General features: G+C 35.5%; 3 protein-coding genes and 1 pseudogene across 6 annotated transcripts; 1 reads left to right on the top strand and 3 right to left on the bottom strand.

The window, feature by feature from the left end:
- The first annotated feature begins 15,641 nt into the window (after positions 1–15,641).
- Positions 15,642–20,278, top strand: LOC115959626 (annotated as a pseudogene). The gene is made up of 7 exons (XR_004084941.1): positions 15,642–16,971; positions 17,099–17,218; positions 17,971–18,164; positions 18,543–18,753; positions 18,939–19,176; positions 19,390–19,540; positions 19,625–20,278. The product of XR_004084941.1 is annotated as a G-type lectin S-receptor-like serine/threonine-protein kinase At1g11410 (transcript).
- A 10,411-nt stretch (positions 20,279–30,689) lies between these two features.
- Positions 30,690–35,219, bottom strand: LOC115962030 (pentatricopeptide repeat-containing protein At1g12300, mitochondrial-like). Its single transcript, XM_031080897.1, has 3 exons — positions 34,914–35,219; positions 34,455–34,739; positions 30,690–31,841 (listed from the first exon to the last, which is right to left on the bottom strand). The coding sequence occupies exons 1-3, from the start codon at positions 35,217–35,219 to the stop codon at positions 30,690–30,692; spliced, it is 1,743 nt and encodes a 580-aa protein (XP_030936757.1).
- Positions 35,220–39,049: 3,830 nt separating this feature from the next.
- Positions 39,050–40,293, bottom strand: LOC115960430 (trihelix transcription factor ASIL1). Its single transcript, XM_031079330.1, has one exon. The coding sequence runs from the start codon at positions 40,203–40,205 to the stop codon at positions 39,384–39,386; it is 822 nt and encodes a 273-aa protein (XP_030935190.1). The 5' UTR covers positions 40,206–40,293; the 3' UTR covers positions 39,050–39,383.
- A 5,333-nt stretch (positions 40,294–45,626) lies between these two features.
- Positions 45,627–62,636, bottom strand: LOC115959977 (chromatin modification-related protein EAF1 B-like). Of its 3 annotated transcripts, none has more exons than XM_031078664.1 (23): positions 62,229–62,636; positions 60,231–60,472; positions 60,046–60,100; positions 59,873–59,970; positions 58,280–59,723; positions 58,043–58,162; positions 57,569–57,844; positions 56,263–56,451; positions 56,022–56,102; positions 55,748–55,805; positions 55,152–55,669; positions 54,964–55,014; positions 53,965–54,022; positions 53,665–53,861; positions 53,498–53,551; positions 53,315–53,395; positions 53,003–53,140; positions 52,766–52,882; positions 51,227–51,327; positions 50,864–51,076; positions 50,393–50,771; positions 46,799–48,599; positions 45,627–46,196 (listed from the first exon to the last, which is right to left on the bottom strand). In XM_031078664.1, exons 2-22 carry the CDS (start codon positions 60,371–60,373, stop codon positions 46,881–46,883), a joined length of 6,090 nt encoding a protein of 2,029 aa, XP_030934524.1. In that variant the 5' UTR covers positions 60,374–60,472; positions 62,229–62,636; the 3' UTR covers positions 45,627–46,196; positions 46,799–46,880. The 3 variants fall into 3 exon arrangements, with proteins under 3 accessions (XP_030934524.1, XP_030934525.1, XP_030934523.1); XM_031078665.1 differs by having other exon boundaries at positions 45,627–46,236; positions 60,231–60,420; XM_031078663.1 differs by having other exon boundaries at positions 60,231–60,420.
- Between the last annotated feature and the right edge of the window lie 9,453 nt (positions 62,637–72,089).

Raw genomic sequence — 72,089 nt, 5'->3', positions numbered from 1 at the left:
CTAACATGTGAAACACATATGTCCTAACACCTTTCAAATGGAGAAATGAAGTAGCAAAGAATATTCCTTTCAAAATTTGAAATGAAGTATGCGTTATCAAACTTTGAATTTGGTACTTGCAATGAATTTTATAAACCAATTCAAAATGAGCATAAGATCATATTCTTGCCAACAACCAACATTCAAGAATTAACAGAAACTAAGTCAATATACCTAATCATAAATTTGAATTTGTTGAATACAACACCATCGTCCATCGACTTAACAGCCATGTCCAACTATCAGGTATTTAATTAATAGAATATAAATTTTGCATTCTATTATTGTCAATAAATCTTACATAAAATACAATCTAACATTATCATAAATGAAAATAACTAACATTTGAATTTTTACGATGCATAGATATTTTTGCAAAAAGTGGTTGCTGTTGGTCCAATTGAACATCCTAGCTTTAAAGAATAAAATGTTGCAGTGAGGAACATAGCTGTCATGACTATACAATACGTTTTAATTCTTAAAAGTTTCAACACATTGAACTTATATAATATAAACGTACATTAATAACAATATTTGAACAGAGGAAATGAAATAAAGCTTACCCATTGGGGACCAGTTGCAAATGTCTAATTGTAGTTGCTACATGTCTAATTGAGATAACCTCTTCAAAAGAAATCCAGAACCTTTTATTATAGTTGCTACATGTCTAATTGTGAAAACTATTAAAGGCTAGTACATTAATAACTATCAAGTATTTAATTAATTGTATATAAATTTTGAAATCTATTATTGTCAATAAATCTTACATTATATTGTTGTTATATAAAATACAATCTATCATTACCATAAATGAAAATAACTAACATTCAAATTTTTATGATGCATAGCTATTATTGCAAAAGTGATTGTTGTTGGTCCAATTGAACATCCTAGCATTAAAGAATCAAATGTTGCAATGAGGAACATAGCTGCCATGACTATACAATATGTTTTAATTATTAAAAGTTGCAATACATTGAACTTATATAATATAAACTCACATTAATGACAATATTCGAACAGAGGAAATGAAATAAATCTTACCCTTTGGGGACCAGTTGCAGATGAAATTGATGATAACCTTTTCAAAAGGAATCCATGACCTTTTATTATAGTTGCTACATGTCTAACTGTGAAAACTATTAAAGGTCAGTACATTGTTTCTTTTATTTGTATGTTTATAAGGACATTAAAAAAAATTATATGTGCATTTTAAAAAATTCCTCCATATAAATGTAGGGGAATATAACTTATCATCTACAAGCAGAACAAAAGTTTATATAAATTTGGAGATTCCAGAGACTTCTGTGTTTATGGATCAGTAAGTAATTTATATCTTTTTACCAATATATGTTATATAATATTTTACAGTATTATATTGACTTCTTTATGTTATAATCATAGGGAAGTGAAAAATGATCATCTTATAGAAGAATTGCCAAGACAATTTAAGCCACATAGAACAATTGTAGAAGAGATGAACAACTAATGTCACCGAAGCCTGAAGAAAGCACACTCGATGCTCTCTTTGATGGACCTAAACTAAACTATTAGCTTCTGGGTAGTAAATGCGAATTCACAAGGGGTTCCTTGAATCCACAAGGAAAAAAGGTCTGGAATTCACTAGAAAATAGTAAGACAAAAGTTTAAATTTTATTGATTGAATAATTGTTAAAAAACTTGTACAAACTTAGGAACCTATTTAAGGGCTCCATAACTTGACAGATAAGAAAATATATTTTAAAATAATTCTTAATTAATACCCAACCATAACGGGAACCAAATTTGACCTAAAAAGCATTAAATGCACCTAAAAACAAGGAAATAAATCACCTAAACCTAAAATAACGTGTCATCGAGTTCATCTTTGAAATATGAAATCTTCTACTCCAAATAAACAAATACTTTGAATGCCTAAGCCCCTTGATCTTATTTCCATGCTTGCAACTCATCAACGGAATGAAAAAATTAACTTGGATTTCTTTTTCCTTGGTCTTTATGTAATTGTAGAGATTTACCAAGTAAGAACTAACAATTGAATCAAATCTATAAACCCCAATAAAATCAATAAACTTTGTTTCGATATCTCCCACCAAAATAATAGGAGCTTGAATGTTGCAATCATCTAACTTGACTTCATCGAGATCATTGACAACTTCCTCTATAATTTCTTCTCTAATGGTCTCTACTATCTCAAACTCAAGATCTTTCTCTATAATAGGGTATTCATTAATTTCCTCCATAATCTTGATTTCAGGCTTTTCTTCTATAACAAGGCCTTCATTAATTTTATCAAAAATCTCTATATTTTCTTCTTTGACTTCTACATATTCTTCAAGAACAATATTTTCTTCAACATGCAATTCTTCCTTTAATGGTGGAATATTTGGCTCTCCAAATAATTCAAGTATGAACTTCTTGGCCAATAATAATCTTGTATTCTATACGACAAGATTTCTTCACAATTCAAAGGATAAAATTTGATAGCAAGCATCTTTTTCATCCTTGGCCATGAACGAATCTTATCTTTACCTTGTCAAATTCTATCAGATTGTACTTGTTCCCACCAGAGTAAGGCATACTCAATAAGTTTATACAAAGCAAGTCCAACTTTTCTCTCCCTCTTTTTTTTTTTTTTTTTTTTTTTTTTTTGAGAATACTAAGTATTTTAACACACATAGACAGGGAGAGGGGAGAAGGTTTTAAAAAAAACTAACAGTAGTGTATATCTAAAAGGGTCTAACTCTTGGATACACAACACAAACTTTAACTTTTCTCTTATAATAATTATTCTTAAAGTCAAACAAAATTAAACTAGAGACACAATATTCTATCTTTTATTTATTCCCACAAAAAAACTAATAAATAAAACAACATTGCTTTCTTTTGTCTAACTATTAATATTTTGTGCTATTTCTTTTAATATTATTATTTTTTTAAATCATGCATTTTTGCTTACTACTTCAACTCAAAAATAATGTTTTTTTTCCCCCTGAAACTCATCCAGTAATTATTCCCGTGCATCGCACAGGTTAGCGACTAGTATAATATAAAAGTGAAATATTTGACTTTTTATTGACCACTCCTCATTGTGCCATGTGGCTACGTAAATTACTGCCATGTTTAGGTTTTTAAAAACCCAAAATATTGTGCCTTTTCATTTGGTGGTTTAAGCGAAACATTTAAATTTTCTTAGATAAGATACATCTTTTGGTAAACAGATATATTTTGTCCCAAAAGGCTTGAAGTAGTTTATAAATATTCGCACTTCTCATTCATTTAGTATGCAAGTTACATTATCTCTTTGTTAGTTTTAGTGATTCCCACCCTAACGAAATTACCATTTACATTGTAGGATCCAATAGTGGTATCAGAGCAAGGTTCTTGATGCAATTTTTTAATAAGATTGTATCAATCATGGTTTCATTGTGGAAAATCCATGTGACTGTTGAGGATTAAGTTATCTTATGGCAAAGAGAGAAACATAGTACGATGACGGCCTGTTATCAGAATTTCATAGTGATATAATTTTGTCATGTGGTGATGACGTTCAAAAGCCAAGTTAATGGCTGCATCGACCAAGAAAGAAGAAGATGGCAACTGGAGCAAACATGTTTCCCAACGATGAGGAAGAAGAAAGACAAAACAATGTGTCATTTTGTTCTAAACTGTTGAGATGTGAATGGCATGTTGTTTAGCCTAAAGCTAAATCATACCTATGATTTGATATAGATATTGTCGACCATAAGTGAAGCCATATTGTTTTTTCTTCATGCTATGTTGTCGTGGATGGAACAAGGAGGTAATTGGTTGGCATGAGCATGACTTGAAATGACCCAAGTTGATGTCGCAAAAGCCAGAAGAAAGCATACACGATGCTCTCTTTGATGGATAAAAACTAAATTGTTAGTTTATGGGTAGTAAACCTTAAATCCACGAGGGGTTCCTTAAATCCACAAGGTGATAAAATTGAAATCCACTAGAGCAAAAAACTAACGAAATGTCTGTATTTTTATTTATAATAATACAATTTGCTTCTGACAACTACAAAACATATAAATACTGAGAAAAATGTCTACAACCCTAATTCGCACTAATTACGCGAATAGGTGAAAAAATACCAAAATTTACCAAAAGTGGAAAAATTGAGTTAAATGCAGATTTATAAACTACTAATCTTAAGGGTTGTCCCAAAATAAGTGGGACTTTATTTTGACTTTAGAGTAAAAAGTTATTAAGGAAACAAAAATTAGTATAAATAGGAAAATCGCAATTTTCAAGACCTAAATTAAAGAATTTGCCATTTTCAGGAGTACCTCATAGCAAAGCTACGATTATTGCTTAGAAGGCCATTTCGCTTCAATTTGCCAAATTTCATGTGATTCCAACTCTGTCGCCCAAATGATTTTTACTAGTGCCTTTCGCCTTGCGCGATTTTAGGTGTAAGTAATATAATTACATGCATTATTTCAGACATGTAAAGCATGGATATTGCCACCAAAGTTTTCTTTTAAACCAAACATTATCATTTGTATCATGAGTGCCAATCTTGCAATTCCTTCACCATTTTAGGATTGATACTTCTTAATAGTAATAGAAAATAGAAGTAACAAAAACTTCAAAAAAAGTGTCTACCAATCCAAATGCTTCACAAACATCTCAAGACAACTACATCAAAAACTTATTACTAAATCTTAATTCGTCATTTTATATGTTTTTGCTTTATTGAGAAGTTTTTTTTGGGGTTCATGTGATTTTTTCTTTTTGTTTTCTTAATTAAATGTGTGATTTTTGGTTGATTATAATTGTCATTCAATCTCACATATAATTTATGTATGATCCATCCATATTTTAATTAATTGTTTGTTTAGATTCAAGATAAAAGATAATAGAATAAAGTGTTATAATTTTAATATTGTTCCATGTCTTGAATTATCTATATTATTATTACCACAACTAAGCAAGATTAAGAAAATCATATTACTACTCATATTTGAAGCTTGGTCTGCTCCTCATGTCATGGTCTTTGTTTATATGTTTGCAGTTTATATTTTCAAAGGCTGTTGATGGCAAAATTAAGACTTGGTTGTACAATATGTATGTGTTCAAACAGTATTAGTTCTAAGTGTGTATATATATAACTTTTGGGAGTTTTGCTTTATTAATTTAATAATTGTGAATTACTTTATAAGTTTCAGTAACTATACACTTACAATGAGTTGTTGACAATATAAGCACATATGTTTGATATTAACAGTCTATAAAATCTTTCCTAGCAAACCCAATAAAGCTCTACGTAATACTACACTTCTAAACTATGGAAAGCATAGAAATTAAATATTTCTTCTCGTTGTATTTTATTTTCTTATGACCATTCATTTTTTTAAATGATATCTTGCAAAATGTCTATAAAATGCATATTATTAATTCAATTTCTTATTTCTAGATTTTATTAGATCTTATTATCAATAGCTTTCCCATGCATCGTACGGTTTGGCAACTAGTTATGAAATATAGTTAAAACTTACCAATCAACCCGAAAGTCCATTAAAACCAACGAAGCCTATTTACATGTTAAAATCCAAAATCACTCAAATCACAATATAAAAAAAAAAATAAAAAATAAAAACCAACCGAAAATTAAAAAATAAAAACCCAATAAACATCAAGCCCATAATGTCTCTCTCAACTAACAATAGAAAAATCTGAAAACATGCTAGGCCCATAAAAAAAACCTTTTTTTTCTTAGGGGTAAGGCCCATAAAAAAAATTAAAAAAAAAACCTTTTTTTTTTAGGGGTAAGGCCCATAAAAAACTTAACACATTTAAATCTCAAAATCCAAAACACTACTCTAAAACCAAACTCTAGGGGCATGTTTGGTTAGCTGAAAAAAGCACTGTTTTTTGTTTTCATTTTTAGTTTTTAGTGGGTCTCACCACTAAAAAACTGATTTAGTTTTAGCATTTGTATTCAGTTTTAATTTTTAATATTCTAAAAGTTGTATTGGAATATAAAAAATGAATACTACTTTTTAGCATTTTTGTTTTCTATAAAAATACAAATACAATGGCATATTCATAAAAATTGTGAAACAAAAAGTTTTTGTTTTCTTTTAGTGAATTGATGTGTGTGAGTGAGAAAAATTACTTTTTTTTTTTTTTTAATAGAAAACAATGACCAAATCTAGGTATGATGTCTTCTATACTCAAATTATGTATTCAAAACAACTTACCAAACACAACTAAATGTGAAAGTAAATGCTTGATACACCACTTTTTGAAACCAAAATAGGCCTAAGTAACACAATTGTATTAATAAACCCAAATCTAAGTAAAACAGAAACCAAAAAAATAATAATAATAATCTATATATATATATAAAACCGAAGCCTTTGCTGGCACCACAATTTTCCACGTCAGCACAATATTTAAAAAATAAAAAATAAAAAATAAATAAAAATTATAACTCCTCAAAACCCTAGCAACCTTACCCCTCTCTCAAGTTAAGAAATATAAAGCCACGGTTTCTGCAAACTCTCTCTCTCCAGACGTAGGAAGCCCTAAAGCATTCAAGATCTACAATGCACGGTATAGATTTTAGCTTATAAAGTTCAGCTTTTGTAAGGTTAGTTTTGTTTATATATTAATTAATACATAGTACTTTGTTCACCATTGAATACTCATATAATCAATTTCCAATTCAGTGTTCAAGAATTAAACCAAAATTCTAACTGCGCTATCATAAAATATTATTATTAGTATGAATTTTATGGAGTTGCGGTGTTCAAGAATTAAACCAAAATTCTTTTAAATTATTTATAATATTTTGTCCTCTGAAAATTTTATCTCTTTGATTTTAGTATATTGTGTTTCTTAAGCTATAGAGAGATTTTCTTTGGTTTCTGCAAACTCTCTCTCTCTCCAGATGTAGGAAGCCCTAAACGCACGGTATAGCATTCAAGATCTACAACTCATGGTATAGGTTTTAGCTTATAAAGTTCAGCTTTTGTAAGGTTAGTTTGTTTATATATTTAGTCCTTATATTTAGGTTTAGGTTTAGGTTTTAAGAGATTTATATATTACTACTATGTGGCTGAATTTCCCGTGACATCAGTTTTATGTTTTTTTTTTTTTTTTTTTAATTTGTTTTATGTAAGGTTAGTTTGTTTACATCAGTTCTTTATCTCAAAGATAAGGCTTTTATTTCTACCGTAAGAACTATTTAGGTATGTATCCCTTGCAAGCATACATGAACTTAAATTGTCTTTTAATATATGCATGTTTTATTATTTTCTAATAGTTTTCCCGTGCATCGCACGGGTTAGCGACTAGTAATATTAAAAAAGCCAGAATTATAAAGACTTTAACTTTAATATTATTATTAGTATTTTTTATGGAAATTTAGAAAGATTTTTGAAAGAATCAATACAGATACAACATCTGTTTCCATTTCGGCAACACAAGATTTAGCAAAACCACTATAATCCACTAACGACCGAATTATAATTCATAGTTTGGCCCGGATAGACTAAATTTCTAATTCAACGAAAAATTCTCAATGAATGGCGAATCATAATCTTCCTTCCCACAAATTATACTCACCTATCTCTCATAGTGACACCTTTGTTCCTTCCCCTCTCTCTCTCTCTGTGTTTTTTATTTATTTATTTTATGTGGACACTTGCAAATTTTTGTGATAATGAGTGTGTTGGGTGGATTTCAAAAAAGACAATTAATGAATTTTTAAATTAGTTTTTTATAATTGAAAATGCATTAGTTTGTAAATGTTATAAAATAAAATTTATAGAAAGAGTCCATGTCACACTTTTTTTTTTCCAATTTACTCTTCACCAATTGTGTTATGCCACCTATTTGAGTTTTTTTTTTTTTTCATTCTAATATTTTTTTTTAATTTTCATTCTAATATATATATATATATATATATATATATATTGAAGTAACAAAATAAATACAGGATATTTGATTGGCTTGGTTTGTTGAGTAAGTTTTTTATCCATATCCCTAATTAACATGTACAAAGTACAAACACATTAACAAAGAATGCTAAAAACAAGATTACGCAATCATAATTATTTTTATTTGTGCAATTGTGGTGGACATATATCACCGAAGTATGTGGTAGAAGGATTATATTATACCAAATCAGATGTCTTTAGCTATGGTGTCTTAATACCATAGTTTTCATACTCGGACCGTTCAATGAACCGTAAAAGTGAGAGGTTCAAAGTTTTTAAGATTGAACTGTGATGATGTCATAATTAATTAATAATTATTTAAATTATAAATAAATATATTAAATTAATATAAATAAAAAAATTAACAAAAATAATCCAATTAAAATAAAGATACATATTTCAAATATATTTTTCATATCATTGCTTTTGCAAACAAATAAGAAATATCAAATCCTAAGCAAATATAGATATAGTAGTTCTTTATTTCTTTATATGTTGATTAGTAAAACTTGTGATAATACTAATAATAATAATGATAATAATAGTATAAGTTTAAAAAAATAAAAACCTATTGTAATAAGTTCATATTTCCACTAGTATGTCAATTTATTTAATCCCACGTATCAATTCAATAATACTAATATAAATGACAAATTAATAATAGTTTTTAAATTTTAGTAAGAGTAATAAAAAAATAAAAATAAAAGAGAGAGAGAGAAAACCTAGATATTAATGTAAAGTGCAAGTCTTAGCCAACTCGAATTACTGAATGACCAAAAGACTGAAATAGTCGGAAAATTATTATGTACTTCTGGAGTACCATAAATGCGTACTCCCTCCTCTCACATGAATGGTGGGTCTCATTAATTAAATTCATGATGGGACCCACCATTTATGTGAGAGGAAGGAGTACGCATTTATGGTACTCCGAGAGTATCTAATAATTTTTCGAAATAGTCATGTGAAGGCTCGCAAATCTAGGAAATTACACATAGAACAAAGCACAAGGCATTGTAGGGGCGGACATTACAACACACAAAAAATTGAAAAAGAAGATGACAAGAAGCAGAGCAGAGCAGAGAATGTGAAACGTAGAAGAAGAAGAAAGGAGCGACCAACTGTAGGTTGCCTCAGGTGACCAACGACATGCTGCGACAAGATGAGTTCATTCAAGCAAAAATCGTTTATAATGTAAAATGTGGCTCTCTGTTTTTCTTTTTTATTTCTCTCACGAATTTTTTTATTCAAATTCTTCACCGAGCAATATCTGTTTTCCGGCCTAAATGCGGTATGTATCCTGAAACAACGCCATTAACTTTGTTTTTAGGGAACCGTACGAACCGTGAAAACCGGCCACAGTTCTTAGAACCGTACGGTCCAACTGCGATTCGAGCAATTTCATGCTTTTTTCGCATAGAGAGGTTCTCAAAAGCTAAAAGAACTGCAATAATAGGAGAATGGTTTTAAAAACCGGACCAGACCGATGGGTCTGACCGGTTTAACACGAAATGGCCATAATTCGATCTGGTTATGACAAATACCGAAAAAGAGCTAAAAATCGAGAATAATCGGGAACTGGCCCTTTCAACCATAAAAACTGAAAACCGGTATGGTTGAACTAGTTATTGGAATGTTTGACATGGATCAAAACACTGTCATTTTGAACAACAATTACAACAAAGAGGAAAAAAAAAAAAAATATATATATATATATATATATATATATGAAATATAGGTAAAAAAAAATTTAGAACCGTGATATGTGTTTTACAAAGAGAGTATGATCCTTCATTATTTCTTGAGGTGGATATCCTTTAGCTTCTTCAACTTCTTTAGCTCACTAATTTTTTATTTTGAGTTTTGTTGCAACGAGAGAGACTGAGAGATAAACTAAAGAGCGGTTGTGAAGCATACAAGAAGCAGTTTTGGCTTTGGAGACTTCGGAGTTCGAATCATACTTAAGAATAAAAGGAGAAAATTGAAGTCTAAGGGGCTGTTTTGGTTTTTGTGTTTCCATCACCCATAACTCTGTTTCCATCACTCATAACTTAAAAATGGTGGGACCCACAGAGAGAAAGCTTGTTTGGATTTGTTTTCAAGTTTTGTTTCCATTACTTAATTCTCTGATTTTTGAGTGATAAGTTATGGAAACTAAAAAAATATTTTAGGTGTTTTCAAGTTATAGAAAGAGAGTTATGATGATATTTTTGTAAATACACACACATTGAGGGTCCCACGATTAGAAGTCTAAGCACAACTTTTGACTATTAAGTTTTTTTTTTTTTTTTGGAAACAAAGCCACGAAACCCTCCGGCCGCAACTTTTGACTTTTAATTTTTTTTTTTTTTTTTTTTTTTTTTGAAACAAAGCCATGGTCAAACTTTTAAGTTTTTCAAGTCTTAAAAATGGGTTCCACATTTTTAAGTTTTTGAAGTTGAAAAACATAACTAAGTTAGGTGCCAAACAGGTGGGGTTTGGGAAATTTGGGTATTTTAAGTGATAAGTGATGAGTGGCGAAAATTGAGTGAGGAATGATGAGTGATAAAAAATAAATAAATAAATAAAACTACGACACTGAATTTAAACCAAAAAAAAAAAAGTGGGACTAATTATATAAGTACCAAATATATAAATATAATAATAAACCAACCTTACTACAACGTTGTTCTTATCTATTATTAATTTAATACTTTTTTTATTAGAGTTAATTTGATATTTAATAGATATAACTTCTTATATATAAGTAGTAGATTAATTTTCTAAAAAATAGTACAATAAAACTAAATTCCATTCTCAAAAAAAAAAAAAAAAAACTAAATTCATATATATATTAAAACTAAATATTATTAGTCATAAATTTATTATTTTTTATAATTGTAAAATTATAAAATAAATATTTATGACATCACTGGTCGGACTAGAAAACCGATAACCAGTCACTTTTCTGTTTTTTGACCATACTGGTTTTTAAAACCATAAATAGGAGGTTCACGGTTAACCCAATCGGACCATATGGTCCGGTCTAGATTTGAGAACCATGCTTAATACTAGAGATAATTAGTGGCAAGAAAAACAACCACTATCACTTTGAAAGTCCTTGCCTAAATTTGATTGGACATGTAAGTGAAATATATTATCATTTGGTTTTGATGTGATGCACTTCACCTTGGTAGTACTCTCAGATTATACTATTAATTTTTCAGGTTTGGGACTTATGGGAGGAAGGAAAACCCTTGGATATAGTTGATTCGTCATTGGGTCAAGCATATCCTCCTCATCAAGTTTTCAAGCATATCCTCCTCATCAAATTTCAAGATGTATTCATATTGTGCTCTTATGTGTGCAAGAACAAGCAACAGATTGACCAAGCATGGCAAAAATTTTATTCATGTTGGGAAATGAAACAAGTCTTCCCCCTCCTAACAAGCCGGAATTTATCAACAGAAAAAATATAAATTATGGTCTACATTCATCAAGTTCTGTAGGAGCAACTACTTCACTTAATGACTTAACATTTTCAATGTTTGAAGCTCGTTAAAGTCTGCACTTATTACTTGAACTACATTTTTCATAGTTGAGGAACTGCAGTGCACTTTTGATCAATCGTTATATTTTACTATAAAGTTCCAAAATTTTCTTTTAAAATTTAAATTTGGAGTATTGTAGTTGATGACGTGAGAAATGCTGAGAGAATTTGCAAAGTTAAGTTATGTTGCCAAATTGTGCTATCAATTAAAACCAAATGGCTTTCTCAAAAAAATAAAAATAAAAATAAAAATAAAACCAAATGATCATTAAAAATTTTAAGGAAAAATTGAAACTTTACAAAATCTAAGCACCAAGCTGGAATTCACTGGTATATTTTAGAGTCAGAAGTATATAGTTTTATCCTTTTTACAAAAGAAAATAAAAATATTTATAATGAATGCATTTGACTTTTGTTTTTACTATTCTGTTTATTTCAAACAATATTTTCTAGAAAATAAGTCATTTTTTCAAAAAACTATTTTCTATAAAACTATATCATTTTCTTATGTTTGGTAGAGTGGATTTTAGGGAGAATGGGAAAAAAAATGAGAGAAAATGAGAAGGAAAAACTTTTTTGAAAGTGTTTAGTTGGGAAGGGGATAGGGGAAAATGATAGTGGGGCCTGGGTGTTTTCTCCCTAGGCCCAACAAAAAGTTTTCTCCTCAAAATGGGGAGAAAATTGGGTGGTTGGAATTCTGATGGGTGAATGACAAAAATGCCCATGTGCAAGTTGCACATGGGATTCAGAACTTTTTTTTTTTTTTTGGCTTTCCTAGACGTTGCCTCTTCCTCTTTTTATTTCTTTTTTCTTTTTTCTTTTGATTTCTTAGGGTCGTGGGTGTGACAGTGTTTGTTTTATTTAGTTGTGATTTTTTTTTTTCTAGGCATGTTTTTTATTTTTTTAATAAATTTAGGTGATTATATTGTTTTTTGGTTGTTTGTCACTTTTTTGTTTTAATTGGGCATTAGTTTTTTAACAAGAATATATGAGTAAATTTATACAAACTCACTTTTTCTATCCCTAAACTTTTTCACTCCCAACTAGACGTGGCAAAACAATCAGGTCGGGTCGGGTTGACTCGTATTTTTCAAAAAAGTTTTTTTTTTTAATTACAAAAACAAATCAATGACAACCTGTTTAGAGAGAATGAATAAAATCAATTAAGCAAATGAATTGCACTTAATGCCACTTGTTAATATCCTTCCAATTCTGACAGTTTTGAGCATGACAAAAAATATTTATAGTCATAAATTCATGATGAAAAAAGTCTTTAATGTTAATAGTTCACTATCAAAATGCATATAATTACAAGTTTACATCTTCAAAAAGAGATAGATCTTAAAACAAACAAAACAAGTAAGTCAGCAAAGTAACAACTTGTTAATATTCTTTCTTTTGGATGTTTTTATGGTTTTTTGAAGCATGAAATTATTTTATTTTATTATTAAGATTTGGATCTTTTGGGGGTGATAGATTGTGAGCAAAGGAGGAGCACAAATTAAAAAAATGGAACAAAGTTTTTTGTAGCTTCGTGTGCAGGTGATGGTAGATTTTTTTATGGATGAACGGAGAAATTCTTTGTAATTTGTAATGGCCACTATTCATTGGCTTCTAAGAAACCCAAATCACTTATTCAACCATCATAGATTTTACCAATTGAGCTAACCACTAAATTTAGTCAATTTGAATGTGTACGTTATAACTTATAAACACATGCTAATTTAATTTATTTAGTTAGCTAGTTAAATATTATTATATTATTGATGAATAAATTAGTCATTAGTTGAATATATTCAAAATTTATAATGAATATATCTTTTGAATATGTATACCTATAGTTTTTTTTTTTTTTTTTGGTTATAATCTCTATATATTAAGACAATTCAAAAAGTTAGTTATGGCTTCAAAAAATGTCAAAAATATCCATAATCTAATTACATAATCCTTATTCCTAAAAAATAAAAAATGGGGTCAAAATTGCAATTCAACAAAATGAAAAAACAAAAAAATACCAGAGAAACTTTTTTTTCCTAAAAATTAGCACACTCTCTATAAATATATCTCACATACATTTGATGCATTTTTTCCTAAAAAGTAGCAAACACTAAACCAGCAGTTTACTCCATTTCAAATTCTAAATTTTAGTTTCTTAAAAATTTCTTCATGTGTAAATTCACTAACAATAGATAAATTCAAATTGAAAATTTACTTTAAAGTTAAAAAAAAAAAAAAAAAAGACTCATTGCACGTGCAAAGTGCGTATGATGATGTTAGTTTTTATTAAGAGTTTGTGATTCTTATTATATACGATACAAAAAAATAAAAAATCGATTCACAACATGATTCATGTTTTGAAAATTATGCTTGCAATTATTATACCGAAGTAAATCTAAAGTTAGCTTTCTTTTTTTTATTTTAGAAAAAAAAAATCTAAAGTTAGCTAATTGTCTATACTGTAAAAGCTTGGCATGGTGCATGAATACCATGCACCCATCTAAGCCAAGTCAACAAAACATTTAAAGCATCTGCTCAAAAGGAAGGAGCTAATCCCTATAATTTATTACCATTTTTTGACCCTGGACAAAACTTATCACTGTCTACAACTAGTATTGATTCTATTGAATGAGATTTTTTTTTTTTTAATGGTTGTCTTGACAGCCTTGAGCCTTGTGTTGTCTTGTCTCTCATGTCACTCATGTATGCGATTTGTGAGCTCTTACTGGTTGCAATGAAATAGTCTTCAACCAAAAAAAAAAAAAAAAAAAAGTTCAAATAGTCATTCTCTCATCTCATGTCTTGACTTGTTTAGAACTTTATATCTATAATATATTGACTATTAATTTTGATACTGTGTTTTTAGCACTTAGTATCATAACGTAGTTTAAATATTTTTTTAGCGATTTTTTTAACAGGTCGGATCACGAGTTATCCAAGTCGGGTCAGGTTGACCAAAAAATCGGGTCGGATCACGGGTCAATTCGTTTTTTGCTTCAAGTCAAAAAATCAGGTTCAGGTCAGGTATTTTTCTAGTCAAGTTAAAAAATTCTAACCCATATTGCCATGTCTACTCCCAACCAAACAAAAAGGAGGGAAATTAAAATTTTTTCTATCGTCTGAGTTTTCCTAACTTCCCATTTTTAGCTTGTTGTGAGATAGAGTCTATTTCCAAAAAAAATTGTTGGAAAACAATTTCTTAAGATATGTCATACTTTTTCTATTAACCAAAAATAATTTTCCTTTTTTTTTTTTGCGAAAAATTATTATATAGTCCTTCCTCTCATAGATGGGTGGATCCCACCCACTATGAGGCCCACCTCTCTGTGAGAGAGAGAGGGAGCATACTCCCGGAGTATGCAATAACAACCTTTTATTTATGTGACCAATATTGAAAAATACAAAAAATTATCTTTATATAAGGTTTTCAATCAAAATAAACAGATCTCAAACAACAAAATCATTATCATCTTCTTCATTTTTATTGACAAAAAAGTAAATATTCACATTCCTTTTGTTTTGTTGGTTTTTTTTTTTTTTTTTTTGGTTGAGATGCTCACTTCTATGGTAGAATTTTTTTTTTTTTTTAAAGAAAATTTTTCTTATTTTTCTTTGCTAGATTGTGTCTTTGGAAATAGTTCAAAAAAAATTATTGCCTTTTGAAAAGTACAGAAAGTGATACACATTATAATTCCAAAATTTGCTTAATGCAGTATAGACTTTTTTAATTTTATGAAAATAAAGTATAAAAATTGCCATAAAGTCACCCCTTTTAAGGACCCTTACAATTAAGATTAAGATAATTAAACAACAAAGGGAAAATGACACCTTAACCCTCCAATCACGGTACTTGCAGCACCGTGATTGAAAACCCAATATAGATAACGTTGTTTAATGACCTCCCAATATCCACCCATCGGCCATCACTCGACTTCCACCCAATAAATCAACTTTGGAAAACCAGCATTTGAGACAAATTTCTGACTCGGTCAAAGTTAGAATATGAATAAAACGTCATACACATTCTTGTATCATATATTTAAAAAGCCTTACCTATTCAACAGTCTCAACCTCTATTTCCAGTGGGCAAAAAGACATATCTATCATCTAGTATCTACAACCTTACTCGTCATGATCATATATTTCGCTAAGGGGTTTCTACTTCTGCAAACATTGCTTCTATTTGTTTTTTCCCAGTTTGGCACTTCGCAAGACACCATAACTATCAGCAAACCCATCAGAGATATTGGTGACGTTTTAGTCTCTAAAGGAGAAACCTTTGCACTTGTTTCTTTAGTCCCGGAGTTTCCACCAAACGCTATGTTGGAATTCGGTATTATAGAGCTGCAGAACATCCCGTGGTGTGGGTTGCCAACAGAGACAACCCTATCAATGATTCTTCTGGGGTTCTCTCAATTGATGCTCACGGAAACCTAGTACTCCATGTCAAAGATCAAAACCAACCCATCTGGTCCACAAATATTGCCTCAAAATCAAGCAACGTTAGTACTCTTGCTCAGCTCTTGGATTCAGGAAATCTACAATTGGTTGTTAACAAAACAAATGAGGTACTATGGCAAAGCTTTGATTACCCAACTGATACGATTTTTGGTCACATGAAACTTGGGCTAGACAGAACAACCGGTCTGAATCGAATCCTAAGATCTTGGAAGTCCAAAGATGATCCAGGAACTGGGAATTGCTTGTTTATGCTCAACACTAATAGCACCTCCCCAGAGGAGTATGTGTACAAATGTAATATTTTGCGGTGGCGTTCTGGTCATTGGAATGGATCTGGATGGAGCGGGATACCCATACCCGCACAAACTAATTGGCTCTATAATTTAAGTCTGGTGAACAACAAGATTGAGACTACTATAAGTTGGATTGATCTAGTTCCAGGAGTATTCTCAAGATATGTGGTAAATGAATCGGGGTCTCTTGAATTCTTTGTGATTGGGGTGGGAGATAATTATAAAAGATGGGTTCCTATCGGGTCAGAGCCGTCGGACCCTTGTGACTATTACGGCAAGTGTGGTGCATTTGGTAAATGTCAACTTCAAAATGATGCTAAATTTGAATGCACTTGTCTACCTGGGTTCCAACCCAAGTCACCAAGTGAATGGTCTCTGAGAAATACATCTGGTGGATGTGTAAGAAAGCGTGGACAGGATTCTATATGCAAGAGTGGTGATAGGTTTGTGAAGGTAGAAAATGTGAAGCTTCCGGATAGTTCATTTGCACAACTTGATAAGAAGCTGAGTTTGAAGGAGTGTAAGCAACAATGCTTGCAGAATTGTAATTGCACGGCGTATGGAGGCATAGATACACAGGAGCAAGTCGGGTGTTTGAGATGGCATGGTGATTTGATAGACACGAGTGTGTTGACTGGGGGCCAAAATTTGTACGTGCGAGTGGACGCGCCTGAGTTAGGTACTCAACAATTTACTAAGGCATAAATATTTGATGTATTCTAATTAAGATTTATCATCTTAGTTGTAAAAAAGAAATTTCAAAAACTTCTTTTGTTGCGTTAACAGAGAAATTTTCTTGTTTACAGCTCATTCCAATGGGTTCTTTGCCAACAAGAAGAGGCAGGCAATTACGATCGTGGCCCTACTTTTTACTCCTTTACTAATTTTCCTCTGTGCATATTGGTTGATCAGGAGAAAAAGGAAAGGTACGCAGTGTTTCCTACGTGTGTGAATTATGGTAGAGGTGCTACAATTATTTTATTACATAAATCTTACTAATAATGGGTTAATTTAATTTTTAAACTAAATTAAAAATATTATTTAAGAATTTCTTTTTTTATGTTGATGATTTAATTAACAAAAATTATATTTAGAAATTTATTTTAATATGTTGTTGATTACTTAACAACAATTATATTTATTATCATGTTAATTTATCCCCCTACAAGCACACTCGAGATTGGGTGGGCTAGAATGAGACGAAGTAGGGTAGGTAAAACTGTAAAAGTCATCACTCGAGGGCAAGGTAAGTGCGCTACCGCTCCTTTCAAATGGAGGAATGAAGTAGCAAAGAATACCAATAGTTGTTATAATATCAAACTAAGAAAAAGAATTTCTTATCAATATAGGAAAAACTTACACAAGACAAGGTGTGACAAGTTTGATTTCTTTGGAATGGAAACTATAAACTCATCTCTTTTTAACCTTGAAATCACCAATTTTCTTCAAAGTTGAATAATCATTAAAAGCTTTAGAAAAATTAATATTGCACTGAAGATTCACAAAATAATAGCCACCAAAGTTTCTAGGAGGGGAGTTTTGTACAAACGTTTGGGAAAAGTGTTATTTCAATACATTTCTCGGTAGGTTGGTGCAATTTATCCAGTTATATATAAATGCTTAACATGATTACAAATTTACAACCATCATATTTGTAACTGCTATTGTATGAGAACAGCAAGGGAAAGACAGCTCAAATTGTTCAATGATGTTACTGCAAGTTCAACAACCTTTCAAGATTCTCAGAAGCTTGATGAAGGTAGAAGAAAACTAGATCTACCAATTTTCGACATAAGCATCATACTTGCAACAACAGACAATTTCTCTCCTACTAAAAGACTTGGTCAAGGTGGCTTTGGCCCCGTCTACAAGGTACTTTCACCTTATACATGATAAGCATATCTAAGATAACTACACAACTTTTAATAAATGTGAAGTAATGCTTATTTATGTAGGACTACAATTTTGTACATCTAGGGCAAGGTTGAGGTCGAAAAGCTAGAATCATAATTGCTCAAAATTTTGGGGGAAGCTCTCACAATTTGTTATTTTAATTTCTAATAACCCCACGTGTAAGATAATATTTGGTGGAGGCCATGGACGTGGTTTAAAAGTGGCACATGCATACTAATAGTATAGTAAGAAAAATCATAATAACTTATTAATATTTGTAACTCTCAATTAATATTTTAATAATTTTTTTTTGAGGAAGAATATTTTAATAATTTGAAGTCTCAATTATAATTTTAGGGTCAACTAGCCGATGGACAGGAAATAGCAATAAAAACACTCTCAAGGAGTTCAAGGCAAGGCATAGAAGAATTTAAGAATGAAGTCATGCTAATAACCAAGCTCCAACATAGGAATCTTGTGAGGCTTTTTGGTTGCTGTATTCATAAAGAAGAGAGGATGTTAATCTATGAATACATGCCAAACAAAAGCCTAGACTTATTCATCTTTGGTATACCATTTCTTCCTTCACTTATGGCTTTCAACTATCTAATTCTTTCTTGCAGGCATTATTATAACTGTAGTATAATAAAAATCAAGCTGGAGGCAAATTATGATTTTAACTTCAATCGTTTTTCAATATGCATTATGGATTGACACTTTCTTTTTCTTTTCTTTTTTTCTTTTTTTATCCAGACGAAATCAGAAGGCAATTGTTGGATTGGAGTAAGCAATTCGAAATTATTTCTAGTATTGCTCGAGGAGTCTTATATCTTCATCGAGATTCAAGACTAAAAATCATCCATAGAGATCTAAAAACAAGCAATGTCCTACTCGATGCTGCAATGAATCCAAAAATTTCAAATTTTGGTTTGGCTAGAATGTTTGGAGATGAGCAAATTGAAGCAAATACAAATAGAGTTGTTGGCACCTAGTATCTCTCTCTCTCTCTCTCTCTCTCTCTCACACACACACAAAATTGCATTCATATCCTTAACACACCCCTTCAAACTCAATAGTAAGGAATGCCAATTGAGTTTGCACCAAAGAAAGGATAAGTAGGCTACATATGCACAAACACATCGACAACAAATGCTAAAAACAAAAATCACACAATCATTATTTATTTTCTTTCATTAAATTGCAGTGGATATATGGCACCAGAGTATGCAATGGAAGGATTATATTCTACCAAATCAGATGTCTTTAGCTATGGTGTCATAACACTAGAGATAATTAGTGGCAAGAGAAACAATCACTATCATGTTGCACGTCCATGCCTAAATTTAATAGGACATGTAAGTAAACTATATTATCATTTTGTTTTGAATTAACGAACTTCACCGTAGAAGTATCAAGTATGATACTGTTAAATTTTTCAGGTTTGGGACTTATGGATGGAAGGCAAAGCCTTGGACATAGTTGACACATCATTAGGTCAAGCATATCCTACTCATGAAGTTTCAAGATGTATTCAAATTGGGCTTTTATGTGTGCAAGAACAAGCAACTGATCGACCAACCATGGTAGAAATTGTATCCATGCTAGGAAATGAAACAACTTTTCCCACACCGAACAAGCCAACATTTATCAATAAAAGAAATATAGATTATGGTCAAGACTTATCAAATTTTGCAGAAGCACCTAGTTCAATCAATGATGTAACTATTTCTGTGCTTGAAGCTCGCTAAAGTATGCCCGTATTACCTATACTACAATTTCATATTTGAAGAAATACAGTGCATATGGTACTCTATAGAACATTCTAGTGGTGTTCTACCGATAAACTTGTTGGCAGACATTCAAGTTTTGTAAAGTTTGAAAGAACACTTACTATGTTATAATCTCTTCATTATGGCTCAAGGTGAAAAACTCTAAAACGATCTCACGTGGAGAACACCCTAGAGATAGCGTTTTCTAATTATTTAGGCTCAAGAAGGTTTGTTCTTAGCCAAACTTGATATGGTAACTTTTCTCCTCAGAATTTGATGAACAAGGCTTAGTTTTATATTAAAAATCATTAGTGTAAGTCGCCAAGCCTTCAAAGTCAGTTATAGTTTGTTACAATTTCACTTGAGCAAGCTGTCTAATGAGGGTTTAGCAAACTCCTAGACTCAACATAATTATGCCAACTTCAAATGGTTACATTTTATTCGTTTCAAACCCAAATTTAGTGAAATTTGTGTCAAATTCAAAGTCCAAAATTATACTTTTTTTTAGGGATCAAGCATATACTTTCCAAGTAAAAAAATTTCACTAAAAAATTAGTTAATTAACATGAGACAAAATTTCTCTTTAATTAACATGAGACTAAATTTCTAAGTCAACCAAAAGTTTCTAGAATGATGAATCATAATCTTTTCTTCCATTAATTGTACTCCATGAACCTCAGTATGCCACGTGTGTTTAATTGTTCCTTCCTTTTTCTTTTGTGATCATTTTGGATTGAGGGAAGTAGAGTAGAGTTAGCCAAAAATTGCACCAATTAGCAACAACAGTCTAATTTAATGTTATTCTCTTGTATGATTTGCATACCTAGATTACACATAACTTACATCTTGTAAGAATTGTAGAACTTGCTCACAATTACACATGCACATCATAGTTTCTAAATTTACACACAACGTTTCCTATACACACAAAATGGACAACCCAAACAGTAATTTTATCCATCCCAGTCAATTGTGGTATGATTCGGTCCACACACCTGTCTTACACCTATGGCACCACCAATAGCCAGGCTCAAGCCCTTAGGTCCATTAGCCCTTTTAGCCCAATATGAAATATAGCCTAAATTTGCCAGTCAACCTGAAAGTCCATTAAAACCAGCAAAACCCATTTACGTATTAAAATCCAAAATACCTCAAGTCATAATATAAAAAATTTTATTTTAAAAAAAAAAAAACCTAACCTAAAATAAATAATAAAAACCCAATAAACATCAAGCCCCTAATGTCTCTCTCAACTAACATTAGAAAAATCTAAGAACATGCTAGGCCCATAACGAATTTTTTTTTTTTTTTTTTTTTTTTGGGGGGGAAAGGCTTATAAAAAACTTAACACATTTAAATCTCAAAATCCAAAACACCACACTAAAACCAAACTCTAACACAATTCTATTAATATACTCAAATCTTAAATGTTTTGGCACCAAAAAGTTGCCAACCTTTTAATAATGGATGTTGGGATAAGGATGATTATTTTAGAAGGAGACTTGAAACAGACCCTTATGGCTGAGCTTTTCTTTTTCTTTTTCTTTTTTTTCTCGAATGGGATGTGATGTTTTCATTATTAAGATTTAAGAAGGAAGAAATGTAGTTGCCCATAAATTGGCTACTCCTTCTCAATTTGTATCAAGACCTGGTTGTGTGGAGTGAGGAGGTGCTTTCTTTCATCCAAAATCAAGCGTCTCTTGATGTAGCAGCTTGATTTTTTTTAATGACAGTTGATGGAATTTCTTTCAAAAATGATTGTCAACTTACCATCAATCCCAATATAATTAAAACCAAAAAGAAAAAGAAAAAGAAAAGGCCTGAATTCTAAAGACTTTAAATTTAACAAATAAATACAACATCTGTTGCCAACTTAGCAGTACTAGACTTGGGAAAATCAGCCAATTTATTACAAGCAACTCTATTCATATCTTTGACTACATACAGTGGTGGAGCCAGGATTTCAATTTAAGGGAGGCAAGATTAAAAAATTATAAACAAAAAAAACTGTCATACAAAATCTATTAATATTTAAATAATTGTAAAATAAATAAATAATTGTAAAACATTCCTGATGATCAATCATCAAAGTAAGAAATTAATCTATAAACATCAAGTTTAGACATTTATTTTGATCCCTCAAAATAAATTGATAAAATAAATTTCAACTTTTCTTTCTCTATTCTTCTAATTATTTAAAATTTGGATTTATGATAAAAATCAAATTTTGATATTAGGAAAATGCAAGAAATGAAGGAGAAATAAATAATGGATGCTTTGCAACTTTAGTGCCATACAAGATGTTATTATCATCATCATCATCATCATTATTATTGTAAGGACACGATTTGGAACGACCCCAAGATAATATTGGGCTCATACGTAAAGAGGCCCAAACAATATCATTTGTAGAGCGTGGATTTGAAAGGTTAGGCCTTGGTCACCAGACGGTGGTTTGTCGTAGTGTTCATATAGAATTAAATCGTGTTCGCTCGAGGAGTCTTTCTCCTGGAGGCGGACTGGGAGGCTCTGGTTTTTGGCCTTTTTTCCCAGCCTCCTTCTTGGTGCATTAACCTTCACATTATATAGCCCTTCTTGGTTGATCTTAGCCCTCCACTTGTTGATCAGGCAGGTGTCTACTTCAGTACCCGTCCCATCAGCTGTCCCTCCTTGTTTTTTGTTAGTTGCGATAATCGAAGTCACCCTGTCCAAACGTCTTTTCTCATTAACATGGTTGGGACGTTGGTGGGTGCATTTAATGCGGAGGGGACGTATTCACCCTGAACCAATTTCGCGCCGTACCCCCACGTGGGTCCCATTCTACTCGCATCTTCTTTAGGGGGCAGCCTTCAATGAGACATTGCTCTTCCCTTTGAAGTCTTGGAGTGCCGAGGACAGGGTCGTCCTCGGCTGTTCCCCCCGACACTTCGGCCTTTCCCCATTCGTCCTCGGCAAATACCCTCCTCGGCACTGGCCCTGGGCCCTGGTAGATCGTGGGCTGGATCATAAGTTCCCTGGCCCCACAATAGCCCCTTAAAATCCTGCTATCCGGCTCCTCGGACGGATAGGAGGGTTTTGATGACACCAGACATCTGTCAATCCTTATCACCTATCGGTTCCCGAGACTTTTCGTCTGCCCGAGACACGTTCCTAGAGACTTTGGAAGGTGAAGCGTGGCCTCATTAAATGCGGGCGACTCTGTGTTTCCCACGTTCTACGGCATGATGGAGATCTAACGGTGGGGATTCCTTGGCCTTTATAGGCGGGAAAATTCGTGCAGTTACTCTCAATAGGAAACCTAAATGTTTTTTGGAACGGATTTGTCTCTTCAGTTTTGCACTTAAGAGTTCTAGTGCGTATACCCTGGGTTCATCTGAACTTTCGTCCAAACTCAAGTCTATTTTCAGCACAAAAAGCCTGTCCGAAGCGTCTTTCCTCTTTTCTGTAAGTTCCCTGCCTCCATTAACTCGTGCTTTTTCTTTTCTGGGTTTATTTTTCTTTGGTTCCCATTCTTCTCCCGTCGCTGGTTGAGTTTGTTTAGAAAGTCGTAGAGATGGCTAAATTGAGACTGAGGAAATTAGTCGATACTGAAGAGGCGATGAAAAAGTTCATCGCCGATTACAGGATTCCTCCCAACGTAAGTCTAAGGCATTGTAAGATGGGGGAGTGGCACTATAAGAGGGAAACGGGCGAGGTAGTAATTCCCGTCCTCGCCTTTGTAGAGGGGGGCATGAGAATCCCTATGGGGCCGGTAACGAAGGGTTATCTCAGGCACTTCCGATTAGCCCCCACCCAGTGCACCGGCAACATGTTTAGGATTTTGGGTTGTGTGGATGCTTTAAACGAAAAGATGGGGCTAAGACTGACCCACCATGACGTGAATTGGTGCTATAATCTCCAAAATTTGAAAGGGAAATCCTACTACATAAAGACGAGAGACGAAAGGGTTCGACTAATTCAATGCCTCCCTGATTCCAATAAGGAATTAAACAAGGATTTCTTTATTGTCTCCGATGAATGGCATGATGGCATTCCGTGCCCCATAGTAGAAGGAGAACTAGGTGGGGTATAGGGAATGGAAGGGCGCCGACCCTTTGCGCCATTCTAATCTGATGTGGTTCGATAACTAACCATGCATATGTGTTTTTTTTTTTTGCAGATCCACATGCTTTTCAACGGCATTTTCACTTAGTTAACCGGGTGGACTTGGAGGCTGTTCTACAAGCGGCAGTTTTCGTAAATGACGAAGATGGTCAAGTCCAAGCCGCTCACAAAATATTAGGGTACGCTCCCCTTTAGAATCATTTGCCGACCCTAGGCACGTGATCAGCGATAGCCGTCCTTGGCTTCCAAAAATTACCGTGGTCGAATCAGGATTTTTAATCTCCGAAGGATCATCTGTCCCAAAGGGTGTCCCACTGGTGGACCTCTCCTCATCTCATCAAGGAGCGGAGGACGAAGGTGAATTAGATCAGTCCGAGGAGGGATTTGGGGTATTTGACCTAGCCGACCAATCTGAGGATCCTTCTGGTGACATAGGTGACCCAGCCTTGTCTGAGGCAGAATTGTCATCAATAGGCACATTTTCCCAAGCCGAGATGGGACTTAAGAGAAAGCCCCCGACCAGCTTATTCGAACTCCTCGAGGGTCAACCGGGGAAGGGTGCGCAGGGAACGCCGCAACCCAACGCTCCGTCCCCACCACCTCAGCCCCAGACTATCCAGACTAGGTCATCCTCCACGAAGTCACAGCCACAATCCCCCCACCCCAAACTTCCTGCTCCTCCCCAACCAGCTCTGCCTCCTCAGCCGGAGAACACTGATTTTTAAGAGAAAGAGGAGTCCCAAGGGCAAGGAAACCATGGATGGGGGAAAATCTCAACCTTTTAAGGAGAGGGAGGAAGCCCCGCATGCGAAACAATTGAAGATTGGGCACCAAAGTAAGGGTAAAGAGACCGAAGCCCCATCTTCCCAAGGCAAGGGAAAAGGGATCGAGGCCCAATCCTTGCCAAGCGCCTAGCTTCCCGCTCCAATGCTCCACGGGAGGCCACTGCTAGAAACCGCGTCCATGTAGGACCTTGGAGATGGCGAGGGTGGTTACGTAGCGGACGCATTAGGGAGAACCATGCTACTTCTCACCGACGTGGATGGGTTGAAGAAAATGAGGATGCAGGAGGTCTTCCTTAGCACGAATAGACACTTGGGCATGGTAAGGCTCTTGAACCCTAAAACCTTATTAACTCTTACTCCTGGTCTGTCATTCACGATGCATTTATCTCCCTTAACAAGCTCTCCAGACCACCTATAGGATGGAGGAGGAAGTGAACAAGCAGAGTAAGGCGGCCGAGAATGAACGCTCCAAGCGCTTAGAGGCCATGCAGACTCTCAAAGCTTCCGAGGACAACCTCACCAAGGCCAAGGCTGCCTTAACAGAAGCTATCCAAGATAGGGATAGCGCCTCGGTGGGTTTAGCTAGCGCCCAAAAACAAGCCGAGGACCAAACAAAACGTCTGCTAGAAGCCGAGGATCAGTTGCGAATAGCCAAGGATCAGATCAGTGATTTGAATAAAAGACTGATCTTGGCAGAGAATGCCAAAGGTGTGGCGAAGTATGCCCGGGACGAAGCCATGAGGGCCAAGCAGGAGGCTGAGTTTGCCAGAAACGAGGCTGAAGCTGCCAAGGAAACGGCCGAGGATGAGGGTTACAATGCGGGGGTAGCTGACACCCAAGCCTCCCTCAAAGCTCAAATTCCCGGAGTATGCAGGCTTTACTGCTCCCAGGTTTGGGAAGAGGCCTTGAAGCAAGCTGGGGTGTATATTTCGTCTGATTTGTGGAAAGCGGAGAACATATTCTACCCTACAACCATCCGTGAGGCCACCTCTACCAGCTCCGAGGCTGTGAGCGACCAACATGAGGGAGGGGCCACTCAGTCGGAAGCTGTACAGGTCGGCGCCTCTCCTGGCGAGCCGCTTAAAAGGGGAGAGCTTTAGGATGTGATAGGAGCATCTGAGCGTATGGACCCCAAAGTACCCAAAGAGGTTGCTGAGCCTGTGGTCGGCGCTCAGATGCCTAATGCCGAAGAGCCAGCCATACTTGCCCAGCCCCTACAGGCAATTGCCCTTGCTGTGGTCCCCACAGACGGCGCCAATTGTAAGGACACGATTTGGAACGACCCCAAGATAATATTGGGCTCGTACGTAAAGAGGCCCAAACAATATCATTTGTAGAGCGTGGGTTTGAAAGGCTAGGCCTTGGTCACCAGACGGTGGTTTGTCGTAGTGTTCATATAGAATTAAATCGTGTTCGCTCGAGGAGTCTTTCTCCTGGAGGCGGACTGGGAGGCTCTGGTTTTTGGCCTTTTTTTCCCAGCCTCCTTCTTGGTGCATTAACCTTCACATTATATAGCCCTTCTTGGTTGATCTTAGCCCTCCACTTGTTGATCAGGTAGGTGTCTACTTCAGTACCCGTCCCATCAGCTGTCCCTCCTTACTTTCTGTTAGTTGCGATGATCGAAGTCACCCTGTCCAGGCGTCTTTTCTCATTAACATGGTTGGGACGTTGGCGGGTGCATTTAATGCGGAGGGGACGTATTCACCCTGAACCAGTTTCGCACTGTACCCCCACATGGGTCCCATTCTACTCGCATCTTCTTCAGGGGGCTTTCTGGGGGCAGCCTTCAACAAGACGTTGCTCTTCCCTTTGAAGTCTTGGAGTGCCGAGGACAGGGTCGTCCTCGGCTGTTCCCCCCGACACTTCGGCCTTTCCCCATTCGTCCTCGGCAAATACCCTCCTCGGCACGGGCCCTGGGCCCTGGTAGATCGTGGGCCGGATCATAAGTTCCCTGGCCCCACAATTATTATTATTAAAATGAAGCCTCTACTAGCACCACAATTTTTCACATCACCTTTCTTTTCTTTAAATTCTTTTTAATTTTTTATTATATTAGAATTTATCAATTTAGAACCTTAGTACAGGTATACAACTCCCCCTTCAACCTTCACGTCAAAGTCAAAGTGCTAAACCCCACAACCTCTCTGTTTTCTAATATATGTCGTTCATAGCTTTTTTTTCTTTCTGGGGTTCTGATTTAGAAGACCGTTTTTGCTGTTGATTCACCACCAATCTCCTCTTTCACAGATGTGTACCTTCTTTTCTCTTTCTTTCTCTCTTTAGAACATTAGCCATTCAAGTTTTTCTCTCTCATTTTTTGGGTTTTCAGTTTTGGTAGATATATTAGATTCCAATTGCTTCTTAACTTTTCCACTCCTACTTAGAGTTTTGATTTTAGGTTTTTGAATTTCTTGATAATATCTGTAAGCATCCGCCTTTGTCAAAAATACAAGATTGGTAAACCCAAAATCTAAGTATTGGTGATTTGGAGCTCCTCAGGCATGTTGCTAAGTAGTTTTCAAGTACTTTCAATTCAGAGCAAACCCATAATTTGATTGTTAGCCTGCAGCAAAATGTCATAAGGACTGAACCATTGAAAAATGGGGTTCTGTTCTTCTCAAATTAGTTGAGCAAGTCCATCTCTTCCTACTAAATGCACTAGGAAATTTATGTGTTTGTCGCAATTTGAGCTATTTTATGTTTTAGAGACTCTATATGTCTTTACTTCGAATATAGTGAAATAATGGATTTGATAAACAATTCAATAAGGTGATTTGCATTATGATGGAAATGCACAATTCTATGTTAAATATAGTTTTTCTTATGTTCTTTATATTTTTCCTATTTACATGTACTGTGGTTTGCTTCCAACAATTTTATTTTCTAATTGTAAATCTTCCAACAATTTTATTTTCTGATTGTAAATCATTAGAAAGCAAGGTAAATTTGTTTCATTTATTTTCTCTTTTGTGTATTTTATTCACATATTTCAGTTAGGTAGTCAAAATTAAATTGGCCGGTAAAAGGTATTGTTCTTTAGTGCCAAATATTTGTTTGAATTGGAAGCCCTAAGGAACAATTTTCGTGAACAAGGAACCCTCATTTGTTTGCTATATTTTATGTTCAGCTGGCCCTTGGTGTTACTATCAAATACATATCGCTTGATCTTAATGAAAGATTATTTCAAGGCAAAGTAACTGGGGTTTCTGTACTGCTATTTATCTCTGAGTTAAGGACTTCTTTTATTGTAATTTTGGATGGTTCTTGCTTCATGTTGAACGAAATTTCTTGAATTTGTTGCAAACATTGATGGGTACTGCTTAATGAAAAGTTATCTCACTACAAAAAAGTGGACTTGTTTCGACCCTTGTTTTTCGAGTGTTTATAAAAATTTATCCATATAAACACTAAATGTAACATACGGGTGACTATTACTAGGCTTACTCAGAATCTTCAAAATAACTCAAGATATAACCCTTGAAATAAGTGTTGAAAAAAATGGTGGGACACCAACGTGAGTTTTCGCTCTAAAATTTGTAGATTTCCCAGTATCCCTCGAAAAAAGACTGTAAAACATAAACACTCATTGATTTATTTCTAAGCAAGACTAGAAAATTTTGTATGAAAATTTCACATTTTCGTTCTCAGAGTATTAAGGTCCTCCCTACCTTATTCTCTTTCATTTATTTTTCCTCTTTTTCCTTTGATTGCTCTTTCTCTCTCTCTCTCACTCGCTCTCGAAGTAGATTGCATTTTCTCTATGTGCGAAGATGAATCACCAAAATGTGAGGAATCTTTGATCGGAAGAAGGAATATTCCGACGAGGACAGCAGCGCCGACGAGAACTGTCATACTTTATCCATTACCACCTCCGGCAAATCTTCTGATGGTACTTTTTTTTTGGGTAAAAATTAAGTTCGTATCTTGATCATACATAACGCAGTCATAGTGATTGAATATTGTGCATTGCTCTGTGCCTTAGTCTTTGTTTTTATTGATTGACTATGGAAATTAGGGTTCAATTTCGGTGTGTGATTTTAAACTTTGCTTTAGTAGCTGAGTATTTTTACAATTCAACATTTCAACCAGCTATAGATGGAGTACTAATGTTAGTTTTCCCTAAATCATTTCATATAGGTCAGTAAAAATTCTAATTCTTTTTGCAATTTTTTATTATAAATAAGTCTTTTTGTAATTCTATATTCAATTAATTTAGCAAGCTAATGCGGAAGGAAATAATAAAATTGGCTTGGCCAAGCTAGGATTGATTTTGGTTTTAGATTTGTGATTAATCGGGCTCTCTTGTAGTTGAGATTCATTTAATAGATATAACAACTACTTAACCATAGAGATGTAACCAACTACTTAATATAAGTTTCTCAAAAAAAAAAATACTTAATATAAGACTGGCACGCTAAAAACCTGAGCATTCACCAAATTCCCAATGGGCTTCAAAGCACAAGCATGATTCCATTGAGAGAGAGTCATTTGTACACAAAATACCTGAGCATTCACTATCACTAAAAAGAATTTGAATGTATCCACACATTGAAAGATAATCCACAATGGAGAAAGAATAGATCAACTGCATCATAATCAAGCCTAGAAACCAAGGTACCATTGCCATTTGCTACTATTCTTCCAGCCAAAGATATTGGGAGCAATTCCTAATGATTCCATATCTCTATCTAAATTAATGACCACAGAGTTATGCTTCATTCTTGCAATGCCACCCAAAAATTGATTAAAAATCCACAAGGAAAGGGAAATGGTGGATGTGAAGCATTGTATCAATAAAACTAACTGCAAACATTATTAGAAAAATCACAAATAAATACAGGAAATGAGATGCTTAAAATAAAGGACAAACCCAAATGGTCCCTCCAATGAAGGGTTTTTCCATCCTACATAAAACAATTTGATCTAGATGAAATGTTGCAACATATGTCAATAGAGTTGTATATAGAAAACGCACTATACTTCAATGGGCTACCATTTTCCGTCTGGTTGATGTGTAGTAGGATTGCAACGGCTGCCAAAGTTAGCAGGCATATTGGCATAAAGTATTAAAGCTGTATGAGTGTCCTCATCCAATGATCCTCTAGTAGAACTAACAATCATCATCCAAACCCCAAATATTTTATATTGAAACTTTGTTATAAACATTCCTCAAGGGGTATGTTTGTGCATGTAGAGAGAGAGACAGAGTACCAAAAGTGAAATTTAACCCTCTCCCATCCTAAGAAATATGCGTTCAACCCAATTACTGATTCTCCAAAAACATCATCATCATCATCATTGCTGCAATCAAAAACAATTACTTGAAACCTTAAGACAAAATTTTACTCAAATGTAATCAAGTTAAGCTTCCAATATACTTCAACTCCAACAAGAAGATTTCAAAGAACAGTAACATACAAACAGGGATCATAATGCTTAATTAACATGTGAAGCACCTTTCCTACCATTGGTATTCTTTTGCTAGAAATTTTGAAATGAAAAAAACATCAATGATATGAAAAGAAAAATCACTTCATAAAATAAAAAATAAAAAAAGTAAATAACCACTTCCAACAAATATACATACACCTTATAGATTGACTGGCAAAGTCTTAACAAGTAATTCTTGAAGTGCTTTATCTGCTAGATTTACACATAGCAAGTCAACCACCATGCAGTGGTTGCATTTGCTGAAAAACCCTTGTCAACCATTATCTTGATAAGTTCCATAGTCTTTTCTGTCTCATTCTATTGCAGCAACCCTTGGATGATTCTGTTATATGTTCAATCATTAGGAGAGAAATGGTTCCCATCCATTTTCTCTAGCAGCTCACTCCTTTCATCAATTAGCCCCTCTTTGCAAAAACTTTGATCATTATATTGTAAGTCTGAACATTGGGTTGTAATCCTTTTGCAAGTAGACTATAAAAGAGTTCTCTTGCAGCTGTAAGTTTCCCGACATTACACAAACCATCAATCAATATGTTGTAAATCACAATATCGTTGCCCAGTGTTTTGTCTTCCATGTCTTGAAACAATGCCATTGCGTCCCCAATTTTTTTGTTCTTACAAAGGCCATCCAACAAGATAACATAGGTTTGGGGATTTGGAAGTTGGCCACATGCCTGCATCTTATGAAATAGGTCTAGTGCAACCTGGGGTCTCTCCACTAGACAAAACCCACCTATAAGAGTGTTATAAGTCACAATGTTGGAAGCCACTCCCTTGTTCGACATTTCATCAAAGAGACTCCTTGCTTCATCAATTCTTTTATTTTTGCAAAATCCATTGATTAATATGTTATAGCTAAACACATCAAATGAACAACCCCTATCATCCATCATATTAATTGTTTTGACTACATCATCGATTTTGCTTTGCAAACAGTAACCATCAGTTAGAGAATTGTAAGCGATTGTGTCAGGCATGATTCCTCTTTCAATCATCACATCAAAAACTTCTTTTGCCTCTATCAGCATTCCCTCTTTGCAATGTGTGTCAACCAATATAGTGAAGGTATACACATTAGGCATGATCTTCCTTCGCGCCATCTCATTCAACAAAGTAGTAGCCTCTCTCCACCGGCCAAAATTGCATAGACCTTGAATTAAGGAATTGTAAGTGACAAGGTTCGGCTGAATGCCTTTACTCATCATTTCAGATAAAAGGTTCAAAGCCTCAGTTACCAATCTATTTTTACATAAACTATCAATGATTGTGTTATACGCTGGCAAATCAAGCTCAAAATTCCCTTCTTCCATCTTCCTAAGCAACCTAATAGTCATACTAGTCTGTCCAATCTTACACAGACCATTCAGTATTGTTCCACAAGTAAATGCATCAGGCTTATACCCATTCTTCTCCATTTCTTCTGCCAACCTCACAGCTCCAACAATGTTACCTTGAAGACAAAGCCCCCTGACAAGGGTGTTTAGAGTAATAGAGTCTGGGTGATAACCAAGTTTCAAAGTTATTGCCAAGACAAAAAAACCCAAAATCTACTCGGTTCAAATGGCAAAAGTAGTTAATCAAAATAGTAAGAGTATAAACATCAAGAAAGATACCAAATGATTCGATTCATTTAATTAGAGAACTGACTACTGGGTAATGCTTCAATCTTGCAGTGGCTCCCAACATGTGATTAAAATCATCAATGGAAGGCAAAGGGTGCATGTGAAGCATTGTATCAAATAGGCCTAAGGCATGATCAACATTCCTAAAGCTTCTAGATTTGCACTGATCTCTAACAGATTTCAAGAATTGATTTTGATTCAAATTATGATTCGGGTTTTTTTAAGCACTAGCAGTAGTAAGAGTAGAATAACAATAAGAATGAAAAGAAGAGTGGGAAGCACGAAGCAACGTACCCATTTTCCTAAAGATCGAGCAAACAATTTGGCAGCTGAAATCAGAACAAAACGATAGAGTTTGAGAATTGAGAAAGAGAGAGAGATAGAGATAGAGAATCAGTCGGTTTTGAGGGCAGTTTACTTGAACTTCAAATTAGTTGGCCAAAACACACTTATCTCACCACTAAGCTACTGATAAGTTATGTCTTCAAGTTACATAATTATATATATAAGTTTGGTTCAGTCGGTTTTAGTGTAAAAAAATCCAACATCTCCACCAAACCAAAAACAAAAAAATTTGAAATTTTAAAAACCAAAATTCAAAATTTCAATCAGTCCATTTGGTTTTTCGGACACCCCGAAGTGAGAGTAGGTAGTACTAGTCTTTCATACATTGTACCTAATAAGCTGCAATAATATCAGTCAAGAAACCTTAAAACCATGGTTTTTAATTTTAAACATGTTTAAGAATGGACTGTCCTTCCATGATGAACTAGCAAAAAGGAGACAAGAGCACCAATGCAATGTCAGAGAATATAATGAATGTCCAAATTTTGTTTATATAACATATGTGTCAATGTGTGTGATATTTTGCAACTAAGCACTCCTCGCAAGTGCCCAATGGACAATTCTTGTAACAATGCTCTTTAGTTAATAAATAAATCCTTTTTTTTTATCAAAATAATAATAATATAAAGAAATTATATATATATATATATATATATATATATGAAAAAGTTTGGCTACAACTTCCACTAATAAAATTAACATGACTAAATATTTTTGAAATCAAATCATTAAATTGCATGTTTTTTTATATGTTCTTTAACACATATGTTGAATTTCGTGTCAATCGGATTTTATTTACTATGCAATCTATAAACTTATTTTTTATGCAACATTTTGGACCACAAAACTTGAAAGTTAAATATATGATTAATAACATAACTATTGATCTTTGATCTTCACGAAAATTTGAAAGCATGAAGGATATTAGAAGAAAATGTAATTTAACAGTGATTTTATCAAAATTCACATCCAATAAAAAGATATTGAGTGGAGTTATAGCTTTAAGTTACAACTAATTTTGTTGCCAAAATTTTTCCATATATAAATATATAAAATAATTAGAATAATATAAAATAGAAATTATTGGGAAATTTTTAATAAAACCTTGAACCCACATCCACTTTGCAAACAAACCTTTTTTTCTTTTTCTTTTTTGAGAATAACTTTGCAAACAAACCTAGTCAACTTTAAACTAATTATTTGTTTTAAAGTTCTAATAATGTCTAATAAACTTTTCTTTAATACAACAAAGCTTCCCCAATAGAGAGCAAAATTTAAGCACAATTCCTTACATTTATTAGGTTCTATACCATTTGAAGGAAAGATGTTTCTGTGGTAGTCATAATTGCCAAAAAGTTTAGCAAAACTTTCAACTCCTCTCTCCCAACTTCTTTGGTAAACAATCACATTCTAGCTCTCAACAAAATCTGTGTTAGCTTGCAGGTCATTTGGATGCTCCTTGGCAAACATCCTGGCTGATAGATTGATATTACTTCTATGTCCATTGGTTTCAACCAGCCATGAGAAATTGCATCCTGAATTCAAGTTTGACTAGAAAATTAGGGCCTCAGACATTAACCTTCTCCAAGTATGCACCTTGGATATTAGCTGTTGCCACCAGCATCATTGACAGGAAATTTGTTGCTCAAGTTTGCTTGGCAATGGACAAGTGTACACTGCTAGCTTTTAATTGAAGTTATTCCATGCAAAAGATAGCATTTCAAAAGAGTATTCTTTGTTAGTACCATAATAATTCTTAGAATTATCTAAGAAGGGCCTCTCCGTTAATAGCTTCAACTTCAATGAAACATCATTTCCCTTGATTTCAATTGGAAAAACTGCAAATGGAGAACTTAGGTACTAACCTGAGTTCAATATATTTCAGAAATGGAATGAACTATGTGATGACTTGATCCTTCTACTAAGGAGGTAAGTAGGCAATCATATATTGGTCCAGTCACAACTTCCCCAAACCCATCATTAATCCATTAAGTTTAAAAAAAAAAATAATGTTTCCAAAATCTAACCATTCCATTAAACCATGCCATTACACAAAATTTAAAAACCAAACCCCAAACTAAACCATAAAAAACCAAACCCTAAACAAAGCCCTGAACCCGAAAATAAGTGAATCATTTTTTTTTTCAGTCTTTTCTCCTTTGGTTGTTCGTTGGTTCCATCTGTGGTAGGTACTTTGTCATCTTTGTCCCTCCTCTTGAACTCATAATTGTTAGCCTTCTTTTTCTCTTGGTTATCTTTAAGAAATTGTTTTCTCATAGAAGCCATGTTAGCCTCTTTACCCGTAATTTTGTTTACCAGCCAGTTAGAATATTCCATGGTCATCCTATGAAAGTGAACCTTAACAAAAGATTGATCCACTAGGTTAGCCATGTCCAAGCCCAACAGCATGTTCCTCACAGAAGTAGGATTTGTGTCCACAGCAGTAAAAGGTTTTCTTTCTCTTCTACCGGGCATTCCCTACTCATAATGGAATTGTCTCAAGAGTCTATCAGTCTTATAAAAAATTGCCCTTCTTAATCCAACTATGAAGATATGATCAGATCTCGGGGATCGCAACAAAGGAGGTGGGCACTTCCACCAATAGCAATTCCATCGAATGGAGACACTAGACTTCTTGTTTAGAAATTTCACCCAATTGCTTTCAGTTTGACACTCGATTTTGAGGATAGCCCTACTGAGAAAATTGCTAGGACCATAATTAGCAGTAGTAGGTGTAGCAATCATGTTCAGTCTTTCCATCAACCATATCTGCAAAGTCAAGGGACTTCCAAGAAAGTGTTGTGACTCTCCCCCAATAAATACAGAATCCAGTCCTAAAAAAGTTTCTGCCAAGATCAGAGAAGCAGGATTATCACCATCCTTAACTTGACTCACAATACCTATGACTCGAGCATTCACAAAGGTAGGCCTTCTGAAGCAAAGCAAAGATTCTCCCATGACTTTAGATGTTTAGTGCAGGGAAATCAAATTATAAGATTTATGCTGAATAAATCAGATAAGATATTTCTAAACCCTATTCCTTCTTTCCAATTGCCAGTTCCCTATTTCTCAAGTAGCTCACTTGGTTCGCATCTCTTGTAACTATCGAATTATCATCAACAACAAGAAGTGTAGATGTTACCAAAACACCCCCGAAGGCAGTGAAATATGCATAAGCTCTGCCTAGAGGAGGGAGAACCAAACTCAAAATACCCTAAAGGGCTGTCAAAAATTCAAACCTCCAACAGATTATAATTCTGGTTTGTCGAAAATTCAAACCTCCAACAGATCATAACTCTGGCTGGTTTTGAAATAATCGCCAAGGGGGATATCTTGCAACAACTTTTGTAGTCAAAGAGAGATTGATGAAGGTTTTGACTGTTCACTCTCCAATAAATTTCTTGCTTGCTACACTCTCAAAGAATCATCAGGCGTGTGACCGTACAACAAAATCTCGAGTGGAAGTTAAAAGACTAGTTTGGGATTTCAACTAATAAAATAAATTCTAGCTTTCACCCAATGTGTTGTAGGATTCCATCAACCAGGAATCTCTGATCACTCCCCTGCCATAATCTCAATTGGGATAAGAAGAATTGCCAGCCAAAGCCATTCAAACTCTTTTACTATTTTGGTGTGACCACAAAGATTTTAGACGCTGGAGGAAGCATGGGTTGACAGAGATTAGAGGTTCCCCTACGTATGCTCTATGCAGGAAACTTGAAGCCACTAAAAAGCAAAGCCTAATTGTATGGTAGGATCCCTCAGAGAGTAGAACCAACAAGACAGAAATTTAAAGCAGTCCAGGCCAAATTGCTGCAGAATACAAGTGACATCAGACTTACCAGTAAAGAGGAGCAGTGCCTCAACAAGTATCCGTCAATCTTAAGAGCAGGAGTCATAACTTAAGCAGAAGTCTTGGAATACATGGCTGAACTTTGAGGATCATAATAACTCACACTTTAACTGCTTAATGAAAGTGAGGCAATCAAAGAACTCAATTAAATGCCTTCTAGACAACAATGGAAAATGAATAAAGGGTCCCTCCGAAATAAAACAAATGGTGATTGATTTCTACCAAAAGTGATTGGGTGGTTCATCCTCTGCCCTAAATGAGACTAATATGACCGATCGGGTGGCAACATTGTTGTCTGATCTGCTTCCTAAAAATGTGAAGGGAATTTTGCAGGTGGATGCCACAGAGGAGATTTGGAAGTACGTATTCTCCTTGGGAAGTGACGAAACCCCAGGACTTTTGATGGATTTACTGCACTCTTCTTCACAAAGGCTTGGTCTATTGTTAAATCCAATGTGATAGAAGCAGTAGCATCCTTCTTCAAATCAGCTCTCCTTGGGGAGGTAAATTCTACTATAATTACCCGGGTTCCTAAGGTCGCAACCCTCTAATGAAGCAAACTTCAGGCCTATTGCTTGTTGTAATGCGATCTAATGTATCACTGAAAAGCTGCCTTGGGAACTTGATTAGTTCAAATCAGACTGCATTTGTGACGGGCAGGAACAAATCAGAGAGACTGCCTACTCATGGGATAGTAAAGCATTACCAAAGAAACAAAGGCAAAGCAAGATGTGCAAGTAAGGTAGACTTCAAGAAAGCTTATGATTCAAAAGAATGGACGACTAGTAAAGGAGCTATTCCACAGATCAAGGAAGGCTCCCTACTAGTAAGGTATTTAGGGATGCCCCTGATTCCTGGTAAGCCGAGTATGAAAGACTGCAAGCCCTTGACAGATAAGATCACAGCAAGAATAAATTCTCAGTCCAACACGAAACTATCATTTGCAGGTAGACTGCAGCTCCTCCAATCTGTCGTATATAGTATTCAAAAATGATTTGGTACAACATATTCGTACTCCCTAAGAAAGTAGTTAAAACAACTGAACAATATCTTAATTTTCTGTGGGAAGAGAGGGCACAGTAGGGTTGAAAAAAGTTGTGGATTAAGACAAAGCAGGTGCCATGAAGCATATCTGGAGCTTGTTTAGCTATACAGGCTCTCTTTGGGTAGCATGGGTCCAAGAATGTCCGTTGAAAGGAAAGTGCTTTTGCACACCAACACTGAAGTTAAGAGAAGAAACCAGAAATTTCCTAGCATCCTAAGGGGATTCTTTACCAAGGGGCTACAGGTTTGATGCAAGGGTGGATAGTAACAAGAACTGGCTATCAGATAACTGAGTAAAGATTCAAAGCAAAAGCAAATTAGGCCTGGTTGAACTAAAGGATGAAGACAAGAGTCATTTGGTCTGCTTCTAAATCAGGTAAAGTCACCCATGCAGCCACTTGGGAGGAATTGAGGACCAAGAAAGATGAAGTGATGTGGTGGAGACTGATCTGTTCCAAGCTTACACTTCTCGAACATGAACTTGGAGGATGGAAGGCAATCAAAGATAAGCTTCTAAAATGGGGCTACACTGGGCAAACTGCCTGTATGTCTTATAAAGACGCATCGAAAACAGGAATCATCTCTTTTGGAATGCTCGTTCACCAAGAGAATCCGGAAGGGATCATGGTGTTTTGCCTAATCTCTGAAACTCAGAATAATTGGGAGGAGTTGATGGATGGGGAACTGTTCATCTAAACGGTGAGAGTTTGAGAGCCTCTATCATCTATGGCTGCAGAGGGATGCCAGGCTTCATGCAAGTCTTATTAAATCTAAAGACCAGATTCTCAGAAGTATTAAAGTAAGGATGTGAGAGCTGGAGTGGAGTGCAAAGGAGTTGGCCGCAACTTGATTCCGAATAGAGTCTTGTCTGGCTAGTTAGCTAACTTAGAGAGTAGTTTCTGTTGCAGAAAACATGGCTACCAGTAGAACTGGAGCACCCTGATTCTGAAGATTTAAGAAATCCAGTAAGAACCCCTTGTTCATTGATGTAAAAGTTTCAATCAATAAAACTTCACCTATTTATCCAAAAAATAAAACTAATAGAATAAATTGAACAATAGCTAACTAATTAATGTTGTTTCAAATGCATCTTACTAGGAGATTTTTGGAAGACAAAAACTCTAAGAGATCTATCCAAGTACAAAATTAGCTTCCCTCAAAGGCTCAGAGCTCTCCGCTTAAGATAGATGTCCAAAACTGCAGTAAGAACTGCTAGCACAATCAATCAGTGCCGTAGGGCTTAACTTCAGATTACATAAAGTAACCTTAAACAGAAGAAACCCAAAAAACCTGAAGCCAACCCTCAAAAGAAGAGGAGATGTTCTCCATAATTGAGCTTAGCAATGAGTTCAAGACAATTTGCGTCATATAAATAATTTTGGCTATATTAGAAAATTCAAAGCAAGCAAAGCAACGATAACCTTCATGGACTTGAAAATATAGGGTTTATCAGTTGTAGTAAAGAAAAAGAAAAAAACTTCATATAAGTCGAAATATGAAGAAATTGGTTCATGCCTATGAGAGTAGGCAAACATCCTTAAACATCAAAGATGAAAATAAGCCATTTTGCAATTAGTTGGACCAACACGAGCCCTTTTGCACCTTGTGGTGTGGGGAGGAACAAAATTGAGGAATCTGATCCCTTCTTGTCAAGCTTGCACAAAACTCTAATAACCCAAATTTCCAAAGTAGTAAAGTGATAAATGATGACATCCAGATTGGTTATTTAACTTTCAAAATTGTCTGCATATTCAATAGAAGAAGGAAAAAAAAAAAAGGACTGTTTCCATAAAATTTTCTAGAAAATCAAACAAGAAGCAAGAATATGAACAAACTCATCAATTAAGCAGAAATAAAAATTTGCAGTTCACCATGTTAAAATGGGTTTATATTAACACCAACAACAAAACACCAATAACTATTAAGTAAAATAACATTTCCTGGTGTTTCCAATGAAAACATATTCGAATCCTCTCTTGGGGACTTAAAATTTAACAAAACACTAACAACGAAACATTAAAGTTAGATCACTAGAAGAATACATGATTACTACTTCAACAACGACATAAAAACAAAGAACACATAAGTCGCAGAAAGCCAAAATTTTGAAGTTTACAGATTAATCTATACAAAGTTGAGACTGCAAATTGTTAAAAACGGTGGCTGAGGAAGAAAATGAACCTTCAAAAAAAAAAAAAAAGATTGAAGTTGATGATGTAGCGAATCTAAGGCGAAGCGAAAGTCCTGTGTATGGAATCAAGAATCCTCTTCTGGGAATCAAGAATCAACTCCATACGCTTATTCTCCATCTCCATCCTAAACCTCTCCGTATCCTTCATCATCTCCATCTTCATATTCTCCATCCCAATAAACCTCTCCGCAAACTTCCTTATCTCCGCCGCCAATTCCGACACCACTGCGTCTCTCCCCTTCTCCTCCTCCTCGTCCTCATCATCACCATTCTCCTCCTCAACGACGACTTCATCGGCAAAATCCCTGTGCCTTTTTCGAATAGGTTTGCCGGCGTCCGCGATGCCGGCAAACCTATTCACAACAGTAGGTTTGCGGAGCAAATAATTGATACTCCGCGACCTAATGCTGTAAATGTTTTCCTCATCGCTCTCATTATCATTATCGTCTTCATCTTCATCCTCATCGTTAATAATGTTGTTGCTGTTGCTGTTGTTGTTGTTGTTATCGGGAGGGCGAGCGGAAATAGGGAGAGGGCCGCGGTGGAGAGAGTCCATGAGAGGGAAGTAAGGCCAAGAGGAGTGGCGGCGCTGTTGCGATTCGGAGCGGTAGCGCTGGCGGAGCTTCTCGATTTTGTGGCGGCACTGAAGGGCGGACTTGGAGGAGGGTTCGGAGTGGTCGTAACCGCAACGGGCGGAGACAGTGACGGCGACTTCTTCCCAATTGGAAGCTTTGAGCTGGCCGCGTTTGAGAGAGTACCATTTTTCTTGGTAAGCTTGGATCAGATGGACGGTTTCTTCGTGAGTCCAAGGGAGTGGTTTTGATGTGGTGCTGGGACTCGGACTCGGACTGCCCATTATTATTCAATTTGATTTGAAAATTAGGGTTTCGACTTGAGAGAGAGAGAGAGTTTGGTTTCTTTGTGTTTTTTCAGTTTTGAGAAAGTTTTGGTGAGTTAATGTTTTGTTAAGTGGGTGGTGGTGGTGGTGGTGGGCGGTGGTGGTGGGTGGGTGGGTTAGGTTAGGTTAGGTGGGTCAACGACTAAACTCACTCTAGTGCGCCAGCTAGGCCTGTTCCGCGCAATTAATGGACCCGGACCTAGACCCGGATCCGGCCCTGATCTCAACCACAAACACAGCCTCATGGAATTTTCCTTTTTATATTTCATTATGATTTCTCCTCTCCTTCTGTTTAGGTTTCTATCTACCTGCAAATTAATTTGACATTCTATGTGTTAGTATTTGAATAAAGGTATAGATACAATATTTTCACAATAAAATTTAAGTGGTAAGTTGTTAATAATATATTTTTTTTTTTTTAAAGTTATATCACTAGTGAGTTTAGATAAGAACTAATAATAAATTGTCATCAAAACATTATTATGAAAATGTTGCGACTAGAGCACTGGTTTGACAAAAGATTTTATGGATATTCTTTAAAACATGTATATTTGTGACACTAACTTTCTTTATGGTTTGTTTTATAAGGCGCCTCTTATATTTTATTTTATGAGACAATTCTGTTAATCTTAACAGAATTTGATAATGTAACAAGTACCTACACCACTCATTGCAAGAAACGTCCATTAAAAAAGAGATAGAAAAATAATGTTCTACGTTAAATTTTACCTCTTGTAAACATGAATACAAATGCAAATGAGGATTGAAGGAGATAATTAAAGAGAGAACCAAAGATGTAAAGGCAAGAATAAATTATTTTTCTTCCTTCAAATCTCTCTCTAAATGTGATCGAAAGGCAAATGCCCTCAAAAAACCACAAGGGAAGGAAATGGAAGTATTACAAAATAAACCACAGGGTAATTCTGTTTTTATGTGTATACGTACAATTTACCCTTAATACATTTTGTTATCTTTTTGCTATCATGTAGATTCAATGTTATACTAATAGATCTTGTTCGGATTTTCAACTAGTAAAATATTATGCACGTTATCTTGTCCTAATACTATTTTCACAATATGGTAAGTAGATATTTTGTTCAGGTCTCAAACCTAGCAAGTAGTAATCCAATAGTAACTTACCTGGATGTAGGGGTGACAATGTTTAATATGATCCATGAACACGACATAGGTTTTTTAGGTTAAGGTTTAGCCTGAACAGGTTTAGGTCATAATTGGGTCAAGATATAATTGACACAACAAGAAAATTGCCAATTTCTAGTTGGCCTGCTTAACCTGAAATTGACACGATTAGACACAGTTATTTATTTGTTTTGAGACGAAACGACCTATTTTAACATGACCCATTTAACTCATATAACAATCAAATATTTATTTTATTTTAGATGTTATGAGTTATAGGTAAATTTATGTTATGAGATATAACTTTGTATGAAATTTTTTGTTTATTAAATTTAAAACAATATCAACCATATCAAATAGGTTGAAATGGGTCTTGAAGCAGGTTTAAAGTTGGATTTGTGTCAACCAACACAACTGGTTTAATATTAACTATGTCGAAATGGGTCATGTCATTTGATGGGTAATGTTCGTGTTGACTCATTTTGTCGAATATCCCTAACTCAACATGACACAAACACAATGTGTCAACACAAATTGCCACCCCTACCTAGAGATGTACATTAAAGTAGGAGCGGTGCCACATACAACGATAAATTACCAAAGTTTTCACACCCCTCTCACAAAAATTCACGACGCCTAAACACTAAGCCCCACTACAATATAAAAACAATTATAAAAAATGCAATGCATATATTCGGTACTCATAACAATTTCTATAAAATAGCTTAGGGAAATCCTTGCCCAAAAATCATTGACTTTATTTATTTAAAGGATACACTATGGGTAATGGAAATGCCATTTCTAATTAAAATTTTATGCTTGCATTTTATCCTCTCTTTTTTTTATTATTGATAAGCTATGCCTATAACTTCTTTTCTTTCTTTCTTTTAGAATAAGTCACACATATACCTGAAAAGCCTTAGAGTGTGGGAAAAATTGCAATTGTGGAAAGAAAAACTCTTTTCTCAAGCACGAAAAGAAGTGCTTCTAAAGGCGGTTGTGCAAGCCATACCCACTTTTGCGGTGGGGTGCTTCAAACTACCATTGGGACTTTGTCGGGACAATGAGATGTTAATTCGGAAATTCTGGTGGGGACAACAGGGAGAGCATAGAAAAATCCATTGGAAAAATTGGGAGATGTTTTGTAAACCAAAGAAGGAAGGAGGGTTGGGTTTTAAAGATTTAGCAAAGTTTAATGATGCAATGCTGGCCAAACAAGTGTGGAGACTTGTTCATGATAAAAACTCATTATTTTATCGTGTTTTTAAGTCAAAGTACTTTCCCAATGGTACTATTTTTGAGGCCAAACAATCATCGGGTTCATTTGCCTGGAAAAGCATTTTGAAGGCGCGAAAAGTCATTCTGTTGGGTGCAAAATGGAGGGTGGGTGATGGCAAACTATTCGGATTTTTAAGGATTGCTAGCTGCCTGGAAGTTCAATGAGCACAGTCACTTCAGTTTCTTCAGCTCTGGGCAGTGAGGCTCGAGTGGCAGATTTGTTGGACTCTGATGCGTGTGTGTGGAACGACCAATTGCTTGACTCATGCTTCCTCTCCTTCGAAGCACAGCAGATCAGGTCTATTCCTGTGTGTATCCCCCCAAGCTGAAAAAACACTTTCTTTGGAGGGCATGTACAAATTGCTTGCCAACAAAAGCAAACAGTCTTGCTAGGTGGGTATTTCTAGCATCAATCTTTGCCCCTTTTGTTGTTTGCTAGACAGTTTTCTGTTTTGGTGCAATGAGAAGAACTTCCATTAGCACTCGTTGCATTGGAGAAAACTTGTCCTAGAGTTAGCTAGCATCAATCTTTGCCCCTTTTGTTGTATTCTAGACGGTTTTCTGTATTGTTGCCGTTTGAATAACTTCCATCAATGCTCTCTAGGTTGGCTTCAATTTTTCACAATCTATTGGAATTCTGAAGAATATTTTCCATAATTTCTTTCTTTGTCATCTAAGTACATCAAGAAATAGCTTCTCAGTAACTTTTCTATAACAAGATTGAAATATTTTCTTCAATTTGTAATATAAACCAAATAATGTGGGATAAATCACCATCATTTGAGACAACTTTGTTCTCCAAATTTACTCAGGCTCATCCTTGCATCTCATGATGAAATCTTGTGTGTGTGTAGTAGAAGTATTTTTATCTTTTGAAATTCATCAAACACTAGTTGGTTTTTCAAATCAACATGTGCATGCAAAGCTTCCATGTCCTACAAAATCTCTTAGGACTTGCATAAAAAACTTGGTGTGCATCACTTTCTTGAATATTTTAATTACTCCAATATATTGATAGAGAATTCCAATCTACCAAAAAAAAAAAAAAAAACTCATTCAATTTTCATCCTTCATCCAATCTCACACACCAACTGATTCTTTAATCTGGTTTGTGCCACATTTCCTACTGGTGCAGCTTCATGAAAGGAATTTTCATCTACGATATTTTTTTCTCATTGTTGAGACCATCTTCCGGTATGTCCCAGAGTTCATGGTCATTTTGCAGAATCTCCGTACACCCGTGCTTGTTCTCGTCATTGAAGAGCTTGTACAACTTGCGACAGATCTTCAATCATATGCCTCATCTCAGCCATCTTATCTTCTGGTCTTGATTTCCTCTACCCTGTGACTATTACCATGATCAACCATAGCTTAAAGGTGCTTCCTTTTACTCAAATTTGAATGTAGTGGCTCAGATCTAGGATCTTTAGCTCTTATACCACTTGATGTGGTATGGAGAACTTAGATCTAGTGTTAAAGATGGGTTTAAGAAGAAATTTCAACAATAAACATGATTAAATCAAAGAAAAGTATAATAGGATTGAAGTTGAAACAATCAAATATCAATTTCTAGGCTCAAAAAGCTCAAGAGCAATTCAAATTTGATAATTAGGTTCAAGACTTCTTGGATCTGGTTGGTCGCCTGATGTCTCGACCTCGAGTGATGGAGCTGTTCGCAACAACTGCCTGGCATATATTGCTTCACCGAAACAAGACCAGACTCCAAGAGCACACAGTACCGCTGGAGATGATCAGAGATGCGGCTTGCAATTTTCTACAGATTTTCAAGCAAAGCCGAGAGAGACTACCCCCTGCGGCAGCAAACCGATAAAAGTGATACAAAGACAAATGGTTGCCTCCAAAACCAGGTGAGTATAAAATAAATTTTGATGGAGCGATGTTTAACGAGAGCGAGGAGGCAGGGATTGGTGTTGTGGTGACAGGTCATACCTGCTTTGGCCGAAAAGGTGGGGAAGCCTTGCAACACTGAGTTGTTGGAAATGTTAGATAAGGCAATTAACCATTATTTATGGGGTTTTTTTTTTTTTTTTTGGCAAAAGTTATAGAAATTAGAAATTCAAATCCCAAAGAGAAGATATCCCATACATTTGATATATGCATCTCTATCTTTTAGCATATGAGTCTCACACGACTATGGAACTCGTAAATTGTGATAAATGATAATAGAGGATTCTATATTATGAGTGCATAAGATAATTATCACTTTAGGTTGAGTGGCATTAACAACACAGTGGCAGGCTGGCAGCCCTCCCTTTTAAACAAGATAATTATCACCATGCTTGTGTCGTACTAGGGTCTCTTCTCAGAACTTTTAAACTAGACCCCAATTTGCACTTTGCACTTTGCAGTAGTAGGAAAAGTTACATGTGAAATCAAACAAATTACAAATATTGTAACTTGACATTAAAAATTTACATACTTTTCATAGCATAAAACCGCACCCATCTAGTTTTGAACCAATAATTAAAAATAAAAGATCAGTGTCTCTGAACTATTGATGTATACACAAGTTGTCTAATCCAGACAGTTCAGAACGAAGTGTCTACACGGGTTTTGATTGCAAATATAGCAAATTTAGTGCCACTTCCAAAATTCAATCATGACAATTTCTTTCATGCCAACAAAAACAAATTACAGACCAAAAACAAATTACATCAACGAAACCTACGCTATAATAAAAAATTAAAATCTCACAAGCCATAAATACACCTCAAATGCTCTGCACAACCAAATGACAATACTTACAAATATTTTATCAAATACGTACCAGAATAAAGGTAATGTTCATCAGCACAGCAGTAACTCTTAAAACTGCACTCAACAAGTTACAAATTTTCATCATCATCAGCCCGTACCAAACTTCCCAGCAACATAGAAATCATCATTAGCAAGCGTAATCCTAAAATCAGAAAAACCTTAAAACAGATAGATATAGAAGAGTCAAGGGCTTGTTGATCGATATACATAGCAGGAAAAGGATAAACTGAAGGCTAGCGGCATTGTATAAACTGAAAGTTGTTACAAATTACAATAATTCCACAGGCGCACCTGGCAGTGACACATGATGATTGTTCTAACACCACTGGCCAGTGTATACACCATAAACCTTATATTCACAAAATTTCCAAGAGGCTTTAGCCACAACAATGATTGCTACCCCATTAATCTAAAAGAGTAAATAATACATGCACTAATCTACTGGGGCAAAAAGGAATAGGGCCCTCTGCAGGAGCAGGGAACCAGGAAAGGAGGGGGATAAAAAAAAAGGAAGTACAAGAAAAGGAGAAATAAGAACCCTGTACACATACCTCTATATCCATCTCTATCTTCCCAAAACTCTAAACCAGTGGTAATTTACAAGATTTTCCCCAAAAAAAAAAATAAAATAAAAAATAAAAATAATGATGATAATGCCCTGCCAATGCTTCAGTTTACTTTTTGACAGAACCTGCAAAAAAGGATCACCATCTCTTTCTGTCCTGCAATGCCCAAATGAATCGCCAGCTCTATCTGCGCATCAGAACCCCACACCTCAAGTCAGCTATCTTCACTAAAATATGTAAGAATGTCCCACCCCCCACCCCCAAAAAAAAAAAAAATCAGAGAGATATGCTTGAATCAGATATGTAGTAACTTGAGAGTAACCAACCAAGATTAATTTCAAATTTGGATTATGTTTGGGACAAAAAAAAAAAAGCAGGACTATACAATTTAAGCGGGAAAAATATAATACAGGTTTATACCACACATGCACAAAACAAGAAAAGTAAGTAGGCATTAAATCGTGATGACATAGTACATTATGAAATAAATAATATAGTATTAAGAAATGATTTCCAACTTTCATGATCTTTGTTCAGGCTGGGAAAAAAACATAATGAATAGTAATATATTATGAAATTAATTATATGCAATAAAATTGGACTACCAAGCTTTTAGAAAAGGGCTTTGAATAATTCTAGAGTATATATACTGACAAATGATGCCAGCCCATCCCTTGAATGGGAATGAATTGACCCATGAAAACCCTTTTCAGAAATCAAATAGCTTAACACAAGATCATATCTGCATATATCAAGCAACAATTGCAAGGGAACTGAAAATAATAATACCTGTACACTGCTGTTACAAGGGCATGCAGACCCTATCCCGGCAGGTTGATCGCTATCAGAATGCTCAGTCCACTAAATTGATTCATTCCAGTTTCGAATTAGTGGGCCTCATGTACAAACTGCCTTGCCCTGCTTGCAGAAGCTGCGTTTGCTGCTGAGATTGCGGCGGCTGCAGAAGATGTTGGGGTGATTGTTGTTCTTGCTGCTGTTCCTGTGGCTGATACTGTTGTTGTGATGGGGGTGGAGCTGTAGGTGACTGTTGCAGGGGTAACTGAGGCTGCCATTGTGCTCCAACATTAAGTCCATGTGAGGGCAAGCTACCTGATAGCTGCCTGGCGCCTAAACCTTGACTAATAGGTGGTAATGGCTCACTCCCAGCTGAACTTGAAACAGGCAGGCCCCCAATGGAACCCACTTGAGCTGCCGAATTAGGCAGATTAGAATCATATGTCGGTTCCGACTCCTTCCACTGAGCAGCAATGGCAGATGAAACAACGGGTACCACATTGGCTGAATCAATACAGCCCTGAGACATAACTGTGCTAGAACTCACCTGAGAAACGCTAGTCACAGCCTGCTGGTCAGCTTGAGGAGATATATCAGTTTGAGATTTATTCTGCAACTCAGAATTCACTTGACGATTCTGTTGGAGCATTCTCTGAACACTTGATTGACTTTGATTAACCTGCTTTTGGTGTGGCTGTGGTTGCGGCTGCAGCTGCTGGTGGTGATTCGAAGCAACAACTGCTGATGGACCAGCTTGATGGGATGCAGATAATGTGTGACCTGAAGGAACAAGGGGAGCCTGGCCTTGAGTGCTATTATCAGAATGAGAAGGCATCTGCTGTAGTTGCTTTGACGAAGGGGGCACTGAGCCAGAAAGAAGCTTTTGCTGCAGCTGGGGATGGTTTGAAGATTGAGAAGGAACCTGTGGTTTGGACGGTTGAACTGGGTTTAAGCCAGACCCAGAATATAAGCCTTGACCTTGCATTAAGTGCATAATCTGCTCTCCTTTTTCCGGAGCTTGGCTTCCTGGAGGCATAGAAAGGCCATTTAGATGAGATGGATCGATTGAGAGGTTCTGATGAACCAGCATGTTCCCTCTTCCTATTCCCTTTAAAAGTTTAGCCTGCTGTTGAGCTTGCACTTGTTGACGTTGTTGAGGGTGGTGCCTGCCAGATTGTTGAAACTGCTGCTGCTGTGGCTGTCGTTGGCGTTGCTTCCCCATCTGATTGGTCAACCCACTCACACCGGGATTTCGGCTAAGCCCATGTTGTGGTAGATGTTTCTGCTGGTGCTGAGATGATAAAGGAGTCATAGGGGAAGGTGGTGTTACAGGTGACAGAGATACAGATTGAGACGAAGTTTGAGGTTGAATCTGGGAACTGTTTTGAAGAGAGGATGATATGGGAAGCTGTGGCTGTGGTGGGACATGTGGCATCAAAGCATTAGATGCAGCAAATTGTTGCTGTTGCTGTTGCTGCTGTTGCTGCTGCTGCTGCATATACCGCTGCCTTTCTTTAGCCATGCGGAGATAGGCTGTATGCTGGGGACCTGTTGCATGATTGGGGCCCTGAATATGAGGGTGATGAGGGCTACCGAGAGCATGGGACTGTTGTGGAGACATCTGATGCTGCTGCTGGGAGTGACCTGCATATGGCTGAACAGGTGGTGAAGTTTGATTAGTAAAGGCAGAACTCAACCCATTGAAAGGGGGAATAACTTGACTGTTCCCTTGCGTGGCCTGCATCTGATGCTCAGGAACCATCATTTGCCTTTGGTGCTCCGGGTTATGGCCAGGCTATAACACAAATACACATTCAGTGAAGTATAATCAAAGCAACCATTACTGATTAAACATATATGGAAAGTACAGAATATGTAAAAAAGTTGGAAATTATTGAAGAAAGACAAAAGATCATCAAACGGAAATATCAACTCCTTCTGCAACCGAGTATTTTTTTCCAAAAATAACATAAGAGAGAGAAGGCATTGAATTCTATAATTCTGCAACCTTATTAAGGGGTGGGTTTTTTTCATAACAGAAGAAGGGGGAAGGGAGAGGGAGGGGTTGTCCAGATTGTTAATTTGAACAGTAAGTACAGAGGCAAACTTAATAAATCCTTGGCAGAGCATTTGGAAAATTTGTGTACAGCCTAGGGTGGTTTTTTTCCTGGTGTGTGACGTTGGATAAGATCTTGACTACAGACAATCGAAGTGCTGATTCAAGATTATGGATTGGTGCATTAAATGCAAGAGCAAAAGAGAAAGCGTGGCTCATCTTTTCCTAAATTATACATTGGCTCGGAAAATATGATTGTTGGTTTTTGGTTTGTTTGGTGTTTCTCGCATAACATCTTTGTGGGATTTGTTATATTGTTGGAAGTGACGTTTTGGCAAGAGAAGCAATGAGGAGATTTGGAAAGTTTGTTCCTTTGTGTTTAATGTGGTGTCTTTGGAGAAAGGAAAGGCCCAATGTTTTGAGAGGAAAGGAATACACAGGACAAAGTTGAAGTTCTCTTTTTGAAGACTCCGTATGACTAGATTTCGAATTCTCTCACTTTATTTTCTGCAGATTTTTTAGAGTTCCTCAATACTTTGAGCTCTAGTTAACCTTTGTATAGATTTTAATTTTTTTACCTCTTTTTGGGCTATTTCTTTATATACTTCCCTTGTACCGTTGTACTAAGGTCAGCAGCTACATGTATTTTTTTCGCCATTCTATTCTATCCAAAATATACTCTACGTTACCTACTTAATTGACATGTCTTTTTCTACTACTACTACTCATGTTTGTTAGATCTTCCTCTACCTTTCTCTGTTCCTGCAACTTGTTTCAAGTTTCAACCTACTCTTCCTCACTGGTGAATTAGTTTGTTCAAGAATGGCATTCATTCCCATATAGCAATGATGATGTGTTATAAAACGAGATATTAATAATTGTGGTTCCTTTTTAAACAGTTAAATAATGTATTAGTAGAAAAATGAACAATGTTGACATCAAACAAGTAGCAAAGTGGGATCAAGAACATTTTGGAATATTGTGTTTGCAGAGAGAGAGAGAGAGAGATGTGAATTTGGCTTTAACAAGATGGGCCTGTTCAGAAATGTAAACAGCCCTTAACAGTAACTCTAATTTAAAACAACACAGGCTCAACCCATTGCTCCTATTGCAGTATATGAGAACTATTCAGGGGTTGTACTATTGTTTCAACGGTCCTGACTGCTCACATCAAACTATAAATTGCTCAAATTGCCAGCTAACAGGTCTGCATATAAATGATCTCAAATGCGCCCCAACAACTCCCCCACCCCAACCTCAGGTCCCCCAGAAATAAACAAGAAAGTAAGATCAAGAGCTGTATCAATGCCACTTGACGCGAATAATGTCAAACTGGTCACATCCACTGATCCTAGAAGAGGCCGGCATATTATTAGGCTTCAAATTTTTCAATTTCTCTCTTTGCAGTTTATTTTAATTTTTGAGTGTATGCATGCGCGCACACAAAAAAACAAAAGCCAACAACCAAAACTAAATGATGCCATCCAAACCCAGTAACCACAGCATAAGAAAAAGTAATAGATAAAACTCACCCGTATCATATGCAAAGCCTCGCGAGGTCTTAACATAGAATTCACTTGACCCGGGCCAGCCCCAGAGTGCATATTTACAGGGCTTGGCATCCCCACCATACTGGAAGAAAGCATAGACCCAGAATTCAACATAGGTGATGAGGCCATTCCTTGAAAACCTGGCCTTGAGATTGGCATGCCTCTACTCATCCCACACATCATGCCCATACCATTTCCACCAGGTAGCATACGCACTCCACGATCAGCTCCAGAAAGTGCCCCAGGAACAGACATGCTAGACTGCTGAATGTTTCTACCAGATAACATTTGATTGTATTGTTGCATTCTTTGCTGCTCATCAACTGGTAAAGATGATCTTGGAACATTGTATCTGACATCCCTAAAAGATGTAACGACGACGGTTAAAAACTAAAGGTAAGAATAGAAAGAACATTAAATTTTACAAACTCAATCTATATAACGGCAGACTACCTGCCAGAGGTAAGTGGACCAGATGGCGATGACAAGTTACTGCCAAGAACCATACTGGAAGATCCTTGTAGTGCGGAATTGGGCCCAGAAGCCGGAAGTATTGTTGCAGCAGCACCCTGACTTGATATTGCTAAACCACTTGTATGAGAACCTTGATAATTAAGCGGAAGAGCATCTTGGGTAGATGTGGTTGCGTCACATAGATCAAGGGGCCTTCATCCAAACATCAAAAATAAAACTAATATTGCAATTTCTTGCATAAAACAGTAACAATTACACATAAGAGCCAGGAATATAAGAAAATTCTGATGAGTTAGTACCAGGAAATACCATTAATATGTGTGAAAAGGCACCAATACTTACGTTAGAAAACCTCCATTCAGGTTATTTGGGCAGACTTGGGAAAGAGCAACAACATGAGAGTTGTGAACTGTTGCAATTTGTTTTGGATCCTGGTTATCATTCTTCACATGATACACAAGAAGACAGATTAGTAGTCAGCAAAGAGTTTAAAAGGTACAAAAACTTATACAAAGATTACGTAGATCACTTTCAGGTCTTAACTCTGTAATTTCCAACATCTAAGATGTCATTTCACTTTATACAGCTAGCAAACCATCACTTTTTTTTTCTTTTCTTTCTTTTTGATAAGAGCAAACCATCACATTTTATGTGTGCCCTTGAAATTCAATCAAATTTGGGGCCCTAGACTTGATAATCCATCTCTATTTCAAGGGATATGACAAACATATTTTATTAGAAGTTCGGATTTAAGTTGACCGTGTTATCAGGGAATGTCATGAAAGACTGAACCAACACAATTATGGTGCAGACCAATTTTCAGATAGCAAGGCAACAGGGTGGGAAGAATGCTGGACAAAGGATAGAGATTATGTATGTGCATACGTGCAGGCTAAAAAAGAAACAGCCAACAAATTTCTACAATCTTTTAAGTTTATCCATGTGCATATATGAAATGACAAAAAATAATCCTTTTTTGTAAATTATGCACACACCCAGTGAGTTTTGAAAATGCAACATTATCCTCAAGCTTGTTCTTACAAGGGAGGAAGCACCATTTGAGCTAGAGTTCATTAGCCAGATCTTTTCAGATCTAACAAACTTGAATATTTTTTAAAATTCAATCCCAATTTCATGGCATAGTGAGAACAACCATTCAAAAGCCTTCCCATAAATTCAAAAGAAAAGATGCCAATAAGCTCTAGCTCAAACTTCCTCCTCCCAAAATAATAGGATGGAGGATGAGGTCATAAACTCAAGACCCACTAGGTGCATGCCATGTATAACTAACCAGTTAAAAAATCAAAAGAACAGATTTAGTGAGTTCATTTCAATCTCAAGGACTGATACAACAACCACCAAAACCAATACTGAAACTTTAACAGGTTTCCAGGCAAAGATCAAAATAATGTGCATGATAAAACATTACTCTTAGGAATGCAAAATCAGCAGACATTCCTTATAGCAACAACTTGTATTCAAAAAATGGCAAAAACGTAATAGTGAATATAATATATAATATCTATCCTAGGAAGCAGTGGGTAGGAGATTAACCAACAAATTGACTGCTTAAAATATAGGATGGACCTCAACCATAAAGCTCATATAGGGTGCATCCTAAGATGTTATCTGGTCTGGCAAATGTTGGAAGCTGAAAACACTTCAATATAAATATGCAGCCCTTGAGCAGCACCCTCCCCCCACACCCCCCCCCCCCCACACCAAAAAAAAAAAAAAAAAGATCCTTTGAAGTTAACACAAATCAACTTATATTTGTAAGGATAGGAATTCTACAGAGGTGGTATTAGTAATACACTTCAAATTTCAACTAATGTGTTGGGATCAGCAAAGAGACATCTAACTTGTACTTCAAATACAAACCTGACTCCTCCGGTAGTGCTGCTTCTGCCCAATCAAAATGATTTTCTCAAAATGAGCCTTGATGGTATCCTCTTCCATTGGCCCCTGCAAACGCTGAAACAATTGTCTGGCACTGCCCTGCATAACACCAGACAATACAAGAAGCCAAAATAAGCAACATTACACAAGCATCATGCCAATACACAGAATCACAGATACACTTAAAGGCATTGTCAGAAAGGGTATCAAAATTCTTGCCTTTGGAATGCCAGGTAATGTAGATGGATATGACTGGGAAGACCCTGAATCTTCTGCACTATCAGCCCCATCACCAGCACTCCTGTCCATTAAAAATTTGTGACGCTCCTTGCACTCTTTAGGCTTACGAAAAATACACTGCACATGTTGGAGAGAAGTCAATGGGACTAGCGCATAAAAGACAACTAACAAGATTTTCCAAAACATTATCAAATTGAAATGAAAATATAATACCGTTTGACCAATAAAAATAAAGCATGCTGAGCTAGGACAGCCACAAAGTCAAAAATTGACAAATAAATACATGCCTACCTTAAACTGCAGAGTACTGTTAATAACATCACTCACGAGCTCCCAGTTAGGACCCATATCATGTACAAGGACAACAAGTGCCTAATATAACAAACAAAATAATAAGAATGATAACATTTCAGCTACCTAGTGGCAGTAAAAAGTCTAGAACCACAGTTGGAACAAATATGGGACTACAATAACCTGGTCTTCAAATAGCGACCATGGACTTCCTGACCCAGGCTGCCCAGCAGATATCTGCAAAGAAGGTGAATTGCTAAGTTCATGGAGAAAAATACAAACAAGGTAAATTAGCAATTATGAGAACAAGCTGTTAGAAGCCCTATCAAATAGTGCAACCCCAAGTGTACCTTCAGTGCTTTTGCTTTGCGGCCCCGATCCCGACCACCTATCAATTTAATGAATTTATTTGGGTTGGACATATTACTCATTTGGGATGCCACAGGGGAGGGAATGGACCCACTCATTGGAGTAATGTTGTCAAAAGTATTATCTAGTGATTGCTTCATAATCTTTGGCTTCTTGGCATTAGGTTGCCCATATAAACCTTCAGAGAAACATTTGAAAATAATAAGGATAAAGAACACAAACTACTAAGTATGTTTGTCAAACAAATTATAAAGCTAACAGGAGAGAAAGAGGAGCTTTACCACTGTTTCCATTAGATTCAAAATGAAGACTTTCCAATCTCTTCTTGGAATGATCCCTCTACAAGTCAAATGGCACCATAAATTATTTGAATACTTTCTACAAAAAATTTCACAGTATGCAGTATTTATTTCTGGAAAAAGAACAGACCAAAAGCAAAAAAATAAAAGGAACAAACATGTACGCTACTCACAACATGCAAATACCAAAAAAGGAAGCAATACCCTCCTCATAGAAACTTATGTCAACAAACTCAAGCCTGCTAACAAAACAAGATGAGGGAAGAAAAAGAACATCTGCTTTGACTTTATGATACTCCTGCTATTTCTATAATTGGTTCACCCAACTGCTGGACAAGACAATTATAGCTTCCCTATCGCCAAAAACTTCCCAAAGCTCCCTTCCTCTTCAAAGGGCCTATCTTTTCACTTCAACTTGCTAAACAAACTCTCTTAGAACATTTATCCTACATTTGAACCATCGCAGTCACTAGAGGACATATAATACGTCTCTCCACCAAAAAGGTTTGCCCGCAAAAGCTAATCACAACCTCTACGCGGATTGCAGCCAAAAACTGACAGCAGCCATGATGACCAAGTCCTATAAGTTATTAGCCATTTCTCTACTATCACATACCATTTATCCTAGTGGCTGGAAAATGAAATTCCAAAACTTCAACACCTTCTTACCAAATACTATAAACTATAATTAATTAAAATAAGCATGTGATAACATGAACTTAAACAGGTGGAAAATGCAACATAAAAGATAATGCCCTTCTATAATAGTTTCTCATAAGCCAAGACTTCGAGAATTGAAATTACGTAAGCACCCAAGCACTGTCAGACAAAGCAGATCATAAATGATATTCCTCCCTAATAGCATAAATTTGCCAAGTTATTACCATAACGGCAGATTTAGTCAGATATATTTAAAAGGAAAAAAAACGAAGAATCTTTACAAATCAAGCTACTTTATCCAATGAACAGAACGATGATCACCTGTTCATTAAGAACAGCAGAATCCAGCTGCCATCCCTGGTCATATGAACCCTGCAAGCATATAGAATTCAAGCAACTTAACAGAGAAAAAAGTAAGAAAATCAGAAAGAAATATATCATTAATTTTCAAGGGAATAAGAATGCCCTTGGTGTCTGTTGAAACTTGAAATATAGGAGTTCCTATGTACCAGATGTTTCGCCTTCTTCTTCTTTTTAGGCTTTATAGATGTTTCTGCACAGTCATACGGCAACTGCTTCTCAAAGTCCCCAGCTGACTCAACCTCAACACTTTTCTGGATCTGCGATCCACCATGTAAAGTACTCTGGTCATCCTGACAGGAATTAGTATCTCCACTTGAAGCATCTGTTTTGACTTGAGCCTGTATGGTCCCAGTTGCTCCAGCACCGAAAGGACTCAAAACCCTTTGCCTGGTAGCAGTACGCATACGTTTTGTAGGAATTGAACCAACATTAAGACTAGCAGGCCTTTTTCCCATCAACATGGATTGTTGAGTTCCAGTTGTACATTGTCCATAATGCAAATCTGCTCCCACTTCAAAGGATCTTGAAGTGTATGATTTCATTAAGTGTTTCCGTTTCTTCTGGGCAAATTTTGTTGACTTGCTACCTTCAAAGGCTCCAGGCAAACAAAACGTGCTCGTTTCTCCTTCATCCTCATCATACGCATTCTCTTCATATCCATACTCTGAATTTGAAAATTAAACTTTTAAGGAGCCCTAGATCAAACATGAGGACTGCAATATTACATAAGTCACAGCAATACCTGCTACAGCATCATATGTTGATGTCTCAACTTCTTCTTGCATGCTACTCCCAGTTCTCTGAAATAATTCAATTCAATCTGTTAAAATAATAGTTGCAAAGGAAAGATTCTTATAAAATACATTAGCATAATACTGTTGTCATATAAAAGAAAAAACAGAAATTCATCCTAGAACAACAGAAACAGATGAATGAGTTATTGGCAAAAGATATATGACAACGTACTCCCAATTTGAAAATGCTTAAAACAACCATCTTGATGGACAATTATTTACCTCAAACTGTAGCAAATGAGATTCAATAGATTTTCTGTAGCTCTCCATTGCACCAGATGGAACTGAATAGAGGAGGCTTTCCTGCCAAGCCAGAAACTCAACGTATAATAAATTCCATAGGCATCACTGATTAAATATATGAAACAAAAGTAAAATAAGCAAAAAAATGAGTCATGTCTACAAAGTAGTGTGGCATGTTTATGCAGGTCATCTAAAAGGCTATCAGGAACTTGTAGCATACTTCTGTAAGATGATCCTCCCATGACATTTCAACAATTCCTACATCAGATATCCTGTCAGGAGTTGTTGGTGCTTCCGCTTGAAGAGGGCCAAGGGAGCTGTTATATTTCAAAAATCTAACTGCATATCCCAGTACAGAAACTGAAGGATTTTTTCTGGGATATTGTGTCCCTGATTCTTTGATCATCTCCTGCCAAGGACCAACATAAATATCATTAAAATATAGTACACAAAGGTAAGACAAAAACTCTAATATTTAAATGAAAATTCACTTGTGTTCATCCTAGAACCAAGAATCTTAAAGCACAATAAAGAAAAGACACTGCCTAATAAAACAGTAATACATCTCTCCATAGGGAGAAAAAAAAAATCATGAAGACATTAAAATGTGCATTTTCCATCAGAAGAACAGATCTATAGGCTTCAGATAACAAACAGTTCTAAAGCTACAAGATACATCACTTGAACTCAAACACCCTGATCTCATTTAAAAACTAAATAATGAAATTTAGAAGTTAAGTGGTCCATATGCCTCAATAAGTGGTTTTAAAATTAAAATCTATTTAGAATTCATTGATAATTGTACTATTAAAGCTTTAGATGTAATCTACATCCAGTATACTTCCTGCGTACTTGATGTTTTTTGGGTTCAATATAATCATTATTTATCAAACAAAAAAAAAAATTTAAATCTATCTGACTATAAGGACATATGTTTTTTTTTTATTGGTAATTACACATGCACTGTTTGGACATGAATCTATGACCTTGGCCTCCACCTTGCTTTTACTAGGGGAGGTGCCATTTGAGCTAGAGCTTATTGGCAGGACAATCAAAACATAATGCTGCAGAATATCCGATCCAATTCTGCAAATATTTGTAGTTGACCAAAAAAAATAGGTCCAAAAGAAATAACATCTTCAAATAAATCCAACCTTCAAATAACCACATGAGCTTATAAAAGAAAATAAACTGCTACTCCCATGTTTAATATGGCTATCTGCATACATCTGTCTCCATTTTCCCTCCATCTTGTCTCATTTCTTTAAACATTTTCCAGATTCATCAGTTATATACAACTTCATATTTACTTAAAAGGTCATTGATTGAAAAACTATAACCCCAACCAGATTTTATTATTATATATGAAAAAATAGAAAGTGAAACACCTACCAGCAATGGACTAGGCAATGAACAATTGCTGAATATTAAATGAATAAGCAAGAAAAACCATTTGTATAACACTGAATTACTATCATCACATAGACCAAAATGGTGATCAGAAAAAGACAGTAAATAACAAGCACCATATCAGATTCTCCAATCTTGTCCTCAGAAACTTCATTCCCACCAATCCTCTTTGATCCAACCAAACCATACTTGCAGTTCTTTTGAACAACAGTTTGATCATCACTATTTAGAAGCGCCTCTGCTGAAGACCAAAATTGCATGACAACCTTTGCCAAGGAGTGAGCTACTCTTTTCATCTCCCAACATTGGTTTTGTTGTTCAAATCTCAACCGAGAACTAAAAGCAACCCGATGACATATTTGAGCTGCAGCATTTATCTTCCAGAGACGCTCCTATAAGAAATAATAAGGGAAATAAAAGGCTTACAACAGGGATAAAACTGGATGCACTTCATTACAGTAAGCTTTGAAAATATTTGTGCTTCAAATAGTGTGATAGATAGATCCAAAATTGAGAAGACGATCTTTTAGAGAAAGAAAAAAAATGATTGGAAATGATATTGACTGAATCAAATCCCTAGAAAAACAGACCTGTGCAAAATCATTTGCCAACCATGCCATTTCCTCAAGGACAAAATCCCATTGAGATTTTCGCCGGTTCTCTGAATACGAAGTGCGAACAGATAACTCTGCAATTCTCTTACGCTTAGCCTGTTTACTACATTATGTCAATCTTTTATAACTTCATGAACAACCAAAAAATAAATGAAGTTCCAACAAATTTGACAATAAGAGAACATAAACCAGGACAGAAGGTAAACAAAGAACCTCTATAATTCGTGCCTCTTCAAGAATAGAATCTTCATGTGCCTTGTCTGCCTTTAAATGGTTACCAGAACACGTTTGAGGTTCAGGGGCAGCAGAAGAGTCCCTCCCCGGCAAAGCAGTCACTGGAATCTCACAGTCAAAGGCATCCATAGATTCCTGAAGTACGCCAGTGCATAAGTTTTCCTTGCTGGGGTTGGAATTATCACCCAACACATCTTCCACTTTTCTCTCAGTATCTGATGGGATATGTTCATTTTGTTGCACTCCCTCTATGTTGGAAGGATATTTCACCTCATTTTGAGGTTCAAATCTACTTATATTCACATCTTCCTCAACTTTGACTATAGTACCATTGCCAGAATGGTTTTGATAAACAGAATCACAAGCATTAGTAATAGAACAACTATCAACATCCATGGCCTGATTTCTTTTTTCAATAGCGTTAGTTTCATTCTTTTCATCAACGTCCCTGGACTCATTCTTTTCTTTAATCACTTCACCACCTGCTAAATTTATTGTCTCTTCCAAATCTGAGGTTTGTTCCATAGTGTTCCCATTAGATAAGACATTCCTTGTATTAGTACACATGTCATTATCATTATTTACATCTACACCTAGGCTAGCTTGGGTGCAAGAGGACTCCGAATCTAAACCCTTTGTGCCCAATACTGCATTGCTATTTTGACCTTCATTTATACTTTTCCTATCTAATTTGATGTTGCTGAACCCATTTGGCTGACCAGGTCTAGTTTCGTTCTCAGCTTTTGTTGCAGTTGCACAAGGCGGATGTTCAAAACCAGCTGAAACTACCTGATTCATCTCTCCAACAGGATCAGGTCTCCCAGAAGCCATATCAATAGCATTCTGTTGAGCATTTACTTGAGAAGGTTGGTCGTGTTGGTTGTCCCTCAAGATTTTGGGAACCTTAACATCCAATTTACCTTCAGGCAGGCTACCGCCAGTAGTTTCTAAAGCCCGCACACCATCCAAGTCTGATTCCAACTGATTATTTGAAGTAGCAATCTTAGAGACCATATCACCATTTGATCTTGCAGACTTTGGATTAGAAACAGAAGGTATATTTTGATCCTTTATGTTGTTTGTTTCAGATGCCATCCCCTTTCCATCCCTTCCACGAGCACCTTCGCGGATTGGTCTGGACCTATTCCTTCGAGCATATGGGCGAACAATAGCCGAATCTTCAGATTCCTTGGCATTTTGACTCCCATCCATCTGGGAAGACTGTTCTGATGGAGCGATGTTATTCCTTCGCCTAGGATGAATAGAGCTCCTTTCACCTTCAAGTAACTCATTGTTACCATCTAAAAGTAACAGATTATCAGCACTATTGGGTTCACATACTGTAGGAACCCCTGGTCTACCACTACTCTCGACAGAATCTCCATGAGGTGAGGCAGCCAACGCAAAACTACCTTTCGCTTCACTAGAATAACAAAGAAAAATAGAATAGAATCAAATCGAATCAATCTTTTTTCTTTTTTTGATAAGTTAGAATAGAATAGAATTGATCAATTCAGTTTGTTATAATGTTGATCAAAAACCCATAAATGCACAATGACAAAAACAATCTACCTGGTCACAATTTGTTCTGGATGCTGATCAGTGAGCGATGTAGACTGGACACTAACTGAAGCCGCATTCCCAAATTTAAAGTCCAAAGGATTGCCACCCTGAAAGTGAGGAGCAATAAGGTGACTATCATTCACAGGACTTGATAAATAGCAAGAAAGATTAATTTGCCATACTTTCTCAAGAAATTCTAGCTCCCTTCTCCTTTCCTCACGAACATCATACTCTTGCCTGTTATCAACAAGGAATATATTTCTTACAAAAAAAAAAAAAAAAAAAAAAAAAAAGAAAGAAAGCTGAAATACATCTAGAAATGGAAATTCAAAGGGGGCAGAGTAAACAAAAAGGACGCCCATATTACCTAAGCTCTGCTTGAGCCCTCTCAATTGCTGCTCGGCGTGGAGAGGTTTTTAAACCAATACCAACCCCGCCGTCAACAACTCCACCCATGGAATCAACCTCAGCATTTACGAGTAGACCAGACCCTGAGCTACATCCATGCATACCTACCTTAATATCTACAACCTTTCCCCTCCCATATATTCAATATTCTACAAATTTGTGAAAGCAGAAGAGTAAGAGAAGTCATATGAGAGCAAGTCGCTGAATAAACAAAGGAAAATGTTATCAGCAAAAAAAATCCTTTCCACTAGAACATATAGTAAACGCTTTATCAAAGCATATAAACAGGGGATAAATCTCCTCATTCAAGTCAATATTCAAGTTTGCACAAATTCACATACTTTGGAGAGAGAGGAGAGGGGGGGTGGGGGGAGGAAGCAAATGTCCACTGATATTACACTCTGAAAGTCCCTCAAGGCATGGGATATTTTAAATATATGTATACATAACTCATGATCCACACAAGATGGCAGTAACCTCACCCTCCACTTATTTTAGAGGGAGGAGATGCCATTTGTCTCAAATACCAACAACACTGAACACAGGATTCAAAATACATAACAGTTACAGATAGAACACCAACACAAAATAAATAAATAAAATGTAAGAAGTTTGGAAAAATAACCAACAATGACATGACACGAGAAAAAAGAATCCAATACCAATCCTCAACACCATCTCACATCAGCTGTGTTAATCAGGATATTTTTAAGTATATGGGCAAAATACACCATGCAAACATGCATTAACTCTCACATGCTTGGAATTGAAAATTCAAACCAGCTAGTGAGTTGGATAAAAGAAAAGGTTAACAAATGCATATATATGTCAGCAGGCTCATCTAAAATTTCAATTCAGAATAGGAACTAAAACTATGGAAGGAGTCCATTAAATGGCAAAGCACAAACATGCGTTTCAATATGCTTCACAAAAATAGAAGGCTTATCCGTTATCATAGCTCTAAATCCATGAAATGACTACACGACTTGCTTAGACAGTCACCCCATGTATAAATAACCACAAGCATGTATAAATGACTGCACAACTTGCTTACACAGTCACCCTTGATGTATAAATGAAATGCTTCAAAAATAAAAAGTTGCACTACCATGCCAAATTTATCAGTAAAGTACAAATTTTCAAGAAATTTAATATGTAGATGAGGACCTTGCAATAATACAAGCATATAGAAATCCCCCCGGAATCCCTTGCAAAAAATTAAATAACATAGGAGCATTTCATATAAAATCAAGCACACAATTGAGGGACGGGTGGGGGATCAGCATGATAAAGATCAAATTCAATCTACAAAACCCTAAAAATATCTTCTATATTGCCTATAAAGAAATGTTTTTTTTTTAAAGAACAAGATACGGAGGACGCTTAACAACACATTTCTAACCTCAAGCCAATGTCTAACAGCACAAGCAAGAAGCATTTAACTACTAAAAACTGATATGACCACTATGCGATGGTGCTTCGTTCATATAGTTAAGTATTAAAAAAATAAATAAAGGAAATGGGTGCAAACTAGGCAATGTCGAATCATGGAAATCGATAACTTATAAGAAGAAGAGTTAAATCATTAATAAATACACAGTGCCACACGAAATTACAAGCAAAACGAGTAACAAATGCTCAAAAAAGCCTTGGGGTCACTAATATTCCTTCAAATTCTCATATAGGCAACTCAGAACAAATGCATTTGAGCAACAAAATCACTATCTTACCACTTAAATACACACCCTACTAAGTTTCCCCAAAATGGGGGGCACCACATTAAATACCATATTAATGCAAAACATTAAAAACCTTTCAAGGCATTCAATCAAAGCAGAAATTCCACATTAATTGCCACTAACAAAAAGCCCCAAAACAAACCCTAATGCCATTCGAATTGCACCAAAATTTCACAAATTCTAGGGTTTCGTAAAAGAGCAAGAAAAAAAAAATTCACCTGAATTGAGGAATATTAAACCAATTGAAGAGCTAGGGCACCAACACAGAACTCTCTATTTCGCTCAATCTCTCTCTCTCGCACAAACAAATAACTTTCTCTCTCCTAGGGTTTTGAAAACCCTAATTTTTTTCCCCCAAAATAAATTAACGCGAAATTCAACACGTCCCTCCCGCAAAAATGTCAGCCATGAAAGCCTCGCTGAGTCTCTCTCTCTCAATCTGTGTGTGAAATTTCTAGGGTTTGTTCGTGTTTTTTGTTATGTTTTTTGTTTTGTTCGTGTTTTGGTTTGGTCAGTGTATTTCGTGAAAGAAGAGAACTATGCGACCTCTGCGAAGAGTAGTAGTAGTAGTGGGCTGGGCATGAAGAAGAAGAAGACGAACAAGAGGCCTTTGATTTGATTTTGAGTTTGAGCTTTTACATTTTGGACGTCCATTTTGGGCTTTTTATTTTTTTCTTTTTTTCTTTTTTCTTTTTCTTTTTTCTTTCTCTATCTATATATTTTTTTTAATTACTACCATGTTTTTGCTTCTTTTTTTATTAAGATTTGGGATTATGGTTTTTATTATTATAATTTAATGGTACCACGTTTAGATTTGTTAAATAAATACAAAGTTTAATTATTTAATAATGAGGCATGTCAAATTGTCAAGCACTATTTGAGGGGTATTTTTGGAATTTTGACTACTTTATTTTCACTTTTTAGCCAATGGGAATCTATGGAAAGTGTTACTTAAAGACTTATTAATTCCCTTAATGAAATTACCTAAATTGTGACACTACAAAATTATTATTGGTAAAAAATAAAAAAAAAATCCCTTGTGATAAATTAATCCGAGAGCTAATTACCAAAGGTGAAATTACCCACAAACCTTCCCCACTTGGTGGGTTTCTCAAATGTTAGTAAGAATTTTCTTTGACTATGGATTTTGAAAGGAAGGTTACTAGAAACTAAATTAGGAAAGGAAACTTAATGCTACCATGTTGAAATTTATTAAATTCAAAGTTAAATTATTTAATAAAGAGGCATGTCAAGCACTATTTCAGGGGGGGTAGTTTTGGAATTTTAACTGTGTTATTTTTGCTTTTTGAACAATGGGAGTCTAAGGATATGTTACTAAATGAGCTTTAGCATCCAGATATCTAAAAAAATACTCATTTTACATCTCTAAAAAAATACCTTATTTGTTTTAACATACCATTTTACAAACTCACCCTACATCCATGGTTTTAAAAATCAGACAAGACCGATCGATTCAACCGAGAACCAGGCACCAATCTGGTCCAATAAAAACCTCGAAAACCAATAAAAATTGGTCTAAACTGGTAAGAACTGGTCAAAACCGAAAATAACCGAGAATCGGGACCAAAAACGATTCATTGACCATACTAGTTTTTAAAACCATGTCTTCATCCCATTTCTTATTTTTCACTGCAAAATTATCAATATTCATTTATTTATTCATTTTAATCTCTTTTCCTCTTCATCTCTCTACAATAGCTACCACCACCACCACTCACAACCAAAATCACAACCCGGTAACCACTACAACTAAACCTACCACCACTAGCAATCCATAAAAACCCATAAATCCACCACCATTGCCAAAAAACCCACAAATCCACCAAACCCTCCTCTCATTCAAATCTACCACCACCATTGTTGTCTTCTTCATTGTCACAAGAGAGTCTATCCATCCCAAGTTCGTCCTAACTCAGCAACCACCACAAGTTTGTTTCGAGTTCCTTCCAATTTATGGGTACTAGATTCTTAAGAGAGAGCGAGAGTGATGAATGAAAGTATGAGAGGGGCAAGAGAGAGGGAGAGTGAGAGTGATATAGAGACTGGGATGAGAGAAGAGAAAGTAATAAAAAGATTTTTTTAGCAACTTGCTAAGCTTTTTTAGATTTAGCAATTCAGATATTGCATGTTTTTTGTGGTTTAGAGTTTGAAAATAACACTTTTAGAGATTTAGCAAACTAGATGCTAATGCTCTTAAGAGTTAATTCTTATAGTGAAATTACCAAAACTTTGCTCATACCAAAATAGTGAAATCACCTAAAATTTTTCTCCTACCAAGCCATTATTATTATTTTTTTAAATGTACCAAGCCAATATTCAATGTGAAATCACCAACAAATTTTCCCTATAGGTGGCATTTCTCAAATGTTAGTCGTGGGACACTAGGAAGTTGATCATAATTCTTTATGTTGAAAGCAAAATTAAATTAGTTAATAATTTAGTTGATGTAATCGGGTTTGGACTTTGGACCTGGTGTAAATATTTTATTCAAACTTTAAAGAGACAAATTTGGCATCATTTGAGGAGATCTTCGTAATTTCATTGATTTTATTTACACTTTTAGGCCAATGAAAGTGCCCGGAAGTGTACTTGATTGAGTTAATTATTACAATCAATTTACCTGAAATGTGTCAGTTACTCAGTAAGGCTGTGTTTGGTTGCCGTAAAACGTTTTCCGGAAAATACATATTTTCCGAAAATGCTAATTTCCGGAAAAGGAAAATATTTTTGTGTGTTTGGTTGCATTTCAAAAAATTTTCCGGAAAATATTTTCTGGTGTTTGGAAAAGAAGAAGGAAAACACAACCCACAACCCAGAAAAATCGCGATCTCGCGAAGGCGAGATTGCGATCAACGTCGCGGTCTCGCGACGGCGCGATCTCGATTCGGCGCGATCTCGCGAAGGCGAGATCGCGATCAACGGCGTGATCTCGCGAACGACGCTTCGCGAGATCGCGCCGTCGATCACGATCTCGATCCGGCGCGATCTCGTCGATCGCGCCGCTCGTCGGCGCGATCGTCCCTCTCTCTCTCTGATCTGGGCTCTCTCTTTTCTCTCTCTCTCTCTCTCTCTCTCTCTCTCTCTCTCTCTCTCTCTCTCTCTCTCTCTCTCTCTCTCTCTCTTTTCCGGAAGTGAATTGAAGTGAAAATGAAGGCAGAAATGGATTTCCGTGGTCAAAGGGAAAATTCGTGGTCAACCGGAAATCATTTTCCGGAAAATAATGTTTTCCGTGACAGCCAAACGCATGCATTTTCCGGAAAATCATTTCCGGAATCACTTTGAAGTCGATTCAAACGCAGCCTAAGTACAAAAATTTCCCATTATGAGAATTTGACTTGAAATTACCAGATAAATAAATAATAACTAGGTGGATTAATTTTTATGTTATTGTATTTTTTTTTTCAATTTTTTGCTATTCCTGACACTTTATATAATCAATGCCATATCATCACTTTTTAAATGTTTTGTACTGGAAAGTGGAAACCAAAAAATTGTAAATGTTTTGTTTTCTATTTCTGTGTTAGCTATAGGCGAACTTATGTCCCAAAATTAATAAATAAAAAAAATACAAAAAAACAAAAAACCAAAACCCTTAAGCATTCCCATCAAGAGTTCTAAAAATTTTAGCATTTAGCATCTAAAAACCCAACTTTATACCATTTAACACATTACTTTTCAATACACATAACATCAAAACTTCTATTTTTTTTTACCACTTCATTAAAATATTATTTATTTATCATTTTTTATTCTTTTTTATTCTCATCACCCAAGCCGCCACAAACCTACACAAAGCCACCACAAACCCACGGCACCACCCACGGCACAACCCATAGCGTCATCCATGGCACCACCCACAGCACAACCCACTGGCCTCAACCTACGGCACAACCCACCGGCCTCAACTCACAACACCACCCACAACACAACCACGACACACCAACCCACTTTTCCCTCTCATCCTCTCTTTGCGTCAACCCACGGCACACCAACCACAAACCCACCACCGTTACCTAGCAACCTAAGTTAAAAAATAAATAAATAAAAAAATAAATAAAAATAAGTATCCCAGCGAGACCCATCGAGCAACACCACCCACCGCCCTTCCCTTGTTCTTCCATTCTTCAAATTAGTTTTCTAAACCCAAAACCCACCACAAAACCCCAACCAAAACCTACCCTAGCCACAAAAATAACCACCACCCTAGTGGCCCAGCCTCTCCAATCTTAACTCCAACCAAAAAGGCTGACGCCACAATCAAGAATGTCGACCATGAACCCAGAGAGGGAGAATAGAGGCAAAAAAAAAAAAAAAAAAAAAAAAAAAAAAAAAAAAAAAAAGAAGAAGGGTGAAACCAAATTGAGAGAAAAAAAATGAGGGAGAAAGAGAAATAATAAGAAGAAAAGAAAGTGGCCCCATTGAATAAAAAAATATTATAAGTTTTACAATTGGTGAACAGTGCGGTCTCAAATATGAGATTGCACTGTTCATCAATGCCAAATATTATGGCATTTAAAATACTCGATGAAGGTGATTTTTTAGAGTTTGGTGTGTCAAATGTCAAATATTTGGCATTTGACGTACTTGATGAGAACGCTCTTAGGTGAACTTATTTTCATGCAATGGTAAAAACTAAAAGCATAGGTTTCAAGTTTTAACGATAAGAGCATTCACAACAAAGTTGCTAAAATGACTAAATATTCATTTTAGCAATTAAAACACTAAAAACACACTATAACAAAGAAGTTAGCTAAAACATTTGAGTGATGGCTACAGTGAGTTGCTATCTTTAGTAGCTTATTGTAGCTGAATGTTATTAGCAAAAAACATTTCTTTATTTCCACACGCTCTATCTCACTCCCACACGCGTATTGCTTCTACCTTATCTCAGAATCTCTCTCTCTCCCCCTCCCCTGTGATTGCTCTACACTCTCTCTGCCTAGTCTAGCATTCTCTCTCTCTCTCTCTCCCTCTCTCTCTCTCTCTCTCTCTCTCTCTCTCTCCGGTGTGTGGCATGGAGTTTTTAAGTTGTTAAAATCCGGTTGAGATTTGGTTGAGATCGAGGTTGTTTCGACATTTGGATTCATGGGTTTGGTGGGTGGTGGGGTTTTGGATTTAGTTGAGAATGGCGTTGGTTTTTTGGATTATCTAAGAGTTAGATCATTTTGGATATAAACCACTGTCAGTTTCTTTAAAACCTTCTCCCTCTCCCTGTGTATGTCTGCTAAAAACACTTAGTATTCTAAAAAAAAATTAAAAACATTATATTTAAAAAAAATAAAATTATAAATTAACTATTTTAATAAGTCATGAAAGAAATACAATGTGTAATACTGACATATGTTATAGCTACTCGATTTAAGCAAAATTTGTAGTCATAAATATTACTCTATTAAAACATGAAATTACAATATATAATCAATGAAACTTTTGGCAATAGAATTAAAAATTTCTTAAATTTTTTTTTATAATTCAATTATACAATGGGGGAAAAAGATTTGAATCTTGGATGTTTCTGTTGGAAATACTAAAAGATGTCAACTAAGCTAAAAGGCTCTTGGCACTTAATTGCTTGAAACTTAAGTAATGAAGTGTTACATAGAGTAAATAGTTGGTAATAAATTCTTTTTTTATATATATATATAAGATAAAAATTATACTCTAACCTGATCTAGGTGTACATGTGTGCAAAACTCTCTCGTAGAAACTTGAATCCTAGCCCCTGCGGCCCTGTCCCTCATCCCCCACACCTTATAAGAACTTTATATTTGTGAAGTGATCATCACATCAAGTTGGTAATCGCTACTTATGCAATCACAGCTACTAGGACCCTCTTCTTTAAATTTTTTTTTTTTTTTTAAAAAAACCTCGTTTTTATTATTTATACTGTATACAAGTATATAATTTTGTCTTATTAGGCTAGATAACGTTAACTTAAAACTAAATACAAAAGAGATAATTATTAGAACTTTATAATTGTGAAGTGATCATCACATCAAGTTAGTAATCGCTACTTATGCAATCACAGCTTCTAGGACCCTCTTCTTTAAAAAATTTAAAAAAAAAAAAAAAAAAAACCTTGTTTTTATTATTTATACTGTATACAAGTATATAATTTTGTCTTATTAGGCTAGATAACGTTAACTTGAAACTAAATACAAAAGAGATAATTATTATAAAAATAAAACATTATAATAGATAAAATTGACTAAAATAAAATATCGTGCATTGCACGTGATACAAGATAGTCTCTGCTTTTAACTCTCTCTAATTGATTTGAAGAGAGACATGGAAATGCAATATTGATTACGTGTTCTTAAATTTTACAAATCCTTAACTTGTAAATTTTGTTTTCTCATTCTTTTTTATGTTTTTTCTTGTTTTGGGAGGAGAAAAATATAAAATAGGAGCAAATATATATATATATATATATATATTAATTTATAACAAATGTTTGTTATGGAAAACAAAATAAGCGAACCTCAAGTAAGTAAAGTGATATTTTTCAAACTACAAGTATACAATGTGAGTTCATGCATAACCATATGTGGGTTTACTATAATTATCCAAAAATTAAATTATCCATAATACTAAAATGTAATGTGATAAAAGTTAAAACACTATGGCAGAGTTTGGATTCAACTTTTCTGCGTTTGCGTTTGCGTTTTTGTCTTTTTTTTTTTTTTTTTTTTTTTTTTTTGCCGTTGTTTTTGACTTTTCAACCTATTCACTGTACACTTTTCATCAAACTCAGGTACTGTTCACAACAAAATAAGCCGTGGAATGCACACCAATGGGTCCTATTTACTGTTTACGGACCCACAAACTTCACTTTTCAGCAACTTTTTCATTAAAAATGGGTCCCACGATACTATTCACACATTTAAAAATTATTTTGCTACAGTGTTTTCAGTTTTCAGTTTTCAGTTTCAGCAAAATAAGTTCTATCCAAACAGACCCTATGTAATGGGGGATGGGAGATTTGAAATAAGAATATTTTTGTCAGAAGCATTAGGTGCTAGTTGAGCTACAATGTTTTTGATAGAGAATGTAGTATTTTATAAAGCATTTAAGAGAACTTTACACTTTTCTAAATTATTATTATCATTATTTTTCATTAAAATAAAATTAAAAACCATCTTCTTCTTTTTTAATTTTGATTTTTCACACACATACACACACATATATATATGTGGGTCCGGGAAGTTTACAATCTGGCCCAAACTCTATCTGGGCCCATGGCCCGTGCCAAGGAGGTCTCTTACCGAGGACAAGTGATCGATGGCCAAGGCAAGGGGGAGCGGCAGAGAAACTACCCTGTCCTCGGCACTCCTGAACTTCGATGGGAAGATCAACGTCCTAATGAAGGTAATCCCTAAACAGCCCCCTGAAGGAGATGTGAGTGGGATGGGGCCCACGGGGAAGCAAAGTGTAAAATTGGATCAGAGAAAATGCGTCCTTCCTTCAGTAAATGCGACTGCCAATACCCAGAGCTGATTAATGGGAAAAGACGTTTGGACGGTGTAAACTTCGATCCACGCAACTAATAGAAAGTAAGAGGGGACGAGTGATGGGATGGATACAGAAATAAGCACCTGCCTGACCGACAAGTGGAGGGCTAGGATCAATCAAGACAGACTATATAATAAAAAGGTAGGTGCACAAATTAGGGGCTGGGGGGGGAAAAATGGCCAAAAACCAGAGCCTCCCAGCCCACCTCCAGGAGAAAGACTCCAGGGGTGAAGGAAACATAACAATATACGAACACCCCGAAAAACCCACCACATGGTGACCAAGGCCTAGCCTTTCAAACTCACGCTCTACAAATGACATTGTCTGGGCCTTTCCCCGTGCGAACCCAACACTGTTAGGTTCGTCACGAATCGTGTCCTTACAATATATATATATGTGCATATATATATACACACACACTTAGCTTATACCCAACTCAAAAAGGTTATATATATATATATATATATATGTATATATATATATATATATATATCTTATATTAGTTAATCACTAATATATTAATATATATTAGTTATTTTTAATTATATATGAATTTTGATAAATTCACCACTAGATTACATTATCTTTGTAAATTCTCTATACTTAAAAAATTTAAAGATGATAAAAAATCAATAGCCATATCATCAATCAATTATTTAAATTCATGTTTTTTTAATATATATTGTAAGGACACAATTCCTTTGCGGCCCAATAATGATGTTGGGCTCGCATATGAAAGATCCCTCACAATATGATTTGTAGAGAGTGGGCTTGAAAAGCTAGCCGTTGGTCACGGGGCGATGCCCGGTCTTGGTTTTAGAGGAATTCGTGTAGAAAAAGGATTTGGGCTTGAACATTTAAGCCCTACGGCGTCGCATCCTATGGGATGGGACTCCTCGGACTTGATCCGAGGACCATTAAGGTCTTACCCCGGTTACCTAACGATGGGTTTTTTTCTGTGATCTCAGGTGTTGTTGAGGTGTTCTCACCCATGTAGTCTTTCTTTTTTGGAGGTGGGATGGGAGTCCCCCCGCCAGATTCACTTTCTTCTTCTTTTGTACCAGCCTGCGTTCGCTGTCCTTTGTCCACGTGTAGGGTCAACCTTTACAAGGCTGACATTTGTCCCATCAGTCCAATCCCAGAATTGTTGGGGATGGTTGATAAAGCTGCAGAATACGGCTCTGTCAGGTGCAGAGTCTTATCTGGAAGGGTAGTAAGGATAACTTCCCCCAAGATATTTTAGATCTCCTTCCACATTTGTTCCTTTATCTCTTTTTTACCCCTCCCCTTAATGGAACTTTGGGTCTGCCGAGGACGAAACTGTCCTCGGCTGCATCTCCGGGCCATTACCTTTTTCGGCTTGGGCCTTTGGACTCCCCACGAGCAAGTAGGCCTGGCCCATAAATTATTGGGCCCCATATATATATATATATATATATATTAATAGGTAAAACTTAGAAAAAGTTCAATTAGAATTTGAAATTAGAATCCAATTTTGTGCAATGTGTCTAAATTTATGTGAGGCCACACCATAATTATCTACTTAAGTTTTTTAATTTTTGTGTCAAGTAAGTTAATAATTGCAAAATACTAAAAAATCACATATACTCAATAAAATAAAAAAACTAATCACATATAATCAATAAAAATCATCACACAGCAAAGATCACCTCATATTCTATATTATTAAAAAAAAAAAGATCATTAATAGTATAAAATTTAAGTTAGAATTTTAATATATGACTAATTACGTTTACCTTTTATAAAAAATAATTTAACTAATAATTTATATTTCTATGATTAAATTGTGTTTAAATTTAAATGTATTCATATGTATGCATGTATTATGTGCTATTTTTTAAAAAATAATCTGACTAATTATTTATATTTTCATAATAAAAATTGTGTTTAGTTTTGAATACATTCATTCGTTTGCATGGATTACAGCCTAGTTTAAAATAATGTATAAAAGATGAATTTATGAATCAAATGACAAATTACATATGATTGGCAGGAAAATTGATATATGTGTTAAGATCGTATAGAACATTTAATTCAAAAGTTGGATTTTCAAAATATGAATTTAATAACAAGTTATTGGATAGTGTAACATTACTTTACATCAGGTGTAACTTGAACCCAACCCATATATAAAAACAAAATTTTTATTATAAAAATATAAATAATTAGTCAAATTATTAAAAAAAAAAAAAAAAATGTAACACATGCATACGTATAGATACATTTAAAATTAAACATAATTTTTATCATAAAAATAAAATTCTTTCCTAAATTTAATACCACTTATGATCATTTTTTTTTCTTCTAGTTTTTAATAAAATAGTACATGTGGTGATCTTTGTTGTGTGGTAATTTTTATTGAGCATATGTAATTGGTTTTTTTTTAATTATTTATAAATTTTATAGTTTATTAATATTATATTCTTAGTATTTTGCACTTATTAATTCATTTGGCACAAAAATTAAAAAAATTTAAGTAGATAATTATAGTGTGGTCTTCATATAAATTTAGACACATGACGCAA

Source organism: Quercus lobata, chromosome 9 (genome assembly GCF_001633185.2).
Source record: "Quercus lobata isolate SW786 chromosome 9, ValleyOak3.0 Primary Assembly, whole genome shotgun sequence".
NCBI lineage: Eukaryota > Viridiplantae > Streptophyta > Magnoliopsida > Fagales > Fagaceae > Quercus > Quercus lobata.
This window is presented reverse-complemented; position numbering and strand designations above follow the sequence as displayed.

Excerpts from the sequence above, each read along its gene's own strand:
- LOC115959977 (XM_031078664.1), bottom strand. The coding sequence starts at position 60,373 with ATGCATGGATGTAGCTCAGGGTCTGGTCTACTCGTAAATGCTGAGGTT. Across the intron at positions 56,452-57,568 it reads AGATTGGAGAATCTGATATG|GAGATGATCAAAGAATCAGG; the intron begins GTGCTTGTTATT and ends GGTCCTTGGCAG. Across the intron at positions 54,023-54,963 it reads CTGCTGTTCTTAATGAACAG|AGGGATCATTCCAAGAAGAG; the intron begins GTGATCATCGTT and ends TTTGACTTGTAG.
- LOC115960430 (XM_031079330.1), bottom strand. The coding sequence starts at position 40,205 with ATGGGCAGTCCGAGTCCGAGTCCCAGCACCACATCAAAACCACTCCCT.
- LOC115962030 (XM_031080897.1), bottom strand. The coding sequence starts at position 35,219 with ATGGGAGAATCTTTGCTTTGCTTCAGAAGGCCTACCTTTGTGAATGCT. Across the intron at positions 34,740-34,913 it reads GTCAAACTGAAAGCAATTGG|GGAATGCCCGGTAGAAGAGA; the intron begins GTGAAATTTCTA and ends CATTATGAGTAG. Across the intron at positions 31,842-34,454 it reads GGAGGGACAAAGATGACAAA|ATTTTGGGTTTTTTTGTCTT; the intron begins GTACCTACCACA and ends TGAACCGAGTAG.